Source organism: Hyposmocoma kahamanoa, unplaced genomic scaffold (assembly GCF_003589595.1).
Source record: "Hyposmocoma kahamanoa isolate Upper Pololo Valley unplaced genomic scaffold, ASM358959v1 64, whole genome shotgun sequence".
NCBI lineage: Eukaryota > Metazoa > Arthropoda > Insecta > Lepidoptera > Cosmopterigidae > Hyposmocoma > Hyposmocoma kahamanoa.
Genome location: NW_020653852.1, coordinates 15,476,943 through 15,545,175, shown reverse-complemented (window position 1 = coordinate 15,545,175; position 68,233 = coordinate 15,476,943). Strand labels below are relative to the sequence as shown.

General features: G+C 35.3%; 3 protein-coding genes across 5 annotated transcripts in view; 1 reads left to right on the top strand and 2 right to left on the bottom strand.

Annotated features, from left to right (window-relative positions):
- Positions 1–25,495: 25,495 nt before the first annotated feature.
- Positions 25,496–26,469, bottom strand: LOC113231129 (sodium/potassium/calcium exchanger Nckx30C-like). Its single transcript, XM_026465298.1, has one exon. The coding sequence runs from the start codon at positions 26,438–26,440 to the stop codon at positions 25,571–25,573; it is 870 nt and encodes a 289-aa protein (XP_026321083.1). The 5' UTR covers positions 26,441–26,469; the 3' UTR covers positions 25,496–25,570.
- A 15,063-nt stretch (positions 26,470–41,532) lies between these two features.
- LOC113230981 (putative GPI-anchor transamidase) lies at positions 41,533–48,756 on the top strand. The gene is made up of 7 exons (XM_026465099.1): positions 41,533–41,677; positions 41,769–42,047; positions 42,539–42,747; positions 43,526–43,643; positions 44,073–44,183; positions 45,055–45,233; positions 47,663–48,756. Exons 1-7 carry the CDS (start codon positions 41,603–41,605, stop codon positions 47,739–47,741), a joined length of 1,050 nt encoding a protein of 349 aa, XP_026320884.1. The 5' UTR covers positions 41,533–41,602; the 3' UTR covers positions 47,742–48,756.
- Positions 48,757–67,785: 19,029 nt separating this feature from the next.
- Positions 67,786–68,233, bottom strand: part of LOC113231154 (carbohydrate sulfotransferase 11) — a 140,810-nt gene continuing 140,362 nt past the window's right edge. For all 3 annotated transcript variants that reach the window (XM_026465348.1, XM_026465349.1, XM_026465347.1), the window contains one exon: positions 67,786–68,233. This exon is cut by the window's right edge and continues 142 nt beyond it. The gene's annotated coding sequence lies outside the window, so the exon portion shown is untranslated.

Below are 68,233 nucleotides of genomic sequence, written 5' to 3'. Positions count from 1 at the left end.
TATATATATATATATATATATATATATATATATATATATATATATATAGTCTCAACGGTAATACAATGACCTGTTGAACTGGTTTCAAAAAAATTTGCAATCTCTAAAATAATTTAGAGAAGTCAATTTTCCAAACATTTCTTTTAGAAAAGTTAATTTTCCATACATTTTTGCCCCTATTGCGAATTGAAACCACGACTTTCTCATCCGGCAAGTTGGACCACCGATCTTAAATATCATAACTAACGATATCCACACGTTAGCGAACTTGAGTTATTAACAAACATATTTAGAACCAGCAAAGCGAGATCTACAAACTCCTCTTATCGATTTTATATTTATATCTATTTATTTTATTTATATTTTATTTTATATTTATATATTATTATTTAGTTTTAGTTTTATTGTTAAGTCAATTCAGCGTAACTAACATTTTTTATTATACAAAAAATCTTTAGGTGTCAATATGTCAAAAGTGTCAGTAAATAAAAATGTGTATATAAAAATACAAATGTGTCAGTTATGACAAGAACGGCAGCGAGGTAGTCTAAAAATGAACACTTAAGTAGAAAAAGAAATAACGTTTGTACGGACAACAGCACATCAGACTACACATTTTTGTTCGATAATCGCCTCCAGTGCAACGGAACAAGATACGTCAATGTGTAGCTTGATGTGCAGTTGACTGTACAATATCTTTTGCAAAATGCACAACTTAATAGTAAGAATCTAAAACTCCAATATTTCATCAATGATCTCAGCCACAAACTCGTGAGTTCTAGGCCAAGTTGAGATTGGAAGGTTGCCAGCTCTCTTCATTTATCTGCTGTCGATATTCGCGACTATACACAAAGTGCCGACCTCTTACGTCACCAGCAGTGCTCGGTTGCATACTAGAAACGCGTTTAATAGTATTACAAGAGCTTAACAAACAATATGGTATATTATATAACTAGCATTAGCGCGAGAGCGACATAAGACGCGATATACTGCTATTCTCGCGTAGAGATCACGCGCTTTATGTCGTTCTCGCGTTTGTCGCGCCCTGTCGTGCTAGCCCAACAGGTGCAGTCATATTATTATTATTATTTTATAATATCAAGTGACGGGACGAATAAGTCGTGCGCCTGATGGTAAGCTAGACGCCTGTCCATAACAGTTGCAGTGCCACTCAGAGCTTTAAATCGCAAAGATCTGAGATATAACTTGACAAGTCCCATGTGCCTGTAATATCACAAGCACCCTTGCCCTTCAAAACCGGAACACAATAACGCTGGCATTACTGCTTGGCGGCCGTAATAGGTAAGGTGGCAGAACAAGGAGCTCTACTGCTTCTAAATCATATTTTGGGATATTATGAAATTGTCTCTAAAGCTATATATAAATTACATTCATTCGAAAATATAATGGATTCAGAATCTTTTAAATATTTCAGAGTGGTATTCTTTTTTTCTCCAAAAAAAATGTGACAAACCGAGACGAAGGTAATCATCGGCAGCGAAAGAGTGTACCTACAGATACGTATAACTTGTCCTTGAAGCAATCAACTCCCACTTGCCAGTCAACCGTAGTCACGGGCAGCACGCCCTGAATATACAGGGTTATTTGTAAAACACTAACAACCTCGCAGTTTAGTAATATAGTATTACTAACCCCGTCACCCAGATATCCGTGAACTGTCACGCAGATATCCTGGGTTTGATTCCCGGGCCGAGAAATATTTGCATGGCCTACATTAATCTTTGTTCCGGGTGTAATTTGTGGTTGTCTACCTATGTGTGTGTCCAAGGTACCCGCTTTACAGGTTTCATTAGGGCGGGGCTATGAATGTGTGCGTGTAGCAGAACTATATTACTAACATAATAAACGACAGCTTCTATTCCAAGATTTATAACTAAATTTACCAAAATAAACTTTTAGGTTTTTCTTGTACCATCTGACACTTTTTAGATTTGCACTGTTTAACAATGAATCCCGCGTGCTTTCTTTTGCTACTGCACAGAGTTATCACCGTTTAGAGCGATGTATTTATATATTTTAATTATTGTTTACTATGTTAGTAATATTTTCCAGGTTTGTCTGAAATTTTTTTTTTAATTTAGTATTTCACCCTGTGTATTTGGAGAAAAGTAAGTAATAACTCATATTGTGATAAGAGTGATAATCTACTTTCGATACCAATCTGACACAGTTTCTACACAAAATGAATAATAAAACGAACAATTTTCGTCGAATTTTATTTCTTGGAAAATTGTTTCAGTGTCATGAATGCTTTTCTATGACCATTACACGCTGTTTATAGGAGTAGAATCCGGTTTCGTAAAAATATGTATTAACATTGTTTTATTTCTAGTATATTATTTTTATAATATCAAGTGACGGGACGTACGAGTCGTGCGCTTCATGGTAAGCTACACGCCTGTCCATAACAGTTGCAGTGCCATTCAAAACCGGCCACTGCCATTGCACACGTGAGACATACGTTGACAAGTCCCATATCACCAGCACCCTTACCCTTCAAAACCGGAACGCAGTAGTGTTCAGATCACTGCTTGGCGGCAGAAATATGTAAGGTGGCAGCACTTCCCTGGACGAACTCTTTCAGAAGGAGGTTATTATTATTATTATTATTAACATCTAATATTGTTTCGGTTGTAAACTAATGAATAATAAAGTTTTGAAACACTTATGTTTAAAAATATCGGTACAAATGTATGTATTATAGAGCTAGATCTAGCTCTAACAGACATGTGTTACGTCACTGTATCTAATATATTCTGGACTTTACAAAAATGCCCTGACAAAGAGAAATCTCAAGGTTTTCTCGAGAGAGAGCGGTCTCGAAACAAAAGAGCCAGCACGAATAGTCTGGTTTTAAAAGTTTCCGAGAAAAAGCACGCTTGCAATTGTTAATGCAAATGTACGTTATTACTTTTACTGCTATGGGAATGAATTTCTATATAAAGTACTACAGTTTCGCTAGGAGCATGCCTTTGTTTCAATGCAGCGGTATGATATACTAACTGAACGAACAAGTTTCTCAACATAGCGTGACTTCATTTCTACATAAAACTTTTTATAGTACCAAGTGACAGGACGAACAAGTTGGTGCAGTGCAATTCAGAGCTTTAAATCGCAAAGACCCTATGGGCACTGCCATGCGCCCGTCACCCTGAGACAAGTTGACAAGTCCATGTGCCTATAATATCACCAGCACCCTCATCCTTCTAAACCGGAACACAGTAATGCTCACATTACTGCTTGGTGGCAGAAATAGGTAAGGTGGAAGTATACTTCCCTGAACGAATTCTTTCACAAGGAGCTCTTCTGCTACTAGTAATTATCATAATGATTATTAGTCTGCTAAAATCAAGTTGCAATAGCCGTTTAGTCTCAATAGAGTGTCAGCGGAATGGCAGTGATGGCATTCATTCATTCAATCATTAACGATCGAACTTGCCTTACCAAAACTGCCATGGAAATTACTGTGCACATCTTAATTTTTATTTCGTTTATTTGCAATATAGTATTGGTAGACTACACCTCGACATACCATCGACTCGGCATTGAAGAGCAGAATACCAAATAGTAGCTCGCAATGACTTACAATTGAGAAGATTTAAGATTAGCAGACTTGGTGTCCAAGTTGGAACCATCCGAAAAGCGCCACCTGAACAAATTGCCCTGAAACCTAATTCCGAAGCCTATGTAAAGACTTCCAGCAATGCTTTTCCAAGAGGAAGATTCTTAGAAGTTACTAACATTGAACGAAAACAAAGAAAGAGATTTAGAAAGTTAGCTAATACGGAAAATACCACAAGTATTTAGCCATATACGAATTAAACTTTAACATTAATGGGAGTTGCCATTCTAACATCCATTGTGTACTTTACATAACATTGTATAAACAAACTGCTTACTCACGTAACCAATGTCTGTGTTAACGACGGATAAGTTTAACCGCGACACGTGAGGTTAGTAAAGTGACTAAATATTTGCTGTTTATTTTGGGTTTGGGCTTACTTTATGTTACTTCTTTGAATTTTTTAGTAACGAGTATTTTCAATAAAAAATGATTCAATTACTCGAAATTGTATGTGCTATTGGTTGGCCGAGATATTAACGGTAATGTCATACTAAAATAATGATGATATGCGTTCAAAGTAAGTGTACTTGGCTCAAATAGTATAGAAACCATTTATTACAAAACGCCACAACACAACAATACACAGTGAGAAATTAAAAAATAGATAATGCTAAATATAAAAAAAATAGAATAACAAAAAATAAAATAAAATGAATTCAAAATAACATCTTAGTAATAGATAATGAAATGACCACAAAGCAAAAACAGTAAATAGTCAACACTATTGTGTACTAAGTAGATGTCATGTGTGCGGCTGTGGCGTATGTAAAAGGATCCACTCAGCTAATGTCACCGCCGAGAAAAGGTTGTGACGCTGATTTTCAGTGGACTCTAAAACTGAGTGAGTACCGGACGTGTCTGTCGCGTATATACTAAAATAAATTACGTACGTAATGTAATACGGTTTGAACATTATGATTTTTTACTACACTATCGTGTGGTATTGTGGTAGAAATATACACAGGGTGCACGAAAGGAGCCTCCTCGTGAGACGTAACATTCATATTTCCTGTACATCTGGCGTACCCTGAGCAACAATCAGCAAAAACCTTACGCCGATTGGCAAATACTTTCATAACGATTGCAAACATAATCCAAAGTTCCGGACTGCAAGTCTATGCCATCGATACCATTAGTAGTAGTTTACCACCATGATATTTTTTTTTGTGAAAACTAATATAGCAACTTCATCACAGTTGATAAGAGCGGTAGCCACGGTGAGGCAACAGACGCTGATTCGAGTGTCGAATCGAAGGAATTTTCTTTGTCTTTGTTCTTTTTTTTATGTAAAGAAGGAGGCAAACGAGCAGACAAGTTATTTAATGGGAGGAGGTCAGCGTCGCCCATGGACATTTGCAACATCAGATGAGCTGCGTATGTGTTGCCAGTCTTTGAGAGCCCTGTTAACACGCTTTTTGTAGAACCCCATGTCATAGCGCAAAGGAAATACTTCAGGAGGAAGATCATTCCACAGCTTGTAGGTTCGAGGAAGATACGAACGAGATGCCCGCGTGCTTTTACAATGCCAAGCATCTAAGATGTGGGGATGTACTCTACTCCTTTGGCGGGAGGTGCGATGGTGAAACGAGACGGCGGCACCAGTTCACAAAGTTACTCAGAGCACTCCCCATTATAGAGACGGTAGAACACACAGAAAGCCAACGTTTCTTCGTAGCGATACCGTCTGCGAGCTTGGAAGTGTCGACGATACTAACTGCCCTACTTTGGATGCTCGATCTATGTATCAATAAAAATAACAAACCATAATCTAAACCACAACCAAACTTCATTGCAGTTACAGCTGTGATATTTTCATTTTAAAGTTATATCATCGAGTATACAACCAGAAATAGAGACGAAATGACATTTAATTTGTTTGAAAACTATTCTGCCAAATCATTACGGTGGCAACTGCGCTCCGATTGGGCAGCCCGAATTGGAAACAAATGACGGGTGTCGTCAATTGTTTCACTTCAAATCGACTGGTTTAACTTGAAGTTTGCTGTAATGGTCGAAAATTGAAAAATTATATATTTAATATTTAATTACCGATGAAATGCGATTCCGTTTGTTTTGTAATTAGATGTTTTGCTACTTTTGCCACACCACCGATTGGAACAGATCTCATTGTTAGAGTTATTATCTTTATTACAATAAATACAGAATATTTCTGGAATATTCGGAAACGTACACACAGGTCAGTTATTGACACTGTTCTATTTCAACTTTCTAATTTGTGATTTCAGCGCAAACGAGGGTTGATATTTAAAAGTGATATAAGGCCCATTTGCCTGATGATGGAATGGAAGGCCCTTATTTCGTCTCTATTTCTGGTTGTATACTCTATACATATAAAGTATTATTTGCAATATAAACACGTATGTGTAAACATAGGTTAAAATTAAACCTTCATTCATGTTTGCACACGCTTTAGTGTACCAATTACGGATAAACGTAGATTAATTATTATGAGTTGCGTGCTCACGTTTTAATCTACGTTTATGAGTTGTGTGATCAAACATTCAATCAAAAATAAAATACTTATTTTCTAAGTTGAATTTCTCGGCTATTCCTTACTGAAAGAAAATTAAAAATCGCGTTCAAACGTTTTACAAGAAACCGTGAAATAAGACTGCCTGTTATTGACCACGATAAAGGTTAAAAATTTCGTATGTAACCTTCAGTTGGTTGAAAATGTCTAATGTTGGCATCGTGCCAGCAAACTAGTTCAAGTTGGAGCTTCTCCTATTTGCTAATATGATTAAACTGTAGAGTTGTTATTAAAATGTCATTTGTTGTGCATTATCTTAGTTCTTTTATCTTAGAATTTTTTTTCATAGTACCTTTTAATTACTTATACGTCCAGCTTAGAAGGGTAAGGGTGCTGGTGAAATTATAGGCACATGAGACTTATCAACTAATGTCTAAGGGTGACGGGCGCAGTGGCAGTGCCGCTCAGATCTTTGCGATTTAAAGCTCTAAGTGGCATTGCAACTGTTATGGACAGGCGTGTCGCTTACCATCAGGCGCACGACTTTTTCGTTCCGTCACTTGATATTATAGAAAAATATATTATATTATAAAATAATATATTTATTTTAGTGGATAATCGTTACTGGTCTATACTAAAATAGTTTAATTAGGTAGTAGGTTAGTTAGGTAGGTAGGTTAGTTAAGGTTAAATTGTAAAACGGCTGTAGTTATCCCAATGTCCCATATCTACTGATCCGAGAGATAGGGTTTTTCGGAGAGACTACGGGCTCCACGGCAAGACCAGGGTACAGCGGGCGTCCGGGCAAAGCACTCCGCCAGTGATACGCCTTGGCGTCTCTGGCGGACCCGGACTTGGGTATGGACTCGCTGGGGTTTGTGGTTAGCTGCAGAGACAGACATGTTTGTCTGCCCCGGTTGCATGTGTCCGGGGCGTCTGTCTCGTGAGCAGCTAGCGCGTCTTAGTAGGGTCTAGTTGAGGGCCTGAAGCGAGGAGACGCGCGGGGCATGTGAGTTGCCCTTTAAGTTGGAAGCTAGGTCCGGACATTGTCGCAGGACACTGCGAATGGCATCTTCGACACTAGCCCGGAGAGCTGGTAGAGGGTAAGCTAGATGTCCTCCGGTCCCTCCAGCCGCTTAGGTTATTGGGAACTGGAGAGACGTCGTTTTTTCGGCGTCGGGAACTGAGCGTACCTTACAGCTCCGCCACCAATGAGGAGATTTGGTAGTGGACTTAGAGCCGACGGCTAAGCGGTGGCAACCGCTAGTTGTGCAATACGCAACAGGAAGTGAGCGTGCCTACAGCTCCGGTACCTATCTGGAAAATAGGGAGGGTACTGTACGTGCGGCTCACACGAGACGCTAGCCTCTCGAAGAACCGGATGAAGTCAAGTGACAGAGGTCTGTGATAACCCTATACCCTATAGGCTGATCTGGGGTCAGAACCTGAACTTATAAGGTTCCTGTGCGCGTACAGGTCATAGTGCCCTTCTCGTATGCCCTAAGGAGGTCACTACCTACTCACTCACTATAACTAACAAAACTAACTTAAAAAGATAATGGAGCTTGTAGTTATCCCAAATAAAATAAAATAAAGTTATTTATGTGTCGATGCAACCTCAAATGGCTTTTGTTGATTCAGTATAACAGTGAAAGTGTTGAGTCAATAACTTTGGAAAAAATATATAGTAAAATTGGGAATATACTTACACTGATTACTATACGGTGTGAATCCACGAAGCCTAAAAATTTTCACGACAAAAAAAACACAAACAAACCTCGAAATTTTACATTTACCGATATTTTCTTTTTAATCAACAGAACTAAATAGAATACGTATAGTATACGATGTACGTTTTTGACAAAGCTTTAATTTCTTTTGTAAAAAAATGAATTTTGAAGTAAAGCCAGTGTTCCAGCCACTCGACCCAAGCAAAATGAACCGTATTAGTATGGAAAAAGTTTTAATTCGAGCTGAGATAATATCGACTCTTAAAGAAAATTGCATATTGGGCTTACATACTTATACAGACTAAGGGGAAAATGACAAACCTCGATCCTAGAAAAATATACACTATGTATATATACTATGTCTACCAAATTTCATTGACTTTGATTACCTAATACTCAAAACAGTATTAAAATTTGTTTGTAAGGAGCGAGCGCAGATTTTAATCTGCAACTAGTGTTTCAAGTATCGAAAATACGCGATTGCCATGTTGTATCTTAAAAAACATAAGATACAAGATCGCAACGTTGTTCAAAAACAAGGAACGCATTAAAACACGAATATGTAGCGATTATAATATGGAAACAAATAAAGGTCACGGATTTAAAAATAACTTACATTAAAGGTCTTACCGTAAACATTTGGTCCATGTATGTCATGTGACCCGTAACTGTGAAAGTGTCCCATCATAAAGATAAAAAGGTATACTAAATATGCCTCATTTGGTATCTGGTGGCATTATATCGGCATACGGTAATGGCTATAAAATCAAATTGTTGCGCGATCGGGGGGTCTACCGCGCTTGCCGAGTATGTCGTATTATTCGCCAATATTTCCCGACTTATTCCCCGATCGCTATAACTTGGGCCTTTTCGAGGCGAGAGTGAATAGGCATTATTCAACCCCATCGTCACTATCTATCAGGTGGAGGTCAAATGCGCACTTATTTTTTTTTATAAAAAAAAAATAGTCAAGCACTTTGAATCCATAACGACTAGAAGCATTTGATGGTAATACAGTTCTTGTGAACAGAAAAGTCTCTTGTTTAGATAACAAACCACGCGTGTATTACATGATAGACTAGATCTGGGGTTCCCAAACTTATTTTGTCTACTGCCCACTTTGAGAATAAATTATTTTTTAGCGCCCCCATTTTTTCACCTACTTAAAAACCACTATAACTTCAAATTAAATTAATTATTGTGAGCTATATTAGCGGAGATTAAACATTCATTCTAAACGAGACTTTTACTATAACCCGCCAGAGTGACTTGAGACCTGAGCGCAGTAGGTAGGTAGTACACAACGGCGCTCAGGTCTCAAGTTAACTCTTACGGGCTACACCTGCCAATGAGAATGATTATTGAAACGCAACTTTGTAGTATTCAGACAGAGTATGTTTTATTCAAAATAAAACAAACATAATCGATTCTAATATAAAAACTAATGTGAAGGATGTATCTGATGCTGTTTAATAAGTTTATTGATATCAGGTTCCAATATACTCAAGAACAGCCGCAAGTCACCACGTTCGGTAACATGCAAACGATTTCTCTTTTTAGTAAGCAGCGTTGTCACAGCACTAAAACCACGTTCACACAAATATGACGATGGGAATGCTATCAAGAACCGTTGAACGATTGACCACAATCCAGGGTACAATTGCGGGATCGGTTTTTGTAGCCAAAATTCTTGGTAGTCATTTTTCAAATTGATTTTTATTACCTCGTTCGTTGTCAATTCTATAAGTTCTTCTTCCAGCAGAGATGATATTGCTGTGTAGACATTTGAAAACGGATCCAACACCCAGCCTGGTATTTCCAAGTTCAAAATGTCCTGGTATCGTTCGGTGAAGTCAATGTGGAGGTTTTCCAAATATTGGCAAACAAGTCGTCGTTACTGCAGGATACTGATAAATTCGGAAAATTGTGAAACTCACGTCTGCCTATATTCTTTTTGTGTAGAAGCAGTTTGGCTGCGAAAGCAGCAACGACATTTTTTGTTTTAATTAAATTTAGTTCATCGCCTTGCAGTTGGAGATTCATGTCGTGAAACAATTTATACAGGTCTGTTATGTAAGCTATTATCATTCTTCGATGTCATGAGCTTGTTGCGCAATTCTGTATCTTTAGTTTCCACATTCTATCACAGAATCAAACATGTTATAAAATCGAGTCAGCCAATTGATAGCCAACGAACTTCAGTATGAAACAACAAACGGTTGAAACCTTCGTTTCCTTTCGTTAAATAAAAATAAAATAAATATTACGTTGTTTATATAGGATTGCATAAGCAGCACGACAGGAATAAGACAAACATACATAAACTCGTTTATCTCATTCGACGCTCAATCGTACTCAACAAGTTAGAACAGGTATTCTATGAACCAGCCGATTGATACAGGAATGCACAAATCGGGCTATTTAACAAAAACTTATTAAAACATGATTGCCCGCGGTCTATTATCTACGAAAATTACCTGTCTAGGAATACTAATAACTATTAAAATGCGAAACTGTGTCTCGTCATGTGTCATTTCGAAACGGAGCGACCGATTGACATGATTTTTATTATATTTATTCAATAAAACAGGACATATATATGAACTATACGAAGAGAAATATCGAGCCGAGTTAGTTTGAGCAATCTCTTAATTAATATTAGTTGATGTTCACAAGTTGTGGTCGAGAGTCGACAGCTCAGTCGGTGTCTAAGAGTCTTCCTAGATGAAATTACAAATGTCCCCCTAAGCCTCTACACAACGCCCCCATTTTTTTTCTGGGTCTCTTAAGGCCTGCAGCGCTCACTTTGGGAAAGGCTGAACTAGATACAATTGATTACGGCGCGATCTTAGGGTGCAGCCTTTTGCATACGTCAGATCTGTACGCATCCTTAAGCTCAATTTATATTACGGCGGAACGGAACGGAAGCGAAGTTTTGTAATGATATTGTACACTACATAATGAACTTTATGGTCATGTTTCGCGTATGCTCAAACCTCTGTAAATATGGCGAGAATGCATATCAACACACTGTATAATAATGTTGTACAGGGTTAAGTGGCTGTCAAATTTGATACTTGATTAAAAAATCATTCTATGCCGCTACGACAAGGACGGTCCAAAGTGTTAAATTTTGTTTGTGTTCTCTTGACTGTACCAATAAGATGAGATGAAGATGATAAACTTAACAAGTTCACCTCGGTGTGTACCACCGGTGGAGCATGGACAACTCGCTAATCAAGCGGTGACCAGAGGTCACGTTTCAAATACACGCCGCCTTTAGTCTTTAGAACGATCATTCTGGAGTTCGATAAGTATTTATTTGAAAAAAGAACTTGAAAATAGAAAAAAACTAGAATGAACTAGGCACTGAATGCCTGACAAATCTTTTGTTTTATGCGGTGATGCACCACAGGTAGCTATTGAAAATCTGTACCCTCTGACAACAAGTTATTTATGGTTATTTTGACCGCGTAAGAGATGATGTAGTCACCAGGATATCAGGGGGATGCTTCGATGGTTTGGTCGTGTAGAAAGAGTGAATGACGTACAATGACGATACAAATTTATAGAGTGAATTTTTTTTAAAGTCGTGCGCCTGATTGTAAGCTACACGCCTGTCCATAACTGGCACTGCCAGTGCGCACGTCACTCTGAGACATAAGTTGACAAGTCCTATGTGCCTGTAATTTCACCAGAACCCTTATCCTTCAAAACTGGAACACAGCAATGCTGTCATTACTGCTTGGCGTCAGAAATAGGTAAGGTGGCAGTAATTCCCTGGACGAACTCTTTCACAAGGAGCTCTACTGCTACTATGGGCGAAGGTAGAGGTTAACCTCGCAGTACATAATGATATCTCGATCAGATTGAGGTTGTCCAAGGTCGAGTTAAAACTTAAAAGTACCAAGAATAGACGGGCATTTATGAAGAGACTGATACAGAGGTTTGTTAGGAGCGTAGCAGATGGAGGTCCATGGTCTCTGCCTAACCTGGTGAATTTTGTATATATTTTGATTCCCGTCTGGAAGTGAAGACCAAAAAAATAGTTTTTCGTTTGTTATTTTGTGTTAATTCCCTGTTACCGAAGAATACGAGTTCAAACAAATTTCCTTTGTTTTTAAAGACATCGTAGCTTTGCTCCCACTTCAGTTCCTTCAGAAATTACTTTGATAATGTGCCGTCGCGTGTTTGAAATTGCTCTTCTTCATTACTTTGATACCTTGTGGCTTTCGCCAGTTCCTTCTCATTACCGTCGATTATAATAATCTGTGGGGGGTTAACTCTACAGCTAATTAGATACTTATAACAAGTATAATACCAAAGATTTCAAGTTCAAATTTAATATAGTATGGATTTATGGGTTAGAGACTGTGTTTATAAGTAAGTTTACAGATTTAAATTTGTATTGCAACGTTTGTCTTACCCAACGTTTTTTGACGTAGGTGTGTCCATAACAAAGTGAATAACACAATTTGAAGTATTAAGTTGTTTTACAGTTAATAAATGACTCTGAAATGAGAAAAAAAAGTAATTGTGTAAAATTTACCATAATTAGTAGCAAACAGTATCAAATATAATTTTTGAAATTCCAACAGAGTCCATAAATAATTAAATTGTTGAAACGGCTCAGCTTTTCAGTGTATTGTTAATGGAACCAAGACAATTGAAGAAACGTGCTGTTAGGACAATTCAATACGTAATAAAACAAACTTTAATCCGCAAGTGTCTTTAAGAGATAAAAGAGTTTAAAGAAATTAATATTTTTACACCGACATCACTCTATATTTGATTACAAATATTTTTTATTATTTTATATTACATACGCCAGGTTTATAATATACTAATTAAATATATTTACGGTTACCATGCCAGACTGCCACGCGAGGTCCCAGGTTCGATTTCCGGGCCAGGAGAAACATTTCTATGGCCTACATTTAATTCTCTCGTGAGTTTCGGTGTGATTTGTGGTTGTCTATGTGTGTGTCCATGGCACCCGCGACACAGAGTTTCCCTAGTGCGGGGCTATGTTGAGTGTGTGCGTTATTATTATTTTCGTATTTATTTTAAACTCTCGCCTCTCCCAAGGCCTAAAAAATTATTATTATTATTATTATTATTATTATTATTTTCGTATTTATTTTAAACTCTCGCCTCTCCCAAGGCCTAAAAAATTAATTTTGAATTTTTAAATGGGAGAGGCGGTATTTCCCCGTATTTATTTATTTATTATTATTATTATTATTATTATTATTATTATTATTATTATTATTATACATCGTGAAATAAAAACATCGTATCGAAGATTATATAGCTTCAAAGAACTTGGAGTGGATTGGCTCATTTAGATCTTTCTGGTTGTTTCTATTAATGATATTAAAAAAAGAAAAAACAAAGATAAAAATAAATGATAAATGTGAAAATACTTTGACCAACTATTATTTATATACTAGCACCCATAGTGGGAGTTTATGTTGTTAGAAACCTATTCAATTCGTTATAATTGATAAATGGCCATAAAGACCTGGTTTCAAAGTAAGGAATTCCCTTTGTTGTGACTATGCAACAACAACGAATTCCGTTGGCAGTGCCCAGAACACACAGATCCGATCCAATTTAGAAAAGTCCGATTTTCCAACATGGCGCTACCGGGTACCTCATCCGGGACATTAAACTCTATCGTTTGGAGAGATCATCGAAATCATTGCAACGATATTTATGTTCGGATATTTTTATTCGGCTATTCAACATTCTTTTCTCATTTCTATTTCCCCGATTGTGTTTCATAACAAAATATTGCCGTATAACACAAATAGTTATTTAGTCAATATCGGTAACTTCGGAACTATAATAATAACAATAATTTGTTTTTGACGTTTGGATCTATAACAACAATGTAACTTAATTTAGTGTTAGTAAGTAGTGGTGCATTTAATGGTACTACATATTCGGCTAGGAGCGTGGCCGAATAACCGAATATTCGGCAACTGCCTCCGTGGCCGAATGGTTATCATGCCGGACTGCCACGTAGAGGTCCCAGGTTCGATTTCCGGGCCGAGAGAAATATTTGTATGGCCTACATTTATTTCTCTCGTGAGTTTGGGTATAATTTGTGGTTGTCTATGTGTGTGTCCAAGGCACCCGCGACACAGGGTTTCCCTAGAGCGGGGCTATGTTGAGTGTGTGTGCGTTATATATTTATTTAAAAAGAAAATTCGGCCCCATTAATGCACGTATGACAATAAGCACGAAAAATACCAAAAATATTAACCTTGGTTATGATAAATAATTTTGCATGCACAATAAAAGCAATAAAATACTTTAATTTTCAAGTACATCATTTCAATTTATAACTTAATGAAGAAAGTAATCGTGTTATTAATTTTCAAAAACTTAATTTTATTTTGGTTTGCCAGTTAATAAATACTTGGTTGATTTTGTTAGCGTTTATTTAGTCAAGAATGAACTACATAATAGGGAGTTATATTTAATTTGACACGTGACTTTTATTACTTCTTAAAAATAACTTAGTTATGTTACATTTCTTTTGCCATAATCTAAAAACGCAATTTTTGAGATAATACTATATTATATTATTGTCATGTGCGCAGTGTATGTTCGGCATTAATAACTTTACATGATAATTTGTTGTGGTTTTTCGTATTTCTAAGTCTTGTTTCTAAAATATTCAGCATTCGGCGAATCGTTATTCAACATTTTGGTCTTCGGACGAATAGATTAAAACAGGCCGAATAAGCATAATACCGAATATTCAATACCACTCTATTAGTAGGAATTTGATATATTTTAGATAAGTAAGGAAGTTAAACTGTGAAATGAATACGCCTACACTGCGACTTAAGGCAGAGCTAAGTATTACTTTGAAGCCCAAGTACCATCTATCACCTGCAAAAGCGTTAAAGATAACACTCGGGCTTCCGCGTATCCCTGTTAGTAGAGTCACGTTTTCAAATTATATTACAAAGGAAACTGAACGTGCCTCAGCAAACACAATACAGGCACTATAAAAGCGTGGTAACCTAAATAACACCCCAAACCCACTATAGACAAAATAAATTTGACAACATTAAAGTGTAACTAAAATTCCAGGTTCGCAACAAAAGCCCTTCTGCTTGAATCTCGTAAAAGGCACGTTACTCACGTGATACGATCACGCTACGTTCACGTTACGCTCAGGTTACGTAACCTAAGAGCATCTGTGTGGCCACTAAAATGGCGGGGGTGTATGTACGCTGTAAACAAAAAATAATAATTGGAATGTGTTTTTTGATCAATTAAAAATAAGTTACTTAGAAATAAATATTTTTGTAACTGTAGTTCAGAACATGATAGTCTGCATTAATGTCCTTAATATTAAATATAACTGTTTCAAAGCTACAAATACTATCTTAGCCAATTGTGACCGTGGGACCAATAAAGACTCCGAAGCATTGGTTCGTTTGTTAAAAAATTAAATACACGATTATAGATAAAAAATGTAATTTTATTTACGATAGAAAATAAAAGTTGAAACGTAAACATTATTATTAATTTATAACATTAGTTACTTATTTATTCAAGACTTTTGTTTATTATTAGTAGTTCGCAATTTTATTAGGAGTTTTTCATATTTTTTACTCGTCATTATTTTCTAGCTGGGTATAAACTCAGTCTTAATTTTGACATTATTGTGTTTTATCCGAATCAATTTAGGAATTTATTTTGTGTGTTGTTTTTTGGAGGGTCCTGTGCAATGTTCTTATATACTGGTCGTGTGTTGTTTATCTTTGTATAAAACAAGAAAAAGGTTTTTTTTTACATCACTTCACCTGTTTACAAAAGGTAACAAAATTTTATTAGTTGCAGAAATACACGTAATCTTCTTCCCACTTTCGCAGGTTTAAGAAGCTTTCTGAACAAAATAGTGTGGAGAGGTATAGACGATTTAATACTACTTATTATCATATTCCTTATGAATGGACGGAAGGATAACTTAAATAATTGTAATCTTAGTTTTCTTCTTTTTGTATTTGGTTGTCTTCTGTATCATGTTTTTTTTATATTAATATACGCTAATATCGTTATTGTTCTTGCGAATTACTAGAATTGAATAAATATGTCCATTGTAATTATAGAAAAAATAAATATATATATATGTTGTTCTTTGAAGCGTTTTAAAAAGCTTTCATAAATCACGTAAAGTACTTGTTCATTTTTCTTCATTTGTAATTATTTCAAAATGGCGACAGAATTTATTATAATTCCACCTCAGATAGTCTACCGTTCTACTCGTATTAATTTGTTGCCAATTTCATGGCCACAAAACAGCCCCAGTCGCCATAACAACACGGTCCAAACACCCGTGCACTGTGTCTTCACCAACTTCATGGTTAGAAAGTGCCGATTAGGTATTTCAATTTTGAGTCTCGATCTCCGAAAGGACACTAGGGAATGCTTTTGTGTCGTTACGGAAGGTAATAAATACCACCCTAGAGATGTGGCAGAGTAGTTGAAGCAGCAAGTCTTGTTAGTCGAACTAAAACTAATTGTATCTGCTCGCAATGAATTAACTTAGTATTTGATTGCCTACTACATTTTCGTATCGTATCAATGGCATACACTATAATGGTTGCCAATCGGCCTAAGGTACTCTTGCCTACTAAATAATTATTTTACATACCTACTTTAACATTTCTATTTTTTTAAATATTTTTATGTTTACTTTTTTATATATAAATATTTCAAAAATCGCCTGAATTTTTTCGATTGCCTTCTTTCCTCCATAAGGTGGAATTACTGATCTCATAAATTGATAACATTTTGTACGTAAAAAAGTCAATTTCCAGACTTAATTACGTATTCGAAAAGATGGAAAAGCCGAAGTACAAAGTTTACAAAATATATGAAAAAATTATGCCGTTCTCGTTAATTATTTTTTTTAATTTTTATGACTGTTATTTATAAGCAAAAATTCTACTGCTTTGGTGAAAAATAATTCTTTGACGATACAGATTGCTTTTTGATCAAATTTTCAAGCAACGACTTCAATCTATAGACAAGAACATTCACAGCAACTACATGTTCCAAACAAAACACTATCAATAGTGACAGTGTTTTGTTTTAGTGTTGAATTTTGATAAAGAATATCAGTCACGTCACGTCTGTTCACAGTACTCTGTGAACAGACGTGACACACTATACCTATTGGGAATGAGCTAGGTAGGCAGATAATATTGAGTGTTTACCAATTATTTATTCGTAGTTGGGGAATTAACGTATAGCTCCTGGCAAACTCGCTATTGGTTGCACAATACATTTTATTTTGCTTTGACACAGGGGCTTTCCGCTTATATAATTATTATATTACTAAAAATAAAAAGAAATTAAATAAAAGAAAAAAATACAGTCGAGTTGTTGAAATTATTGATGTTATGTACTTTTCCTTGCAGAAAGTCAAGGGTCTTTAGATCATGCAGCCTAGTCTTTTTTTATATTTTTAAAATTTATTTATGGTAAACGTAGTATAACTATTTATTTTGAGTTATAACCATTGACCTAACTATTAACTATTTTTTTATTCATATTATCCGTACTCTGATATTGTGTGGTCACACCTCACATTCGTGAAACACAGTGTGTGCTTGAAACGCCGCATCTAGTACTCCAGTACATAGATATTGTTGATAATACTGTATTTTATACTTTAATGTATTACGTAGATTATGTCTTACACAGAAGATATATGTCTGTGGTCGAATAACAGCCGTATCGAATATTTTTAACGCAACAACGTAAGGATTTTACTCGTTTTCAAAAACGAACTCTCTCAATTTAATCGTCGTAGTTCTACCATTCCTTTATTTGATTATATAATTCATTAATAGGACGAGTTCGACACGAATAAAGTATATGAAACTAAATACTGTCGTAACCATTGACTTTTTATGGTCGTAACTCAAAAATTAAATGATGATGAGATGAAAGTTAAAATAAAATTTGAATGTACCCAATAAATTTATATTTTCGTTTATAAGTGGATAATTAATTATTATGTATTTTTAATCCAGTTTAAAAAGGAGGAGGTTCTAAATTAATCTGTATTTTCTTTTTTTGTATGAATGTTACACGATAATTATTTCTGTGAACCGATTTTGATGATTCTTTTTTTGTTGGAACCTCAGAAGTGGTCCCATTAAAATTTAAAGAAAATATTGCACCTCTAAGAGTGGCAAACTTGGGCACGAATCTGGTTTAGCGCACTTTTGGTAACCGATTTCAATGAAACTTGGTACATGTAATTCCACGAACATTTGAGGTCGGTTTTATTTTATAAAAAAGTTACTAATAATACTTTATTCGGTTACAAAAGTATTTGGTTTCTTGTGCAATAAATCGCATCCTCTGTGTAATAAGGCCACATCTGCAAAATGACAACTTTTCACGAGAGAATTCTAATAGACTAACCCTAACGTTAAGGTGACCTTTGACCTCAATTAACCAGAGATAATTGAGGTCAAAGGTCACCTTAACAGTCACAGATCGAAATTTCAATTTACCTTCGTCACGACCAGTGGAACTGATTATTTAAGCTACTTTCGAAATTCAAAAATATATCCAGTAGTTCCTTTCGTAGATTGGGCAATTTAAGTGGATGCCAAAAAACTGTGCTCGCTGTGCCACGATAAGTACACTGTAATTACGTAGAGTGTGGTAAATATTGGAATGTTCTTGAATATTTTAAGTTTTTAATTGTGTTTTTTGCTCGTGTGTGTTTGGTTTTCTTTTTCAGTTCTTAACCAGTACAGGCTATGCCGAAATATCAATGAGGTGTATAGTTAACGTGACTATTATTTTCGTCCCTCAGAGCGGTACGCCTGCTAATTTATTATTGTTTTAAAAATAAAACACATGCATACACATAATTATTAACTGCCTCCGTGGCCGAACGGTTACCATGCCGGACTGCCACGCAGAGGTCCCAGGTTCGATTCCCGGGCCGGGAAAAATAGTTGTATGGCCTACAATTATTTCTCTCGTGAGTTTGGGTGTAATTTGTGGTTGTCTATGTGTGTGTCCATGGCACCCGCGACACAGGGTTTCCCTAGTGCGGGGCTATGTTGACTGTGTGCGTTATTTATTATTATTATTATTTATTATTATTATTACGAAATGTTTAATCATTAAAAATTAAAAGAATAAGTAATGTTGTGCAGTCTAGTGGGCTGGCTTTATATATTTTTCGCTTTCGTGCCATTTTTTTTTAAATTAGTGTCCTGTGTCCTGTTTTGTCAAAGCAGCACATTAAGTATTTTGGAGATAGCGGGACACGAAACTTAAAAGCGGGACTATTCCGCTCAAAACGTATTGTCATGTTTTGTATACTTCGCAGTCTGCTCTAGCTGAGTCTTAAAGGTTATATCCATTGAACATGTTTGTTTGTTATTAATGAGGTGCACGAAAGGAGCCTTCGTGTAATGACGTCGACGAATTAAGTCGATTGAGAAATCCTTTCAGCACAATAGGAAACATTACCTAAAGTGTATGCTATCGATACGATAAGAAGAATAAGAAGAAAACAGTATATTATTTTGTTCCAATTGCTACTCTACTAATTGACATTTCACGAAATCCAATGGGTGAGGATCGGCCACAACCACTGTTGAACATGGCGGCTACTTGGGCGTAATCAGCGTTCTGGACCGCGATGTATAGAGTATGACATCGATACGACAAGAAGAAGTTTATTAATAACAAATAAAGTAATGTTTGAAGTGTAATTTTTTTGGAAGAGAAGCTTTGAAGTTGGGGGCCTGAAGGCAACACATCCGGTATAAACCACAAAAGAAGCTTTCTAGACGCGATCTATGGATGTCGGGTATCTCTACCCATACTGAAGTTACAAATAATTGTATCCTTAAGAGGGTTATCACCTTTCATAACTAATCTTATTGGAATAGTTTTACGGTATCCGGTTATAAAAGGCGATGGAAAGAGGAAGATTGCAGTCGAGGGCCTGGAGACCATTACCCAAAGGCCGCATGTCAAAAAGTTGACATGTGTTTATCGAGTTCTATTGTTACACATACGAAAGCTAGGCTTCTGTAGGTTTTCGCGATTGTTACTTATAGGAAATGAAACTATTTTTCAGGATTTAAATCGCGTATATTTGTTTTTTCAAACAAACCAAGCTTTCGGGCACTTTACAGGTCTCATGTCACCCTAAACTAAACTATGATTTAAATCCGGAAAAATAGTTTCATTTCCTATTCACATGTGTTGTTGAGTTTAGGTAGCGGTAGAGCTCCTTCTGAAAGAGACCGTCCAGGGAAGTACCTGCCACCTTAACTTTTTGTACCGACAAGCAATAACGCGAGCATTATTGGGTTTCGGTCTGAAGGGTATGGATGTTGGTAAAATTACAGGCACATGGGCCTTGTCAACTTATGTCTCAGGGTGACGAGCGTAGTGGCGGTGCCCTTCAGACCTTTGCGATCCAAAGCTCTGACTGGCTCTGCAATTTCTATGGACGTGCGTGTTGCATTCCACCAGGGGCACGACTTGATCGAATAAAAGAAGTTGAAGAGATTGAAAGACACGATCTAAGGATGTCATGTACTAAAGTTACAAATATATACTGAAACCAATTTGCCGTTTATTCCCATTAGCTCCATGTAATTTAAAACTATTTTTACACCTGACTTTTCTTCCTCATCAAATCTTTAGAAGTTCATTAAATCCATTTCCAAAATATTTTAAAGAGTCTATAAACGCAGAACAATGTCTTTTTGAGGTAATCATTTTCGAAACAGTCGCGCGCCGCGATTAGTATAATATTCCGTCAGTAATATTACATTAAGTATTAAATTAAACAATCCCTGTATTACTATTATATATCATTACAATCTCTTTTCTTATCGAGGAAAGCAATGATCGTAGCCTTTCTCACACACATTTCTCACCTCGTTAACACGCATCAGTGCTTCCATACATGCTCATCGGTTAAGGGTACTCTTGACCTCAATTTGGTTGGGGTAAGTTGGCCCCAGTCCACCCTTACCAACTTGCCCTCTCACACTCGCCTTACAAATCTGTCTCGTCTATTATTGAATTATTAATTAGAGTTCAAGTTAATAACGTAAAGTCACGTCAAGTCAAGTCACTTGAATATTCTAGAGCTGGGAGATGAAACGATATAGTAGCTTTGTTGTAAGTCGATTAGCTTGGTTAATTTTTGTTACAGTGATTAATTTTATACCTTGGTAGATGTATTTCTATTCTAAGGTATATTGTTATGGTAGACAGGTTATAAGGGAGGGAGGGTGTTAAAATTAAGTGCATGAAAAAATATTCAACACAAGCGCAACTATTTTGCACGATTTAACCTTCACTAGGTTCGCGGAGTAGCAAATTAATTTGCTTCCATTTCTATTAGTAATTATGTAGTAAACATTAACTTTTCGTCATTAGGACATATGAGCGGTGGGTTCCAATCCGGTGAGCTCTTTGGTGAAGGTTTATTATCGTGATGAAGCCTGTACTTCAAAGAAGGCTTACAACGCAAGAAAAACTTGTAAAGATGGCGGATTAAGCCATGAACAGTCGCCTCAGAGACATAGCCTAGCAGTGTGACATATAAATGAGTCAATGATGATGATGACGTAAGACATAATTTAAACAATTGATTTGATTTTTTTTACTTTAGAATAATTTCACGGGGACTGTTTTGTCATTGATTGGAAAATTCGTGTTAAAATCCAGTAATACGAAATGACCTTCATTCATTAGAGTGAAGTTCGTCATTAAATATCATGGTTTAGAACATAATTATACTGCCTATATTTAATAAAAACAAAATGAAGTAGTGGCGGTTCAAGAATGACTTAAGTAGGAGAATTTATTTTAATTTTCTATGAATTATTCAAAAACAGAGGCAGCACACTGAGGCCAATTATCTTTGGGAGGACGTAGATGCTTGTTCATTGGTATAGATTGTCTCTATACTTGATCTATTTGGCGAAGGTCCAGAGCGAATGGATAAATTAATATAATATGTACTTTTGAAATATACTGCGAATATTATAAGCATTACTTAACATATTTATTGTCTATCGATACTATTAACAACTGAATAACTGACATCGATAAGATTATCGATATTATAAATTGATTATACAGTTGAGACAGATGTACCAGGATCTCGGCTTCGATTACCTATTTACAGCTCTTGGAATCGAAATCCTTGGCACGTGGGGTCCTAGAGCCCTTCATATGTATAAAATTTTATCGAAAAAATTAATAGACTGTCTGGGAAACTCAAGGGCTAGCCAACGCATTAGCCAGCATCTTGGGCACCTTGCCGCGGAGTCCCAATTTTATTCGTATTTAAAAATCCTAGTTTTACTTTCTAGTATTTAAGCTTTATTATACCTTACCTGTATATTATCAAAATAAAAATATACACCGCAAAACTTAGCTTCATTAGAACGAGATACGTCAAACTGAGAGATGGTATACGATCGGTGAAATCGAGAATTGATGTTAAAAATCTTGTTAAAATAAAAAATATATCTATGATGGTAATAACTGACATCAACTTAAATAATTCTTCAGTAAGCCTTATTACTCTACGAATAATAACGAAAAAGCGTGGCGGTAGTATTTCTCAATTTTTAGTTTTATTTGTTGTAAAAATACCAAGTGACTGGACAAAGTCGTGAGCGAGTTAACAAAAGTTTTAAATCACAAAGATCTAAGGGGCACTGCCACAATCAACCTGAGACATAAGTTAACAAGTCCCATGTGCCTATAATTTTCGAGGAGTTTTGGCCGAAGGGGGTCATGTATCGATGTTTCCGAGGCCTGTCGGACACCCAAGTTGCGTCACATGTCGCAGTCCACACGTGTAAATAAATAAATAGTGCAATATACATATGGGCCGCTCGATGTTAAGGCGCAAACACATTTAAAGTAGCTTCTTTTACAGATCTATGCTACGGCGAGCTACGTGTGTATTATAACTTTTAGAAAAACTACGTATTTTAGTGTTAGATTTAGTGCTGCTAATAAATACCACGGGTTGGTGATTTAAGTTCGAAAGTGGTTAGTTTTTTGTTAACAATAAACAAGAGCAACCCCTTGTATCGATGCTGACCTCCTTCGTCGTCATCCCACCTTTTTATCATCGTCTTTTCTGGTTACTGGCCACTTTACAATTTGGACTCGTTCTCGAATTCCCTTTTCCATCATTATTCCTATGTTTGCTCCATCCGTGGTCACTTCCACCAAAATTCTTGAATCGAGAGCACGTATTCATTTGTTAAACTGAATAATTTCTAATGCTAAACTTCACCACCTTTTGTGTTGAGTATCGCATGTCTTATTTAGTTTTATAATATTATTTTATAATATTTTATAATATTGTTTTATAATAATATTGTACCTTTTTTATTTAATTTTATTTGTTACAGCTTTCTTTGGCTCGATTTTTTAAATTCTTCTATTAGAATACTTGTGTAAGGGAGTAAAGTCCGTATTTTAGCAAAATCATAACGAAATGTTTTTTCGGAGTTTTAAAATAAAATAAAATATGATATTTCTTAACTAGCGACTAAATTGTCTATGAAACTTGTTAAGATCAATTTCGAAAACAATTTCGAAATAATAGTTCATAGATATCATGAGTAAAATTTAATTATAATTAGGGCTTGCAAAATTCCGCTTCCTAAAATTTTGGTCGCCAGTACTGCGCTCAGCTAAGTACCGGTACTCCCGGTATTCTCGGTACTTCTTGAAAAGCTTAAATTATTACCAACAAGTATGATTATTCCGGGCTATCCGCACCTATTCAATAATTTACGTAATAATAATACCACAAAATAATAAAGAAAAATTTCATACTCTAATCAAACTTGAGGTTTTTATTCAAAATATCTATTTGAGAGATAAGTACTATTAAATTTAATATAACATCATTCATTCTTTCATATACAATCTGACTTCACTATCTAACATAATATAATATCGTAAAATCATATTGTAGTTAAGTAATAAGTAAAGTGCGGGCGAAGTTGCCAACGGGCGATTTTAATCATAGCTCATTATGTAGGTAGTTCCTTGCTAACCGGGAGCACCCGGAATCTATAATCGTGGTACCGGGACTGATTGCACCTCGCCAGTACCGGGATTACCCGGTATTTCCGAAACCGGGAATTCCCGGGAACAAGCCTAATCATGATAAAGACTCGTCCAGAAACAGAAACATAATCAATGTGTCAGATAATAATTACTTGGTGACCCTGTCATCAATAGTCATGTCATGTTTTTACTAAGTGGTTTTCTTGTCAAGTAATTATGTCACTTCTTGGAGATATTCACCAAATGACTTTTTCAAGCTAAACCAATATAGAATGACCTATGACCTAATGATGATACTTTCGACTACAAGATCTGAACACACTAAATCTATATGATAGAATAGGTTCGTAAAGATTTTTAATAGCATTTGATATCTCCAGCCCGCACGTTTGTGGGCCGTAGGACTGTCGACTCGTGATTTGAAATCCTTACACAGTTATGAGACGTATGTAGGGCAACGGTAGGCCATTAAAATTAATGTAATCGTAGCGATTATATGGTCACCTGTTGTACTCTATATTTTGTTTTCTCTGTATTTTGTTCGCGTGTGCAAATATTGTACGTACAATGTTATGACCGGCTTGTACTAACAGACGGTGCGTCCCTATTTATCATGTTTAACTGATTATGTCACTTATTGTAAACGTCTTGTCTAAATTGGTTTTACGACGTAAACCTTCACCTGGTTTTTTCTGCATGTCTTTTCAAATGTAATTGATGAAAGTAGTCGTAGGTTGTATTTTTTATCTAGAGTATTTTCTTACTAATCTATCGTGATATTAACGGGACAATTATTAACATTTGTTGAGGGACATCGCGAAATAAATATTAATACATCAATTGTGTTGCGGACAAAGTCCAAAATCGAAGTATTTCTGATTAAAAAATAAATACAGTTGCTGATGTTAATTATATCACAGCCACTTCAATTTATTATTATATTCAATTATCTGAATTGAGAATAATCGGGTTTTAATTGCAATAAAGCTACTATTTATTGCTAATTAAGTAGTTTTAATCAATGCCGAAATGACCAGTGCGTATAAACATGTGGTAAAAATTAACCGTATTTCCTTCAACTGCATTTTCAATTACTTTTTTTTACAATTAAAAGATTTTTACTTAAGGCTTAGATATTTTCAAATATTTAATGATTATGATTGTTTGATAATGCTAGACTTGCGGCGAGTATTATGTTGTATATTTGATTACAGAATTTTTCCGCAACATACCTATTAGGGACTACGTACTTGGTTAAGGACACTTTTGGGGCTAAACGGGTCTAAACTAAGCGTGATATGTTGCCACTGCCAACTTATTATAATTATCACAAATTCCGGGGCATAACGAATATTAAAATTGTTGACGTATAATATCCGAAAAACTATATTAGGTCAGTTGAATTATTAACAAGTATGAGCATTTAGAAAATTGGACACTAAAATTGTTTTCTACTACGTCACATTCAAAATACAGTTTCAATAGATACTGACACGTTACAAATGCAAAAAAGTTTTGGCGCCCAAATTAAAGAAAAAAACTCTTAATTGTTTTCTAGGGCATTCACGTTCAGGTCCATTTTGGACATGACAGGAGTTGCATAAGTTGGCGACGTAATGGCAACTCATCGCGCGGGGTAGAGGCGCGTGTGAAAGGACGGCATGCGTGCGGGGTAGGAGGCACGGGCGCGAGTGCGGGCGAGCTCACCGTGGGCATCAGCTGGTCGGTGCTCCGCACGCGTGTCACCTTGTTCTTGTAGATGAGCTTCTTGACAGCGCGCTCCACCGGTTGATTCCACCGCATGAACGTAACGTACGCGCCATACAGCAAGAACAGCACCAACGCCTCCTGCCAGTAGATCACGTTGTCTCGGAAACAGTATATCAACACTAGTAAGCTGATCGAGTAGAACGTGCAGTCTCGGAACAGCGGCCACCACGTCAACGTCAAAGTTGTGCGAGAGAAGAGCGCACACGCACCGATCACGAATAGAATGTTGAACACGGCCGAGCCCACTATCGTCCCAATGCCTACGTCGTCGAACGATACAAACACGCCGATCACGGAGGTGAAGAGCTCCGGAGCGGAGCCACCTGCTGCCATGAACGTGGCGCCGGCCACATCGTCGCTGATGGCCAGCCGCTCTATGATCACGTCCAGGGCAGGCACGAAGAACTCCTCGCACACGATCGCCAGCGCCACGAACATGTAGCCCATGCCGATCATATGAAGGAAGACGGCGCCTTGTCTTCGCTGCTCCTCCGTGAACAGGTCTTCAGGGAACAGCGGTGTTTTCTCCTGTTGCGGAGGGGAGGACGGGGAGGACGCAGGGGAGGCGGGCAGCTCGAAGTCCAGGTCTGGCGGCAGGTCGGTGGAGTTGGGGTCGCCGGCGCCGGCCCGCGCCGCGGCGAGCAGCGCGAGCAGCAGCGCGCCCCCCATGGCGCCGCGCGTCCGCACAGCGCACAGCCCGGCCAGCACTGCCGCCCCCCACGCGCCCCCGCGCCCCACGTCGCCCTCCGCGCCGCCGCTCGATAGCGCCGCACTGCGCCGACACTGCCCGCCGCCACCGCCGCGTACCGACCCCGCCGCCCGCTTTACTCAAGAAACTAAAGGATCTTCCACGATATTATCCTTTAGTTACACACAGATTAAAAATGATAACATCATTTACGGCATATATCTATAAAATTTACCTTATGAGCATATTATAAGTGGCAAATGCTACAACACAGTTGCTCGTAGCACAATGGCGTAGCACCGTTTTAGCGATTTTAGTACGATACGTCGTCACTCGAATCTCAACATCTTCGTTCATGTAAACTATGTAAAGCAGGTACGTAGTTTACATAATAATATAGCATACTGGGTACACTGTCATGTCCACTGGTTTCTATAGTCTCGTCCGGGCTCCGATTCGATTCGCGTACGTGAGACGGCGTTTCCTTGATAGACGCGAGCGATTTCGGCTGGCCCGGACGCCCCGCGACTCCTCGTTCTAATTAGAATAAAAGTAAATGTATAAGAACTTACAATGAACCGACAACTTCGAAAATGTTTGACTTATTCCGTTATATTTAAGATAATTACTAGATAATAACACAGTTATATAGTTCTATTAAAGAAATAAAAATAAAAAAACATAATCCTATCTTTAAATTCGTTAAAAGTTGTTAAACATAAATGTTATGTAACTAAGTTCATTTTATTTAAAGTAACATGTTCATATGTGGAAAGTAAATAGTATACTACCGTACACGTTGATCGTAATGTCAGTCTGACATAAATCATGTCGCGTTTCTGTCATGATTATTTGCAAAACAATTTAGCAAATAAAATATTGTGTAGTTTGTGGCGTGTCAACATATCTGAGCTTTGATGTGAGGTTTGCTATTTCGACATCAAATTATTACATTTCAAAATTTTCACTATCAACAAAATGGTGTTTCAGGTTTAGAAAATAACACTTACAATTTTGTGAAGATTACAATTTTCTTCTTATCTATTTCCTTTTATCTTCTTTCCTTCATATTCGATTCTTCAAAAAATATATCGATTTAGTTAAAATAAAGAAATAGTATAGATTTAAAAAATCATTAAATTACAGCGAATAATGACGAATCATATGCAACAAACGCATGTTGTATCATACATTCTATTAAAGTCGTATCAAACTACAAGACACACAATGAGAAAATTTTGAAGACAATCTATAATTATTTACTATACTCTTGTCGCAAACGCTTGTCACAAAAGCTCGGTGAGGAAAAACTAGCCATGCGTTGACAAATGCATGTATACATATCAGCATACTACCTATATCCATAAAGAGGGGATATCGAAATTCATGCTCTAGACATAATAAAGCCACATAACATCGTACGTCAGAAGTGCTTTTATCACCATGAAAGCCGTAATAAATAACACGAACTACATCAAACAAATTATATGTGTGTATATTATGAGAATTTTTAAAACCCTCCAATTTATGCATAAAAAGGTTGATAACTCGCACAAATTCTATTGACAGTGTACTACTGGTATTTTTCTTCCCATTTGTTCTGTTAATAAATAGACTGTTCTCTTTATAGAACTACTGACATTTTTTTTTCCTACTAATTTTTCATCGACTAATTACATTCTTAGAACCTTTAAGCCTCTCCTGAAAACTCATTTAGAAGACTGAATGCGAATTGTTAATGCAATGCAAATAAAGAATTCTTATAATGAATTAAACCGGTGTCATATTTCTCGATAATTTTTATTTCATTTTGTATCAAATTACAATAAAAATATGTGTGAAGGAAATGGTACTTTATTTCTTTTATATAACGTTCGATTTGCAAGAAATCTATACTACGCTAGCCAAGGCAATATTTAGAAATATGATGCCTCGCAAAGTTTGCCATAAGCTTAAGTTGGCTCAGTCATTATATACCGAATCCCGACCGAGCGCGTCAAGTCAAGTATACATGAGCCGAGCCAAATGGGAGATTCACTCGCTTGAACTGGTGAAACTTTGCAGAGTCATCGCTAGTGTGTGAAGTCACCTTTAGGTGTACAGTACAGTTTATGGGTTATTCTTGATACCTACGTATACTCTGGATATCAATTACCCAAGAGACATGTTACTGTGATATTTTAGTAGCAGTAGAGTTCCTTGTGAAAGAGTTCAAAGTACTGGCAGCTTACCTATTTCTCCCGCCAAGCAGTCATGTGACTGCTTAAGGGTGTTATTTTTATATGTTGTATTACTGCGTACGGGTGTTGGCAAAATTACAGGCAGACGGTATTTATCAACTTAATCTCAGGGTATCGGACGCAATGGTAGTGTTCCTCTCAAAATTTTGTGATTTAAAGCTTCAAGTGGCATTGCAACTGTATACGTAACAGGTGCTACGTTTCCTTCCAACCACACGACTTCTTCGTCTCGTCACTTAGTTATATAATAATCACAGTACAGAGTACTAAAAAAACCGAACTCAAAAGTACGTGGAATTACGTCTATTTGCTAAGTTTTTTTGAAATGTCCTTAAATTCGCCACTATACAGGACTTGACACTGGAGATAATAAAAATCGGTTCTCACTATTCAAAGTATATTGAGAGAAAAACGCCTTGAATTGGAAAAAAAGCAAAATCAACCATTAAAATAATTGCTCCTTAAGTAAAATTTAGGCGCTATTTATACATATGACTCTTCATGCGTGAACAGCCACCCTTAGAGGTGGATGATTTTCTTCAAAATGAAATGGGACCACTATGGAAGTACCCCTTTCCAACAAAAAAAGAATCATGAAAATCGGTTCACAAATACCGGAGTTATCGCATAATGTACATAAAAAAAACATTCAGTCCAATTGAGAACCTTTTTTGACGTCGGTTAAAAAAATATTATGTACTGTACTGAAAGGTCATTTGGTTCAACATGTTTCAATACATCTTTTACTTCTTTATATTAAAAATAACCATTTGTTAAAAACAACGATTTATTATTACTGATACCGACTAAACATAAACAAAAATTCCTTCGATCCTGTTGAACTCGAACGAGCTTCTGTCACCTCAACGTGGCTACTAACAACGCGCTTTTACCAATTGAACTACGGATCGAGCCTGCAGATTTTACAAATTTCAAGTCCTGTCGGAATGAAGGAATTTTTGTTTGTATTTATCGATCTTATAATAACGAACTAGTGGAGTATTTCACAAAAAACAGATGAATATTAATGTTGTAAAAACGTGGTATTCATTAAAAATAAAAATAAACTTTTATTTTAAATATTTTGGTGATAACGAAGCATCGTGAAAACATATAATAACGCACACACTCAACATAGCCTATTAAACATACTTAAAGTATATACACCAAAAATATTAAAAAAGAATAATTATATAATCCCTAAAAAGAATTATATTTGGCGTCGAATAATTTTATTGTTGTTATGCAAGTTACAATTTTAAAAAAATCTCTTTGTGGAATCGTGTTTGTTATGATTATTTAATAAAAATAAGAAATATGAAATTAAATTAATGTAACTGTATAAACTTCATTGTCTCAAATAGAAGGGATATAATTGAGCGTCCTCGCAAGGTCTATTTTTAATTTTGGCTTGAGTATAGGCAATATGATGTTGTGATCACAAAGAAATACGAAGATATAGTAGAAGTTGTTATTTTGTTATCAATAATTACTAAAAAACGTATAAACGTATTAATAGATTCAGGTATCATTTTATGGAAATCCATGTTAATAAAAATGGCAGTAAATTAATTTGTTATTCCTTCAGCACAGTGTGCAAAATAGCTGCGTTTGTATTGATTTTCTCGTGCAGTTAATTTTAGCCACCCTCCCTCCGTATAAAATAATAAGCAAACTCAAGCGCAACCACAGTAACAAACACGTCAACCAAAACTATACTTCACATGTTTTACCTCACTATAAGGCATCCTCAAAAGTTGTTGATTATTTGACACTCGATCGAAGAATGAGCCGTTCTTTTTTTTCCACTTTGTAGTTGGCCGCTGATGGTCTTGACTGCGCCACCGCAAGAAAAAGGCGAGCAGAAGGCTCGTAACCCGTAGTGAACCGCTCAGAACATTTGGTCATATTTATATACCCCACTACCCCCACTATTACCCTCGATATAATTTGAAAATACCCGCAATAAAGGTGATGACGCAACATTCAAATTATTTAATAAACAAAAAGTATAATTTAGAATGTAGAAGGGGAAGAATTTCAAAATAAATGACATTGATACATTTAGTTTCCTTTCAAAGTCACATCGGTCGGATATTAAAAGACGGTTCATCGCGTTACGAGATTGAATGTCTTTGATGTCATTTAAGACGGATATGTGACGGAATCGTCAGAAAGATCCTTACTAGAATGCAAGGTGCCGTTTTAAATAAATTGTGAGTTTCCTGCAAGAGAGTAACAGCCTATTGAAATTTTACGCGTTGTAGTAATGGTAACAGTTTGAAAACTTGTTATAACAATATCGCTTACTTACTTCGCTGGCTCACTTAGAATGGATCTTGGCGTCCGACAAAGTACGCCATTTCTTTCGGTCTTGTGTTGAGTTACGTCAAACTCTACTAATAGAGAGTAGTGATTCCAACAAAATAATTTTGTTATCTTTTTATTCTTCTTATGTACAGGGAAAAGAACGGTACGTTGTGCGAGGGAGCTTCTTTCATACACCCCAATATTGGTGTAAAATCACATCTTACTTACGGCACTTTGATAGGTAATTGAAACATCTACTGAAGTATATACCGTAGACACAGGGTTGAAGTCCATGTTCAACCGAGCATTTATACACCGGCAAGAGGAACACTAGTAAAAACCCCAAAATAATGTAGTCTTTTTTCAAAAGATGGGGCGGTTATCATACTTTTTTATTCTTAATTTTCCAAATAAAAAGTTTACGAACAGCCATTTTTAATCATTACTTTATTTTAATTTCCTACTAATACAGATATATTGTGTGGTTTAAAGTGGACTTTGCGTTCGAAAAGAAAAAATGCATTAACCACGTACTCGCGAAGCTGCCTCGATCGAAACGCGACTATAATATGCCGCGCGTGGCTGCCTTATTGCAAAACCAACAACGTTGCAAGGCTGCCTCGTGAGGTTGTTCGCTGTCAGTACGCTGTTAACTAGTGTTAAATTGTCACAATTATGAAACTTTCAACTATTTCTTATTTATCACATAACCTAAAGAAAATGCGTTTTATTTTAAATCGTTTTTTTTTTCATAAAAGTTAAGCAAGACTACACGACTATACCAAGTCGTAGTCAAAAGATGTTAACTAATTTTTATTTTAGGTCTAATTATTAAGAATGAAAACATTACTATTTTATTTTCTCACTTAATTTTTGATGAGCGCGCTATCAAAATAAGAACAAAGATTACTATTATTAGAACTTCATAACATTCACTATTCATACTGTGTTTCTGCAAAATTTTGTCTCCTTCCAAATTCTATAGATAAAACTATTGACGACAATGACAAATACACGACTATCTAAAATTCTACGAAATATTATGGCCACCCTATAAATGTAATTTTTCTCTGTCATGGAAAAAATATACTGTAGTTGATGTGATGGTGATGTGTACGTACGCAAAACCCCGTCTGACATGGCGCTTGAAAAAACGTTTCTCGTGTCGCCCTTAATAAACATTGTTAAGGGCGGTAAATAAGGAATTATGAACGAGACTCCATTAGAAGTCGAAGACTGAGGACTGATAATTTTTTCATCACACTTGCACGTAAATAGTATGCCTGCATGAAGGCTAACTTGACTATAGTGTCCCAAATAAAACTCTCGGGCCTTTTTTGTTCCCTTTACAGCCTTGGTAATGAGAAGAAAAAAGGCCTGAGGGTTTACGAATTCTTTTTATTCACATCAAAAGCGCATTAAGCCTTACTATTATTACTAAAACTAAATTCTTGAGTAAGGTAGTAATTTTACAGAGATAATGTGTTTGTTCGAGGTGAAATATAGTAAAAGAAGATAGGAAAGCTTGACACGAGACACTGGGACAAATAGAAAGATAAGTATTACATTTTGACCGTGTGTCTACTAGAAGGCGTCAGGGTGTTAAAAACTGAGTTTAAAAATTTATTAAATATATTAAAATTTTAATTCAAAACCCACATTACCAAATTGAAGAGTATGTGACAGACTAAGCATGGAAAGGCAACATGGTTTGGGCGGGCTTTTCGTGCGTGCGTCTGTGCGTGCGTGCGTGCGTGCGTGCGTGCGAGCGTGCGAGCGTGCGAACGTGCGTGCGTGCGTGCGTGCATGCGTGCGTGCGTGCGTGCGTGCGTGAGTGTGTGCGTGCGTGCGTGCGTGCGAGCGTGCGTGCCTAATTGTCTCATAGACAGAACTTTACACTGTTGATACAAATCACGGGTAGAGGAAATCTAAAAGGTAGAGAGTTACGAACTTTAAGGATAGTTCTTTGACTAACGATTTATTAAATAAAGTTAAGGAAAAATTACACATCGCAACGACCTCCAACAAAGCATAAAATAAAGAATGTCATTCAATATGGTTCCACTCATTAATAACTGGGTAGGTATTATTAGTTAGTAGCCCGTCTGTCAAGCATGATGTTTTGTCAAATACTTCTTTTCTAGGGTATTTTATATCCAGCATAGGATTTTATAAGCTGATGCGGTGGTAAATAAGCTTTTGAAAAAGACGTAAATAAAATGGTACATTGCAAAAGGGTGGAAAACTCGCAGAATATTATTTAAAGGGTTCATTAGGGTACATTAATCATTCGGCAGTCATGAACAGGCGTAAAGAAAGCCTTTCGAAGCTCAAATCTTTTATTATTTTGTGCGTGGTTGCTTGTAATACATAATATACATAACCGATTGTTATTCATATATATCGATCGGAAGAAAAGAAATGATAATCAACGCAATGTTTACTTATTAACGCGTTTTAAGTTTTATTATTTATTTAAGGTGTTGGTTGTTGAATATTCGTCAAATAAAATAATTTAGGCGTTGCAAGAATGCGATTTGAATTACTATGATTCGCCTTGCGGCATACAAGTTTTTTAATTTTTATGTAGACACTCGAGCGTTTGTAATTATTTCAAAAAGTAAATAATAAAACTTAATAAGAACAAATACACATAGGAAATCAAACTATTTTCACGATTAATCAATAATAAATTTCATGAATAATTAATGATTATTTGATATTTAATTAATTTTTAATTGATAAATGAATTGATTTATTCTTAAAATACTTTAAACTTACATTTGACAATAATTTTAAAATGAAATCATTTGACTTTCTGAATATATTTGCTTAGATTTTGTATTTTCATTGTAATAATATTGTAATTAAAAATTTATATGTTAAAATTGACATTGCTGCGCCCTTTCAGGGTACATGTTTGATAATTTATCAACTACTATAAGACCTAAACGTAACAATATGTTTTGCAATAAACGATATTGTTGTTATTATTCATTGTAAATTGTAAATGGTAGGGGAGAGCCAGCGAATTCAAAGACACAGGAGATAAGTCTAAAAGAATAAGTGAGTGCCTAATCTTCAAATTATACGCTTCTAGAAACGCTGGAGCGGCGCGACTGTGGCATGGCAGCCGCCACTGCACTGCACTCACTTCGAATGATATTAAATGTAGAAGCATTTAACGTTAAAAGTTTGTATATTTCTAGTTTTATTTTTTTATTTATTGATGTCATTTTACTCATTAGGTAACTTACTTTCGATATCAGTGTCAAAGGTTTTTGATATCTCTTGTATTTACGGAATAATCGTCTGGGCACACTAACGCTTTCAGTAGCAGTGGAGCAAGTAGTAGCAGTAGTGAACGAGTTTGTCCAGGGAGGTACTGCCACCATACCTATTTATGCCGCCAAGCAGTAATCTGAGTATTACTGCGTTCCGGTTTTGAAAGGTAATGGTGCTCGTGAGATTGCAGGCACATGGGACTTGTCAACTATAAAAAACTTATGTCTCTGGATGACAGGCGTAGTGACAGTGCCCCACTGCAACTGTTACGGACAGGCGTGTAGCTTACCATCAGGCGCACGGCTTGTTCGTCCATCACTTGATATGATGAAAAAATAACGATATCGATATAAACTTCAGAATTTTACTTTTTATTTATACCTCGCTAATTCATAGACCACGTCTCGTTTGCAATTCGTGTCAACACGTTTGTATTTTCTACTTAAATATTAATGTGGAATATGCAGTCCTAGTCCAGTTTCATTTGCGGCAAAGTAAAAATGTATCTCTGTTTGAACTCAATACTCAATACTTTATTGCATTCCCAATAGTTTACAATGTACCATGTGGACACGTTTAAATTAGAGCTTTGGGACACTGTTGGGCACAGCAAAAACACACAGAGGGCAACATTTAACAAATTAACTCTTCAAAAAACCTTACAAGAAACAAAATACAATTTATACAAAAAGACAACTCTTAAATCTCAAATAAAAACCATTGCAATACTATATTATTTTGAAAGATTAATAAATATCTATATATGTTATTAACAAAAAAAAAATTAATAATAATAACAAAATATTACGGTACTTATGTCTAGTATTTGTACACGTATGTTAACTAAATACACTGTGTACATTTATTATTTTAATAGGAACATATTTCTTTATCGTTTAAATATTCGCTTACATTGTAGTAACTTTAACTTACTAAATTTTTTTTCCAAATATGATGTAAAACTGTTGTCACTGGGTATTTATTTTATGGATTTTATGGATTTAGTTTGGTAACTTATTATAAATTTTTATAGACATGACTAATGGACTTGATGAATGGAGAGAAAGACTTGAATTTGGTAACATAAGTCTATTTTGGTGTCGAAGACAATAGTTTATAGGTATGTCTTGCCGTTTTTTATAGAGATTAGGATATTTTCTGGAAAACTTACAGGATTTAAAAATGTAAATGCATGGTAAAGTAAAAGCTATTACTAAACGTATTTTATCTTTTAAATTATTGTTTATTTAAAAATATTTTTACTTTTTAAAGTATATTTTATGAAGTATCAAAAATTATGTGCTTTTTATTAATAAATAACACTCCAATTAATTCGATTTTTTTTATTAGGTATGCGTGTATGACCTTATGCTGGAGAGAATACAGGGGCAGCCTGTTGGTATCTCTTTAGGAGACAGTACCTCTACTAGCAGTTGAACTTGTGAAGGAGTTTTTTTTCCTGGTGGGTGGAAAACTCATAGTATACTGCCAGGCCGGTCCTGGCAGCATGCCCTTCTCCAATGGGAATTGTGCCCAGTAGCCTACGGATTAAAACCTCTCATCGTGTTTTGTGTAGTTCGTTGAAAACTCCGAGCCATCGGCTTACACTTTGTGTCCAACATTGTGGTTTTTGTGAAATGTTAGTTCAAGGTCAGAGCAATTAGTGTTGGTGATTTATTGTTTGGTGGCGTGCATTATTTCCTGTTTGGAAGAGTAAGGGTGCTGGTGAAATTACAGGCACATGGGACTTGTCAACTTTAAAAAAAAACTTGTCTCAGGGTGTGTAGTATACATTGATATAGTCCATTTGTTTAGGTACTTAACTAAATGTAAACAATCTTGATACATATTTTATTGAAACTTAGACTTTAAAAATCAATAGGTATAAAAATGGGCATGCAATTATATGAATAATATGAAGCTAAGTATTTGTATTTTGTGTTTAAAGGTAAGTAATAATCACTTTGTAAATGTATAGGTATTTCATTAAATATACATCTGAAGATTGTTTACATTTAGTTAAGTACCTAAACAAATGGACTACAGTAATGAAATAAAAAACCGGCATTCGTTATATTAGTTTTAATGAACACCATGATATTTTACTACCGTGAAAATTAATTTATCTTCAAAATTAGTGAAAGGCATTCGGTGCATGCTGTTAAGACTCTGTAATAGCACTGAACAAACTACATACTAAAACATTTTACCGTCGGCGGATCACCTTACAACTGCCTTATATATTATATTAAAAAATCTCTGATGTTAATTGATATCGAAAACCGAATTACGTATTCATTTTCAGCGTGTTCAAGGGTGCTTTTAAATTAGATGCTCCAGGAAGCGCTACAGCAGTGCCGTTGTGGCGCGACTGACTGAGGAAGATAAAATTATAAAGATTACCAGAATGTATTAGAATCCGTACGTTACATTTATTTTGTCAAAGTAATCAAAAGCAAATATTACAAGGTTCGGCAAGATGATGAAAAAATTTGTATGCCTTTTTCTTTTCCGGTTGTTTGGAAAAACTGGTAGAAATCTTATTCGATACTGCACGGATAATTTAAGATTATCGATAAAAAAATCTCCAATTTAATCTTCATTAATTGTGGTCAATAAAAAAATAGACACATTTTAATTAGCTGTGACTGCAACGCGTGACTTTGTGATGCGTTTTTAGAAACGATGTGTAATGGCGTCACAGCGGTACCACTGTAACGCTTTTTGTGAGTCTAATTTGATCTCGCTCGCTAAGACTTCAAAGAAGCCATAATATAAATTTATAGTCAAATACATTAATAAATTATATTTTTATACAGCCGTAAACGAAAAACATAAATCTGATCATACCACATGAATAGTTTAGTATAAAACGCTAAAGTTTGTGTGGAATGCATTTACAAAAAAACTTTTGTACGTAAACATATGTAACCACGACAGATTTTAAAACATTGCTTTTGTTTGCTTTTGTCTGTGTAGCGCCCCATGTGTCTCGCTGCCTTGCTTATTCTTCAGGACCCCTATTTGTACGGTACGACCGTAATAACTTTAGTGTATATAGTTAATCCTCGTTCTTTTTCACTGCAATTTTCTTTTATGATGTTCTTAATAAAACTGTAGTCTAGGGAACACGGTGAGTTTCTCATGATCTAAGTGTTCACAATTAAGTTTTGTATAGTTTATTAGTCGTACTTACCTGTTATAAAAAAAACTGATATTTACATGAACGTATCGAGAGTTAAACAGCATGCAAATAAACACTTTTACTTTGCGTTTATTTGCATTTTTGTGTAAATATTATTTTATTGTCACCTAAGTTTTGTGAAAAAAGTGAACAACTGGAAATTACCAGAGCATCTACAAAAAAATAAATAAAAGTAACGCAATTCTTTTATTTAATTTTTGAGCACTTATTAAGTCCAGACCCTCTAATATTAAGTTTAGTTAGTAGTGGAAGGAACACGAGGGTTGAATGAATGTATGAGCCCTATGAATATATTATTAATGATGATAATATATATTAATGGTTTATGCGACCTAGAGTTGCGAAATGGACAGATTTTTTCGTATGCTGATGACACTGCTTTGGTTTTTAGAGGCAACTCACGGGATGATGTCCGGATATCTGCGGAAGAGGGCCTTGCAAGGGTTGCCAATTGGCTAAATACACATCTTCTCACTTTAAATGTGAGCAAGACCAACTATATTTGTTTTACTCTTTATAATAATTTACAGCCATCTGATAACTTTGCCTTGAGGATCCATGAATGCCCGAGCCGAGGTGCTTCCATTTGCAGCTGCCGGGTTATAGACAAAGTGCCGTCAACCAAGTATTTGGGTGTTATAGTTGACCAGCGGCTATCATGGCACGCTCAGATTGAGGCTGTGATTAGTAGGGTGAGGAACATAGCACACACCCAATACGCTCCTAAGATCCATATATCTAGCGCTTGTACAGTCTGTACTGATATATTGTATATCAGCTTGGGGTGGATCTATTAAGACGAAGTTTATACAGTTAGAGAGAGCTCAGCGTTCTATCCTGAAAGTAATGTTTAAAAAACCTCGTAGATTTCCCACTGAGCTACTGTACTCCATTGGCGACTTGTTGACGGTACGTAAATTATATATTCTTCAGGTTGTTCTTAGAACGCACAAGAATATAGGCTTCAACGCAGCTTTTCTTCAGAAAAGAAGAAAATACAATGTTGCTCCCGTACATATAATTAAGACAACTATTGCGTTTCGAAAATACAAAAAACAATCCACTTAGGTATATTTATAATCAAATTAATAAACTGCTACATGTGTATTCGCTAAATGCCTATGAGTGTCGTAATGAGACAAGTAAATGGTGAAAGTCTAAAAATTATAATGAAGTTGAAAATCTTTTGCGAGTCTCGGTCTAAGTAATCATCTTCTCAAAAACAAACACGCGCGCGCACGCACACTAGCACGCACGCACGCACGCACGCACGCACTCACGCACGCACGCCCGCCCGAAAGAGAACGCCCGCACGGACGCAAGCACACACGCACGCAAGCACGCACGCACTCACGCACGCACGCACGCACGCACGCAGCACGCACACACACACACACACACACACACACGCACACACACACACACACACACACACACTACACACACACACACACACACACACACACACACACACTTAATTTTAATTAGTCAATATAAAATAAGATCAGCACTTAGGGTCGTATTCCAGAACTCTACTCAATGCTCAAGTCAGGATTTGAGCAGACTTGAGTATGATTTCAAACACTGGAAATACGACCCTAATGGCAAGGCCTTGAGTACGATATTCAGCGCTCACTGCAATACTCAAGTACCTGACTTGAGTATTGAGTACAGTTCTGGAATACGACCCTAAATCTAAGAAATAATTGTACCGGATTAGAGGAGCGGTGGCTTCTGACACAAATATTTTCATACTTAAAAGAAGTTCACCGCAATGATATATGTAACCTAGATTCAGTTAAGTCAATAAATTTTTTTTTTCTTTTTTTTATGAACTTAACACGTTCCCTGTGGAACTAGAAATCAAAAATTGACCCCTCACGTGCAATTTTTTTTTTTTTGCAAATACGTCGGAATTGATATATATTAATACATTTATGGATAGAAAATTCATTTTCATAAACTCCCTTTCCATTATCTAAATTTTTCCGAGTGCCCCATATATGATACACGCACGTATGAGCTCTTTACTTGATGCCACATATATGGTGCATGCACGTACTAGTTGTTTACTTAATGCATCACATATAATTCATGCACGTTTAGAGTCATTTTGACAGATGTTTTAGTTAAATATCTGTAGTCTATACCGTGAAAAGATAGAAAAAGTTAGTGAAAGTTTATTATAAAGTGTTACGAGTTATATAGTTATCTAAGTGTTTGACAAAGTTTTGGTTTTATCAACATGTCATGATCATCAAATGGCAATGTCCACTGGTTTCAGGTCAATCATGAAACCTAAAATTGTATTAGATTACAATCGCGGCAAGAAGGGCATTGATATAGCTGATCAGCTCGCAAGTTACAATTCGCCCGTTCGCAAAACTTGTTTTTGGTATAAAAAAATTGCGGGTGATCTGATGTCGGTAGCTGTTGTAAATGCAATTTTGATCTACAAGGACCTCCATCGAAATAATAAAATGACACTGCTGACAGGTCATGAAATAATTATCAGTCATCTCCTGGAAATTCAAGATGCTGAGTCGTTAGCTGGGCCATCAATGACATCTAACTATTCCCGCCATGAATTGACCAAAATCCCACGTCGATGTGCTACCAAAATTTCCAGAAAGCGTTGTGTTGGTTGCTACAAAATTATGACTGAACAAGGCAACACACCTACAGAAGCTCGTAGAAAGGCAAAGCAAACGGACACCGAATGTTTGATGTGTAAAAAAGCATTGTGCCTTCATTGCTACAATGCTAGCCATTAAATAATGATTTTAGTTGTGCTTACTAGACAATTTTTGTTTCTTGGGTTTTATGACATTGTTTATTTGATTATTGTTTAGTTTTTATTATCACGTGCCGTATACGCAAGTCAATAATTAGAACTTTCTAACTTGTAATAAAAAAATTATAAATATTTTTCGTGATTTATTTTGATAGTAATAATCTGGCAACATTGGTTAAAAAGTCATCCGGTACCACTTGCTTATTGTCACAATTTTTGTGGTCCATACGTGCAAGCAAATAAAGATGATCTAGCTTACACGTGCAAATTTTGAAAAACTTTTAAATTTACAAAGGATCGTGTCTCATATGTGGTGCACTCACGTGTCGTTTGGACCTCGAAATGCATCACATATGATGCATGCACAGGGAACGTGTTAAAAATATTTGAGTTCTTTCATAGATCTACTTTATAGTCCAACAGCGATGTTAAATCTTAGTTTAATGACAGTAGGTCTCTATTCAGCTTACGACATGTTACGACATATTCCAGCATAATTATTGTTCGGTGGTCCTTAAGCAAACATTACAGATTTCTTGAGAACATTATGAAAGGAAATGATCACCAACTAACTATTAAGGCGAATGTAAAAAAAATCGACGCGTCTGTTTAGCATCTTTATGCAGACATTTACGTAAAACAACAATAGTAGTTATGCAGTGGAAACCGAAGAAAGTGGATAGTTTAGTGATTTTAAATGTCTTTCATATTATTGTATCATTATTTTATTTAATATTGCAGTGGAAACCCAAGAAAGTGGATAGTTTAGTGATTTTAAATGTCTTTTATATTATTGTATCATTATTTTATTTAATATTGTATTATTTCAGTTTATTTGTATTTCAATAATTATATATCATAATTATTAAAATACAAATAAACTGAAATTATATGCGATTTTAAATGATAGCAATCGAGAAAATCTGAGAACTGTATAATGCAAATAATAATTATTTATTTACTCTTGCCATAGTTACCAAAAGTTGTAAGTGGTGGTTGTGCTCTTCACAATAGAAACAAATACAATTGTAATTGTAATTGTTTGTAATTGCGCAGATTCTCGTTTTTTAAATATTGTGCTTCGTTTTCACGTTCAACTGATTCACTGACGTCGTCAGTGGCGACTTGATACATAACAAACGGCAACACTGTCGGCAAAAATGTCACATTTTGTATTTCATTTGTCATAGTCTGTGCATTTGTCATTTTGGTGATAGGTGTTATCAATGTTTGTTACCCGATATTTCATTAAGTTATACAAAAGTTGAAGTTGAAGTAATTAAGTTATGGTCCTTGTTACTAAATTAAAATGTTTATATTAAATATACTATGCTCTTTAGTACTCTCCGTTGTATTTACTATTTCATTCGCTTCGGGCATTGAAGTAAAGTACCACTTACTTACCATTTTAATATAGGTAACCTCTAAATAAATAACTAGTGCACACGGTATAATGCATTTTTCTGTTTTTTCAGATACCGGAAGAGTTTGAAAAGTCGAACCATACAAATAACTGGGCAGTATTAGTTGACACATCTCGATTTTGGTTCAATTATCGTCATGTAGCGAATGTTTTATCGATTTATAGAAGCGTGAAGAGATTGGGTATACCCGATAGTCAGATAATTCTGATGATATCTGACGACATGGCGTGTAACCCGCGAAACCCTCGACCGGCGACGATTTTTAACAATGCTCATGAGCAGATTAATGTATATGGAGATGATGTTGAAGTGGATTATAGAGGTTATGAGGTATGATTGTTGTTAAGAGTTCAGTTGTTATTATTTAATATAATACCTATTAATATAATCCCGTCCTTAGAGCCTGTCCATTTGGAATGATATATCAATAAGATTATTAATTTATAAGTAGCTTTAATACTGGAGGAAAACATCATGGAGGAGGAAATAGAGATCTTTTAATTGCTCTGGTTATAAGAGATGAAATGTAATTCTGCTCATTGCCTATTTCACTGTCTATATAACGACACAGTATTGCAATATATTATGATTTTGAACTAAGCGTACAACAACAAGCAGAGTAAGCGAAAAATTGGCATGAATAGAACACCCATTTTGCAACGGAAAAAAAATTGTACAAATGAAAATGGGTGCTTAATTCACATTGAAGTTTTGCATGTTCTGCTTGTCTCGTATGCTTAGTTCAAAATTGTATTGTTCTATAATACTGCATTACAGTATAAAGGTAGCAATTTATTTATTACATATTTATTAATTTCTAGGTATCAGTGGAAAACTTTGTGCGTCTCCTAACGGGACGACTCCCACCTGACACACCACGGTCAAAGCGATTGCTAACTGATGAGGGCAGCAATATCCTTATTTACCTGACAGGGCATGGAGGCGATGGCTTCTTAAAATTCCAGGATAGCGAGGAGGTGACCAGCCAGGAGCTTGCCGATGCACTGGAGCAGATGTGGCAAAAGAGGAGGTGAGTTGCTACTTAATCCTATTTTGAAATGTTTATTGTGACATCATTAGAGAGCACTTATTTAAAATTAACCCATCATGCTTTCTATAGATATGTAGTGTTCCTAATGATTTTGGTATTGTAGCATCCTAGAGCCACGTGCCTCTAATGTGCAGCTGCATTTTCATCCAATATTTATTAAAAAAAATTTTTGCAAGTTTCTTACGAACGCTCTAGGATGCGTTACGGGGTGAACATTAATACAGAAAATAATCAAATTTAAAGTCAAGTAATCATTTATTCCATAGGTTAAATTTTTACACTTGAAAACATCATTTTTGAAGCAACTTCTTGTTCACTGCACTGACCTCCCTAAGAAGAATGAGCAAGAAACTTTAGGGATTACTTACTACTACTTACTACTTATTACTCTTTTCAAATAAACTTAAATGCTATGGAATACACTTTGAATCATAATTATGTGGAATTTAGACTCATGTTATCTTTCCATACATATTTATCAAACGCATACCTACTCTTCAATTTTGTAATATGACTTTTCAATTAAAATACTTTTAATATAAGTTTTAAATTTAGGAAATGATAATCTTATATATGCTCCAAAATCTTATTGTAAAAATGTATACAGTTCCCCATAAAAGAATTGTTTACTTTAGTTAAATGAAATTGTGGTACCATGAGCTTGCACTTACTTCTAAGGTTAATAATTATTATGGATATCTTCTTTCGTAATGAAATTATGTTATTTAATGAAAAAATAAATTGTGATATATTGCAGATATAATGAAATATTTTTCATAATTGACACGTGTCAAGCGTCATCTATGTATGAGAAGTTCTATTCGCCCAATATCTTGGCCACTGCTAGTAGTTTGGTCGGAGAGGACTCTTTATCTGTAAGTATTTTGATTGTTTATTCATCAAAAATTATGAAATCAAAGTAACGATAAATTGTTTTTAAACAATGATAGATGATTTAATTTGTGCTGCTTAGGAAAATTAATCACAGCTAATAGTTAAAATTAAGCTTTGTTTAAAACCAAATTTATGGGGGAAACATGTCCTAAGTCAAAAGAGTCCCATTGGCCATTCATGCGTATGGCTCATAATTATATTAATACTTATAAGTAATTGTTTTATTGTTATATGTATACATATAGCAAATCTGTTTTTAAGCGTCAATATAAAGAACCTATGCACAAACAAGCAACGCAACTATATTATTAAGCTATAAGATTGAATTGTATAGCATTCTTTGTGTTACATTGAGTTATAATTAAATAAATTTATTTTATCTTATGTAATATTTTTTGTGCTTATGGCAGCATCATGTGGACTCGGCTATCGGAGTATACATCATAGACAGATACACTTACTATGTCTTGGAGTTTTTGGAAAATGTTCATCCTAACACGAAGAAGAGTATGTCAGAGTTCGTAAGTACAACCTTATTGCTGTAGTTTATTGCTTGCCCTTTATTTCACTTAGTTTTTTTTTTACACCTTGTAGTTATGTACTTTGCCAATTTTACCTGATGGTAATGGCAGTGGTTGAAGATAGTGCTCCGTTTCATGAAGAGGACCAAATTATGGTTTTTGTACTACAACTTACCTACACTGGTAGAAATAGTAGCAGTAAATGTTTTTGTGAAAGAATTCATCCAGGGAAATACTGCCACCTTACCTATTTCTGCCGCTAAGCAGTAATGCGAGCATTACTGCGTTTTTGCAGGGTAAGGGTGAAATTACTGGTGAAATTACAGGCACTTGGGACTTGTCAAGTTATGTGTCAGGGTGACGGTCGCAGTGGCGTTGCCCTTCAGATCTTTGCGATTTAAAGCTCTAAAAAAAGATTGTAATTATTGCCTCGCTTCAAACTGCAAAAATCTCAAGACTCGAGACTTACCTACGCTAATTAATACCTAGCTAATATTGATAAAAATTTATCGTCATCATAATCAATCAACTATAACAAATTTATATGTCCCAGTGCTAGATACAATTAATTGTCCTCTTAACTAAGGACCATATTAGGCCAAAGTTCGTCACGCTTACCCAATGCGGGTTGGACTTGACACGCTTCTCCGAGGGTTGTGAATCTTCTGCGACGTGCAGGTTTCATCACGACGTTTTCCTTTATCGAACAGCTCATGGTAAATTTAAAATTTAATTTCGCGCATAGATTTTGAGAAACTCAGACGCGGGGACCTTCATAAATAAAAAAAAACTTTGCAATGTTAATAGGTCAATATTATATTCTGTTGTATGCAATTATTTTACTTTAAAAACTTACTTCTAATTTTTTCAGCTAGCAGTCTGTCCAAAAAGTGCCTGCCTATCGACAGTAGGCGTCCGCAGTGACCTCTTTAAACGTGACCCAAAGAAGGTCCCCATTACGGACTTCTTCGGATCAGTGCGACCGGTAGTCTTTACGACGGACCCGATTGAAATATTAGACATTCCAAAGAGACGTAAGAAGAATGATGAGTAAGTACCATATAAAGTTTTGATTGTGATTATATACATGACGATTATTGATTGACTTACTAGATGTGATCAACTACAAACAAACACAAATGCAATTAAACATTTTGAAAAGACACAGGACAGTCATAATATAAATGTAAGGAACCCAGATGGGTCAGTTTATAATAGTTAAAACAAATTAAGTTACTTCCAGAAACAATGGGCCATGTGTGCGAGGATATATAGGGTGGCCCATTTACAGTATTGTAACTACTCATTTGGCGCAATCTAAGACAAACACAAAAATAGCTCATTGCATGTTAGCTACACAGTCATTATACTTCTATACCAAATTTCAATTAATTTATTGGAACAATTTTCAAACTAGAGTGGTTTTAGTGACTAGAGTAGAAAATTTTCAAAAAGAATATAAAAAATCGTAACTTCTAAATTATTGAGTTTCGCGGAACTAATGTTTATTTTAAATGGGTCGTTACGTAAATGAATAAGAATAAGAATAAGAATAAGAATGATTTATTACTCTCGCCGAGACACACATGAACTTAAAAAAAAAAAAAAATGCAATACAATATTATAAAATTAGACATTGAACACAATATAAATGCAATACAAAAATTTAAAAATTAAATAAAATAAAAGCACAGAGAAATTAATTGCAATTTTACAGGTACTGCAATTTACGAAACTTATTAATAAATGCGTGTCGCGGCGCAGGCAAACGGTACTTGCTCAGCTTTAAGCTACTGGTAGAAAAATCGACCAGTAGCGCTGGTTTTCAGCAAGCCCGATCTGAGTGAAGCACGGACTCGAGCGTAAACAATATTATACATACATAAATAATTCTGTGTAATAAATAATTGATTTCATAAAATAAAATATTTAAAGTAAATAATATATGTATGCAATAATATGATAAATTTTATATGTTTACGAAATAAGTTTAAATATACACGTTAAATATTGGTGTAATAACAAGGACAAAACAAAAATTATGTAACAGACAATCTGATAGACAATACTGAAAATACGCGCTATTAATAGATTTAACTACAGAAATATAGATATAATGTGTATAGAACATAAAAACTCGAGCACAGGATAAACGAACACGGCAATAATGCTCACAGAGATGACTCACTCCGCTCGGGATCGGTCGCGTCATTTCGTGACGAAACAAATCTCTATTAAAAATTCATTATTAAAGTTATTATATTATTATCAATACAGTGAGTGCAAGAATAATGATAAATAAAAAGGAGTACAACGTTTTTGTAGTTCATCAGTGAACCAATTACTGTTTCTAAGCAGTGTTAAACGAAAATTATAATAATTATATGGCTATGACGTCATGCGAGAACCCCGAACAGATTTACATTGGAAATAATGTAAGTAAAACATGGCTTCCATTTGAGGTATACACAATAGTTAAACAATGATTTCTATAAATATAATTAAAATTGAAATATTAATAAGGTAATTTCATTTCAGATATTATATGACGTAATAATGCACTTTATCAAAAACCAAATTTTGGACCATTGTAAATGGTCCACCTAATAATGCATTACCCTCTGATATAAAATAATAAATAATAAACTTTATTTAAACGTAATCTAATATCATGGTTAAGAGATAAAAATTCCTTTTCCATTAAGGACTTCTTTACACATAAATCTCAATAAATTTGATCCTTACATGACAAAAATAATCAGGTTTTTTAAGAATTTTTTTAACACTTGATGGATTTTTTTTGGGACAATTTCGTTTTCAAATTCAATTTATCAGATATGACCAAAATAATTCATCAGTGTTAAAAAAACTTAATTAAGAAACATGATTTTCAGCAATTGGCAAAATTACTTCAAATGTAGCTACTTTTGATGTGTGTATTATGATTATGATATGATTGTTATATTTTTGATATCGTCACGACGTAACCAATAACATATTATTATAATGTGTTAATCTTAATACCTAATAGGCAGCTAAACAATTCTAAAGCAATTCCTTTAGAATTGTGTAGCTACCAAAATATAGGTAGCTATAGATTTGCTTGCCAATTTTGTAAAATATGAAGACTGTTTTATTATGACGTATACTTTTACCATCTTTTGTAAACCGTATTTTAAGCAAAGGAATATCATTAATTAATTCACACACAAAAATACACACACACACACTCACGCATGCACATACATACAAATAGTCTATTTCTATCAACCCTTGACAGTTAAAAATTCAAAACAATGATTGTAACTGAGGAAATTAGTGATTAGTGCAACCCCCAAAATGAAATATGCGCTAGATCCATCTCTCTCATTTTTACAACAATCAAAATTGCGATAGAAAGAGACGCTAAACTTTATATTTTGTCCCTTAGAAATGATTATTAAGCACTTTAGTAAATATCGAATTTACTATTGTTTCAGAAATAGAACCCAAATATCCGAGAAGCGGAGCTACTTGCCGCAGTTTCCGCAGCATCTAGTTAAAATTGCTAGCGAATGAAATTGCTAGTATTTATTAAGGCTAGCATTCACATTCCGTTTGATGCTGATTAATGCTGGTGTCATGGTTTCTATTAAGTAATAATCAGCATCTAATGTTGAAAACCAGTGGTTTTGAGCTTCTGTCATTCTTTTTATAATGTGATTGTTTGCTGTTGGTAATTTATTTCATAATTAGATTAAGAGTCTCCTCAAACTGGCGCAGTGTCTTCCACAAGGTAAGATTACATTTCCTTAAACAAAAAATGTAAAAGAAATCGCGTCATGACGCTGCGTCAATTTAATGCAATCCTTAGGATACTGGATACCCCACCTTATACTTTTAATTAGATGTCTGAGATTAAATTGTACGGTTAGTGTTAATAATTTGCAAAAACAAACTAATTTCGTGGCCTCATAGCCTTTTATAATGCCCAGGTGCCAGACTTAGTTCTTGGAACCAGTATATTATAGTGTTTTTTAATGGGATCGTATGGGGAAATGCGAAACCATAGAAGATACAAGGAAATTGTCTTAGGAACTATTTCGTCTTTTTTGTGAAAACCATTTTGGTATAGTCAAATTTTTGGTCAAGCATGAGTTGTCCAAGCATGAGTTGTCCATAAAAATGAATAAAATTGATAATTTTTTTTTAGTGCTGATCGACTCAACTTTCATGTAATGATCATTTCGTTGTATGGTATAAAAAAAGCAGAAGTTGGTCAAATGTTTTTCATACAAAATGAATAAAAATATATTTTTTTTAATGTTGCTAGACGCGCCGCAAGCCGAGGCCGATTGCACCCTATGTGGGGTACAGCGCTCGTATCGGGCTGTGTACACGGCAGGCTGTTAGGACAGGGACAGTGTTCTAAGATGTGTGTAAATATTATTTAGTTTTCCACTAAACATTGTAAGATTCTATCGTGTGCACATTTTTGACGTTGACTGTACGAGTACAATGTTGTGATTAATTTAGCTAATAATACTGAATGCAATTAAAAGAACAAACGTTTTGCAATTTTAATGCATTATGATTTTAACCGAAACCTTGAGCTCCTTATCCCTTACGATTTGAGCCGTTCTGTGCGTACAGAGCTACAACTTATACACAAGTAGTCCAACCAGAGCGAAGGTATTTTTCTTTGTGTTTGTTATCATCTTTGTATCAATAATAAACACAAACTAGTGCAGTATTATCATAAAAAATATCAATATCGTGGTATTAAAAACGTCATGATATTCAATAAAGTAAATATTATATACAAGTAGTCTTCGAGATGCATTTCCAAAGGACGGTATAAATATAGTCACATGTCATCATGCGTACCATAAATACGTAATATACATAGTAGCAGTGTAGACCTCCTTGTGAAAGAGTTAGTCCAGGAAAGTACTTACCCTATTTCTGCCGCCAAGCACTAATGTGAGCATTATTGTGTTCCGGTTTTGAGGGATAAGGGTGCTGGCGAAATTATAGGCACATGGGACTCGTCAACTTATGTCTCAGGGTGGATGATAATTAATATCGACTAACTTCAACTTAAACTTGACTTTAAACTTCTGTTCTGAAAAATTATCACTTTGCAGATGTGGCTTTAATACAATAGGGGTGTGAAATGTCTTTTTATTCGCCTGTTCGGTCCCAGGAAGACGGGTGCAGTGGCAGTGCCACTGTTATGTAATAGCCGTGTCGCTTTACGACCAAGTGCATGACTTGTTCGCTCTATCGCTTGATATAAAGAAACTAAAATATTATTTTGAAAAATAATGCGTGTTTGTTGTACATACAATGTTTGTTTGGTTTAGTACTCTACAAACTTACTGGTAGATACATAGTTACAAAGAAGCATCAAAGATTTTTGTCTATTAATCTTCATCAATTTCATTTATTTTTTAGTCTACATTTTTCTATGATTTACTGTTATAAATTTAAAAAAATTATGGCTGCGCCATTATTCAGTATTTCAGTTCCATCTATACTTATTTATTACGCAATAACATTTATTTAAAATATTTTTTATCGCATACTATACGCGACTCAAAGATTTTATTTTACACTCTGGCAACACTATCCTCCCTTCCGCCTTCTCCCGCTAACTCGACACTGTTTTCATGAGTTCAAAAACTTAAGAAAATAATCGTTTAAAATCGCATTCGTAATTCAAAGATACCTACATAAGGTAGTGAAACCGATGATGGACAGTGCACCAATCATGAACATTTTTGAGCTATACCGCCAAAAATAAGGAAACGCTAATTATTTCTTTTCACTTTCAATTTTTTTATCATTTTTTATCAAAATGGACGACATCAGTTACACTTTGACAGCTGGCGGCCATCTTTATTCGCACATCATCGCGGTGCGATGCGGTAAGACGGTGATAACATATTTAAAATAAAACGGATTTCTTATAAGGGCTGCGCCTCAGGTACGCTTTTATAATCATATTTGAATGTGGTATTTAAGAGTGTGGTGACTTCTGGTTATTTTGTGTTTTGGTATTGTTTAAAGCATCTAAGCAAAACATAACTGTAAAAGAATAACATAACGTCTATTGGCAAATTTTAAATTTGTATTACTGGATCTCATTTAGCTATTTACCCAATCATAGTCATTTTTTGTCCATAATAGGATTTTAAAATAAAGAGATTTACTTGCGTTTACCGTCTTTATAAAGCCAGACTTTTAGTTTATAGCTAGTTACATTATTTTAAGTCTATACAATAATGGAATCAGTGTCCGTCACTTGTCGTTCATTACTGGATTTGATTTTTTTAGACATGGCACTGAAGCGAATAACCACCAATTGTTACCAGTTACAAATGCGTCATATGAAACGTCACGCCATTCGTTTAAGTACCATGTAAGATCTTGTTTTTTAAGATTGAATTTGTTAATTTGGCTTAATAGTTGATAGTTCATGTTTAGGTGTCCATGATTGGAAACTGTCCAAGACGGGGTGTCCATGATTGAAAGCCGTCCATGACGGGGTGTTCATAATTGGAAATGTCCATATAAGGATACTCAAAAAGGGTGTACTTTTTCTTGAATAACAATGTTTTCTTTATTAATTGATATGAGTATAGCACTTTCAATAATTTTTTGAAGACTTTTTAATCAATTAAACCTTTCCTCGAGTTTCACAGGATAACTCATCAAAACAAAAAATAAATCCTAATCCCGTCCATGATTGGTTCCACTACCTTATTTGTGACAATAAACATAACCAAAACTGTGACGTTATAATAAAGTCAATGCTAGATGTGCAAGGCGCCTTCACGAGGTAAGTCCTGGCCCCTCTAAATTGTGATCACAATGTTCATGTAAACCACTGACACACACCGTTTATTGAAAGAAACTGACACTCTTTACGCTTTACGGAAAGCCATATACGCTAGCCGGGCGCGGAGGTCGTGGTAAAGAATAGACTATTGAGTTCTTGGTCAAACTTCTGTAACCAGTGAATATGATCGATTGTAATGAGGACCCCTTTCGCGTGTGGCCAGCCAAACCGACAAAGCATAGTGCCAAGCAGTCTGGTTTACTCGTACAATTGAAAAGCGGCAAGTGTGTGACAAGATCCGCTTTCAACTCGACATGACCATCTGCAAGAAATAGATTTTTTTATAATATAATGGTAAGCTACACGCCTATCCATAACAGTTTCAGGGTCACTCAGAGCTTTAAATCGCAAAGATCTGAGGGGCACTGCCACTGCGCCCGTCACCCTGAGACGTAAGTTGACAAGTCCCATGTGCCTGTAGTTTCACCAGCACCCTTACCCCATATCCGGTTTGGAAAACCGGAACACAGTAATGCTGACATTACTGCTTGGCGGCAGAAACTGGTAAGGTTACTAATAAGGTTAATACTTTTTCACAACGAGCTCTACTGCTACTAAATTAATAGATACGTGAGGTCAGTCCCCTTGAAATTAAAAGCGGATTAAAAGTGTATACCTTGAACAACCGCGCGAGAACTATTTTTAATGAGTCTATTATTACTTATCGGTTACATATTTGGAGATTTTATTTTGGATTTCTTTTTAACAGTGCACTTTAGCGTCTATAATGCGTGGGAACTCATCACAGGCCCTGCTTTCAGATTACGCAAATTCGTTATCGTTGTCTTGTAAATTGGGATAGTACTGTACTTGAGACCGAGGTTATTATGATGTAGGTTAGATATCCTGCTACGATACCGGTGTCAGGATCAGTATCAGATTTATTTATTTAGTTATTTATTTATTTATTCAATTATAAATGGTGTAACCTGATGGCATTCATTGACCATAGCGTTACGCCAATTTAATTTTAACAAAATAAAGATAAAACATAATAATAATAATAATAATGTTTATTGTCACAAAAATAGTACAACATTATAATGAAGTCCCTGACTCCAGAGCTAGGTTACAAACCTGTGTGACTGGAGGCAGTGTCCTCTCTCAAATTTTGACAAATTTAGTCTATTTCATTACAATAGGTACAAACAAAAGATTAAAATATGGTAGGTAAATTAAAAAAAAAGGTTAATTTTTAATTTAGCTTCACAAGCAGGTAATGGATATATGTTTAGAGTTTTATTAGTTTTATTGTACAGGTATGAAGGCATAAACAGTAGCTGTCGTCTTGCCCAAGCTGTGCGGCATTTAACGAAAGAACACATTAGTTCGGGTGCGCTTCTCATTATAGCTGTCTTTGTTATATGGGGTGACTTTATGCTGTTTCATGACACTTTGCAAAACGAATAGGTAGTTGCCTTACAGAAAGTACTTTGCACTCTTCATATAAAGTTGTAGTAGGTAATCTAAAAGGACTAAAAGACATGACTTTGAGTAAGGATCTTTGTGCTCTTTCCAAGGCAAGTACATGAGTTTTGCAAGCACCTCCCCAAGCCCCTACACAATATCTCAACACTGACTCCGCGAGTGCATAATAAATTTTTCGCAGCAGCCCGAAATCAGCAACGTATCTGAGTTTTTTGAAAACGTAAATGAGTTTTCTGATACGCGAGGTCGTGAATTCTATATGCGCACGCCAACTGAGCCTGTCGTCCAGAATCACCCCGAGATATTTAACATTGCTAGACTTGGTAACCGTAAGACAGGTACAGTCCGAATTGAGAGAAGAGCTACAGGTGTGAAGTTTAATTACAATATTTGCCGGATTATTGTTAGGAGGAGTAAATTGAAGGAATGTCGATTTTGAGAGATTTAACGTTAGTAAATTTTCTCGTAGCCAACAACTAACACTTCGTAGACCACGCTCAGCAGTAACACGAACCTCGTCCCAAGTCCTTCCAGTGAAAACTAAGGCCGTATCATCAGCATAAGTAAAAATTTTGGTATTTTGTAATGCCATTCGACACAAGTCATTTATGTATACTAAAAACAGACTCGGTCCGAGAATACTACCCTGGGGGACCCCATAGGTGACCGGAGATTCTGCACTTACCATCTGACCAATTTTAACCTGTTGCGTTCGATCGCATAGGAAATCCTTTAAGATCCCAAGGGCGTCACCCCGGACACCGATACGATCTAGTTTGTCCACAAGGATGGGAATCGCGACAGTGTCAAAAGCTTTTGCCAGATCTAGGAAAATTCCCAAGCATTTCTGTCCAGCATCACATTTTGAGGTTACATGTGCTATTAGCTGACTAACCGCGTCTTCAGTACTCATATTTTGTCTAAATCCAAATTGTGAACTTGGTAATAAATTATTATGTTCTAAGAAATTCATCAGGCGGTTATTTATTACCTTCTCAAGTACCTTAGAAAGTGAGCTGAGTACAGATATTGGTCTATAATTTGTGACACTGTCGCGAGACCCACCCTTGTGAACTGGGGTGATAAGCGACCTCTTAAAAGCTTTTGGAAATATTCCTTGGGATAAACACAGTTCAATAATTTTAGTTAAAGGAGGAACTATAATATGTTTCGCAAGTTTTAGAAATTTAACAGGTATGGAATCCCACCCAACGGCACAGTCGCTTTTAAGATTTATTATTAGCGATTCAATCTCGGCTTCGTCTGGTGATAGTAGTACAATAGAATTAGTTGCTTGTGGACCGAATGAGTTATATTTACCAATATTGCAATTTACCGAGGAAATTATGGCATCTGCTAACTGCTTACCTACATTGGAAAAGTATGTATTTATATCCTGAATGTCATTACTACCGTCTAAACGCAATAGATCATCTGCAGTGTTTTTTGATTTCGAAATATCAAGAATCGATTTTATTGCATTCCAAGTTTCCTTATTAGACTTCGAAGAAATTAGTAAAGATTTTTCATAATTTATTTTAAGTTTCCGCAACAATGAGTTACAATAATTGCGGTATCGCTTGTATATAGTTTCTAGTATATTATTATTTGGGTCTTTTTTTACATTTTTATGAAGCCTATCCCTATGACGAATGCACCGAAGGAGACCAGATGTTATCCACGGTTTCAAGGTTTTTTTCCTATTAGGTACCTTGTATATCTTACTGTTTGATGTTATAGCAATAGACAGTTTTTCAACAAAAGATGTGGCGGCTACGTTAGCGTCACAGGAAGGCGTTATAAAAGAGAAATCAACAGATGTTAGGTTTTTAATAGCCGCTTCAAAATCAATCCTTTTGAAATGGGAATCGGTGACAGGCTTGTGCTTTGTTAGAGAAAGATTTAACAACACGAGGGCATGGTCTGTTATCGTAGAATCAGTAACAAAAACTGAAGCCGGGAAAATAGTTTTTAACATTATATGATCCAAACAATTCCGTAATCTAGTAGGGTACTGGTGACCAGGCAACAAACCCAATTCTGCAGACAGATCTAAATAAGTAGCACTATGTTTATCAATGTTATTACGCTTAATGTCAATGTTCAAATCACCAGCCAATATAATATTCTTTTTAGAGTGTAACGGACGAATAATTTCGTCTATTGTATTTAATAAAATGTCAGTGGAAGGTAGGGACGGTGACCTATAAATAGCCAGTATATGTATATCGGGTTCAAGGTCAATTAAAAGGAAACTTGCTCCTTTCGGTTCTGGCTCAGTGACCGTACATCTTAAATTGTTTTTGACATATGTAACAATTCCGTCATTTTGATTAAAAAATTTACTATTTGAAAAGGCAATATAGTTTTCCATCTGAGGAATAGGCTTGCGATCACTCAGCCAACATTCAGTTAATATTATGATGTCAATGTCCATTGTAAACATAGATAATTGAGCTATTAATCTATCAAAGTTTTTGTAAATGCTTCGGATATTTTGAGTAACTATGTTAAAGGAATTAATAGTGTTTGTTATAAATTTGTTGCAAGTCTCTGTATCACAGGAGTAGGCTGTAGCTATTGAAATATTATCCAGTTCTAATGTGTTTTTAAGATGTGAATTTACCATTTTTAAAATAATTATTTATAAGTGCGCAAATAAACGTCATAATGTAAATACTATGAAGGAAATAATGAAATGCAATTTTATTATTTGATAAACTACTGTAAATAAAATAGAAATGACAAATCCTTAGACGCGCATGTGAATTTTGCTGAAGTGTGTGTAATTTTTGTGTGTGTGTTGTGAATGTAGTATATAGTTTAGTGCATGTGTATATAATTTTTGCAGTGAAATAAAAGTTTTTAAAATAAAAAGTATAAAAATGAAAATAAAGTTTGACTAGTCATTTTACTTGTTGGAGATTGATCAAATCGGCCTCACTTTTAATAAGAAGCTGTTGTTTTCCGTCATCTTGACGTAAATAAACTCTTCCAAAAGACGTCCAGCAGTATTTATAACCATTTTGTTTGGCAAAATTGCGTGCATGGTAAAAAATGCGTTGTGCTGTAGGTGCCAATTTCTCAGATATATAGATTGGTTTGGGAGGTCCTTCTAACTTAAGGTGAGTCGTGTTAAGTTTGTTGCTCTTATTTTTGTTATTAAACTGGCGTACTTTCTTTAATATATTCTCCTTTGTAGTTGTACTACTGAATTCAACAACTACTGAAGTTGGCCGACTATCCGTGTTATTCACACGAAAAACATCTTTAATTGACTGTCGCTCTATCGGTGTTTCAAGGATATTAGTAACTCCTACTACAATACTGCATAAATCGTCCTTGTTTTCATTTCGCTGTTTGGGTATATTCCTAATTTCTAATTTAGTTGAAAACATCATACGCTCTAGATTGTCCACCCTGTCTTCTAATTGTTGAATATAGGACCGGTTTGCTTTACGTTCAGTTTCAAGTTGTTGCAAACAAAAGAAAAATTAACAAAAATTAAAACTAAAAACAAGTAAAAATCTTAAACAAAACATTATTTTTATTATTATTACTAATCTAAACTTAAATTAAATAACTAACTAATAAATTAAAATCCATCCTGTCTTCTCTCTAGCACTCTTTTCCATTCATTCAACAGTCTCGCTATCCCTGTCACAAATAGATCATATTGCGGCGTTGCTGCGAGTACGGAGTTAAGGAGATGAGCAGATGTCATTCACTGCAGTATCATGGTCGCTCCAACATAAAAACATCGGATGAGTGGCTGTCGTTTCTATTTCCGTGGGGTAGGTGACTGCAAATGGCACGTAAGGACGGCCTCGCTAGATTTAGTGTATGTATAATATGACGTGCTGCATTATAAAACTTATCCACTTATTATTGACTATAGTCAATGACTACGGCTAATGGTACTTTAGTCGTAAATTAGATTTTACGATCTCTGTAAACGATATAGGTTATAAGGAAATATTTTTTTGCGTGCAACTGTTCCCCACAGGACATTAAAAAACGAAGTACCTATTGACCCCAGTCTAGCTCAGGAGGTGGGTGGATATGTGTGTGCCTGCAGGTGGTGTGGGGCCTTGCTTAACAAAACTTCGTCGACGTCTGCACCGCCGCGTGAGTGGGTAAATATCTGGGGCGAGACACCCCTCCAGCTGTTAATTGTCCCGACTGAGCGGTAGAATATGCTTGGTCACTATACGTATCATTTACGCGTTATACAAAAAGCGTGCTTGACAGAATAAGTATTAAAATATAGTAAAATGGGTAAATGTTTGATCAGACGATATAGGTATACCTATACAACAGAGTTTTTGGTTCATTTACGCACAATGTATATGTATCTATCTGGTTGGCCTTGTAATAAATGAGCTTGTAAATGGCAATTCATCGTTCATATCTAGGTAAATAGGTCAGCTGCATTTATTATTTCAGGATAGCGGACATTTGCCCAGTTTGGGTTAAAAAATGTTTTAACGCGGCGAACTTTGACAACTATGACGAGTCTTGCAATTATAGTTATAGGAAGGTCAAGTTCGGCATCTTTAGTGACGAGGCAGGCAGCACAAGGTCTTCTTATATTTCAACTATGAGGCACAGACATCTCACAGCGTTGGGAACATATTTACGCCAACATACATACATTTTTGTACTTGCCAGGGTTACTACTGGAAGCTTGAATTGATCCTGCACATGTGTAGTAATTGACGGATCATATAGTATTGCTTATTCTGTTGCTATAAGCTCCTTGTGAAAAAGTTCGTCCAGGGAAGTACTGCCACCTTACCTATTTTTGCCGCGAAACAGTAGTGTGAGCATTACTATGTTCCGGTTTTGAAGGGTAGGGGTGCTGGTGAAATTGCAGGTACATGGGACTTGTCGACTTATGTCTCAGGGTGGCGGGTGCCGTGACAGTGCCCCTCTGATTTTTGCAGTTTAAAGCTCTGAGTGGTACTGCTACTGTTATGAACAGGCGTGTCGCTTACCAGCAGGCCCACCACTTATTCATTTGGTATTATAAAAAAAGTCGGCAGAAGATTCTTGCTGCATTTTCGTACAATGAATTCAAAGCAAACTGCAATATTAGACAACATCACATTCGTTGCTCTGATACCAAAGTAAAGTAGCTAAAGCACTTGTGTTAGGGAAATCGGAAACAACGACGGTACCACAAACGCCCAGACCCGAGACAATATAGAAAAATTAGTTTCTGCACTGAACCGGCCGGGGATCGAACCCGGGATCTCAGAGATGGCGACACCATGAAAACCGGTGTGCTAGCCACTCGACCACGGAGGCCGTCAATGCTTGTATAAAATCGCGTGTTTCCTCGACTGCCTGGTATTGTTACAATCTCTCGACTATGAGAGATTTACCCGCATTTTGCAGCAAAATTCAAATGCTTATCTCATCATATGCATCCTGGTTTCCATTATGGAAACCAGGTTCTTATTTTTTATAGTCAATTAAATAATAAATAAACAACAACAATGAAATATTTAAATAATTTAATTCTTCTATAAGTACTAAGAATAATTCTTTTTAACATTATATAAACACAACCGATTTGGAATCTATAAAACAATAACTATTTAGCAACATTTATACTCGGCAATCACGTCTCACAATCTGATATGAGATCAATCTAAAGGACTATAGCACCATTTCAGTTACAATCATAGGCCTTGTCTTTTTGGTCTAGAACATTCCATAAAAACTACGTACATAACTCACTAATTTGTTGGCGCTTAAGCTGGAGCGAAATTTAAAACTTGTGTTCAAATTTGTAGGAAAGTATATACACTACATAAGAGACACTGTATCGAGAAAATAATACCATAAATGCTCAATGCAAGATGCGATATCATCTCACCATATGTAACTTTTTTCATAGAACTTAAATACGTGCTTAGTATTTTCTAATCAATAACAGTAGTACTTAAATATGTAAATAAGCAAATATCTAAACACAAGTTTCAAAACTCGTTTCTACCTAAACAGAAATTACTATTCAAACTGTATCTAACAACAAACAATCCAAATCTTGTCAAGCATCCAATTTTAAATGCCAATTTGAACTAAAAATTCAAAATGGCGGGTTATTTTTTCTATAAAATGGCCGCCATTTAGAATTTTCTATTTTAGAATCTATGTAAGATTAATAATTAATAATAGTGCCTTTGACCGTTAAGTTTTAATATTTAACTAGTTATTTACAAATTTTAATTTATCATAGTGTTCTTCATAAACTAGACATTGTAATAATGACTTTTTGTTTTAAGTATTATAGGAGATTTTTTTTCTAAATAGAGAAACAACAAACTCCATCGACTGAACGACGATTCTGCCACCAAAAGACAGTAAATTTAAATAAATAGAGAGTTTGAGAGAGGCAGTATGAACAATTGAGAGTTTCTAAATAAAATGTATGAAAGAAATGTAAGGTTAGATATCTGCGCGTGATTCTGTACGACACCCGCGGATTATGAGCGTGACAATAACTATACAATGTTGTATGTAATGCATCTCGCGCTTATCTTACTTACTATGCTTTGTACTATTAGGCGTTTTTAGTCAATATACGATCGTCACAATAGCTTGACGTTTCTATTATGTTTGTTCTTGATCTTTATATTGCATGGCGATTTGTTAGACAGAAATTACGATGGTAGAATAACACCAAATAGGGTAACTCCATAAAAACGTTGCGCGAGGGCTTGTATGTGTGCACGCCCGCCGCGCACCTTGTACGGATGCACATATTCGCAAAATCTCGCAGTGCACTTGCGTTGTATATCGCGGGTCGTTACACGTGCTTTTCATAATAGAATCGAAGCGTTCGCTCGAAAGTTAAAAAATGACACCAAGTAGACATGTTTCTTATGGTTGTTTCTAAGAGTGACTCAAATTCAAAATTGTCGTTTTTCTTGGTACCTACTGAACATGAGATATAAGGTAAGTTAAACATTTTTTATAAACATATTTGTTAATTTAACAACTTTGGTAGCCCAGCGATTAGCACTGTGGGTGTTAGATGAGGAGCTTTTAAATTGGTTCTTTCGTTGCTTTGGTACTCTAGTGCAGGGAATTCGATACTTTGAGATCAGGTAATTTGTATGGTTGTCTCACATTTATTATATAATTATGTTTCTCTTTAATATCAATATGTAAGTATTATATTTGACAAAGGTTATTTCAATATAGCACGAAATCACTATGAGAAATACCTTATTTTTTAACTAACTTCAAAAAAAGGAGGAGGTTATCAATTGTATGTTTTTTTGTAAGTATGTTACGCGATAACTCATTTGTGAACCGATTTTGATGATTCTTTTTTTGTTGGAAAGAGAGTACCTCAGTAGTAGTCCCAATTAAAGAAAGAAAATATTCCACCTCTAATGGTGGCAAACTTGGGGAATAATGACTTTTGAGGGCGGTTTTTTTAGTACTCTGTACTGAGATTATTTCAAATTATGTTTACAACCTGCCGGCAGAACTAAAATGTGACAATCCTACACTTCGAGAAGTGTAGGCATTGATGCGCCAAACAGGCGGGAGTTGCCCTACTAGGTGTTATTATACTATAGTTATGGTACTCGTATTACGTCACCTCGTGCGGGTTATTGGTAGATTCTGAAATAGGACGTAATAGATCCCTTTTAGTTAAATTGTACGATCGCCAATTACAATTTTGTAATTATCATATTTTCTTACCATAAATTTGTGCGTTTTCGGTCATATTCTAACCGTTTAACCGGTCAGGACTTTGTTTGTACATATTTTTTTTCTATGCAAATATCATAACAAATCTCTTAAATAATATAAAGGAATATAACGACGCCGGAAAGCAATCTTGTCGTGGGAAAAATAGAGAAAATGACTTTTCATAATTATATTTGGAATCGGAAAAATATTCCATTGTATGTTTCGTCAAAAATCGAGGATATATAACGAAAAAATATCGTCGCAGAATTACGATACGTAGACCAAAAAGTTTTTTTTTCTGATTCCAAATATATAAAAAAGAGATACGACATTTCAAGATACGACAAGATTGCTTTCCAGAGTCGACAATTGTTTTCTCAAAATTCAAAAAGATCTTAGTTACTGCGAAGTCGAGACTGGTAACTACAATATAAAAATATACAGGATTTTTTATAAAATACTGACAACCTCTCAAGATTACTTACAACTTACATTACATAAACAACAGCTTTTGTTCATTCATTCATCAAAATTTACTTTTATAGAAAAATAAAAATAAATAATAGTTCTATATATTCTATAAATAATTCTGGCTTTACTTTGCGGAAATCCATGTTAATAAAAATGGAAGTAAATTAATTTGCTACTCCGCGAACCCAGTGCAGGTTAAATCGTGCAAAATAGCTGCGCTTGTGTTGAATATTTTTTCATGCAGTTAATTTTCCCACCAAAACATACCCGACACGTGTTTCGCCTCTTCACGAGGCATACTCAGGGGTTGTTGATTGCTCGGCGCTCGACCGAAGAAACTTTTTCTTCGGCCGAGTGTCGAGGTTTCAACAACCCCTGAGGATACCACCAAAAAATATACCCGATACGTCGTTGTTTATTGCTCGACACTCGGCCGAAGCAAAAGTTTCTCACAACCCCTGAAGATGCCTCGTGGAGGCGAAACACGTGTCGGGTATATTTTTAGTGGTGGTTTGTGACTATAGTTGCGCTTGTGTTATTTATTTTGTTAATTATATATATATATATATATATATAATAATAATCCGGAGGGAGAGTGGGAAAATTAAGTGCATGAAAAAAATATTCAACACAAGCGGAGTTTTTCGCGGAGTGGCAAATTAATTTACTTCCATTTTTATTAAAATAAAAACATTTTAATATAACACTCTAAACAGTGATAAATCTGTGGTAAGAAAAGAAAACGCTAGCGTAAGCGCATTTTCGCACTGCATTCGAGTCGTATTCGTTTCGAATTCGAGACTATAGAAATCTAGGAAACACGGACCACATCGGATGTCGCTTGTGCACGAAGTCCGATTCAAATCTGTGTAACATCGAGTACATAACCAGAAATAGAGGCGAAATAAGGGCCAAATATTCCTGGTAACACATTAGCGATACAGCTCTTATAAATGTCAACTCCCGTTTGCACTGAAATATAAACAGGCCAACTACTGACCTGTGTGTACGTCTCCGTATATTCCAAAAAATATTCTGTATTTATTGTAATAAAGGTAAATATCTCTAACAATGCCGTGCTGTTCTATTCGGTGGTTTGGGAAAAACAGCAAAACATCTAATTACAAAACAAGCGGAATCGCATTTCATCGGTAATTAAATATTAAATATGCAATTTTGCAATTTTCGTCCATTATAGCAAAGCTCAAGTTAACTGGTCGATTTGAAGTGAAACAGTTGACGACACCCGTCAATTGTTTCGAACTCGGGCTAGCCAATCGGAGCGCAGTTGTCACAGTAATGATAAGGCAGAATAGTTTCCAAACAAATTAAATGATATTTCGTTTCTATTTCTGGTTATATACTCGATGCTGAGAAAATACGAATGTCGCATAAACACCTGGAGATAAAATTATCCTTGTGACGTTTCGGACTGACATTTATCGGATACGGAACTGATACGAAGCGGACGTTGTGCGCAAACGCTCATCATATCGTCCGAAGTAAAACGCAGACGCAAGGGTAGAGAGCATTTGCAAGTTTGTACTTATTACTACTACCAAATATAGAGGTAGAATAAAAGTATCAGATAATACAACAAAAACTTAAAAAGTTATATAAACTTATGTTTTGTAAAAAGTTATAGAACAAATTTGTTGTTTATGATGTTAGTAATATAGGCCTGAGAGGTTGTTAGCATTTTACAAATAAACCTGTAGATAAAACGTTTGTAACAAAAGTTAAACTCTGTAATCTTACTAAAAAAGTTTAACTGCAATATTAAAAAAATAAGCTATAAATTACAAATTGTTGGTGTTATTTCAATACGATTTTTGAGATCTTAGCCACATTTTTGCCAATATCTAAAAGTTATAGGTTGCATGTATTGTACCTGTAGGTTTTAAGAAGCTTGTTCTATTTGAATACAAAGCATTTCTAGTTGTGTCTTTAATTGACTAGGTCTATTTTGGCAATAGCGTGCTAACTTGGTTGACAAAATCTCATGGATTTATCAAGTGTCTTCTGTATTTAAATGTTGATTATATGCGATAAGTCAGAGCATCTTCAAATTGGACGCTTGTAGATGTAGGTAGAATCGCTGCTACCGCGCCACTTCTATTCATTATACAATATCTAGGCTACAAAAATGGCGCGCGTGCGTTAAATGGTGGGGCTAGCGTCTTTCGAGCGTCAGCGACAGGGTGTTGCCAACACACGCACTCATACACGAGGCAACTCATTTATACCACTCGCTTGGTTAGTTTGTCATAACACTTTATGTCATTAAAATGTCCCACCTCACACCTCACCTCATGACATAGCCTCATGTTACAGCCTCACTCATGTCACACTGGTTTGAATTTAATAAATGCAACAATGATTGGTCCTGCACTGCCCGCTTTTTAGCTGATTTTACATCATATGATCTTGCTCCAAGTTATCAAATTGATTGATACCATCAAGTTATGAAAATGTGCTTAATATTCCCTGTCTGTTGAGTCATTGCCGTAAGTGCAAACATCCTTACCACTACCTCACCTCATTTGAAGTAGGACATTGTACCGCCTCATTTTTTGAAATGAGGTACTCCCTAAAATTCATTTAAATTTCGTGTCCTACCCAACACTAGACGCAACGCCAGCATTGAGCGACTGCGGAATTAGAGATGGTAGAAACTGCTTATTTTTTTAAACGTCTTTTATTTTGAAGCTTACAAAATGATTTAGAAAAACGTTTAAGCGCATATACTTTTATGCTGAAAAAGCTCGCGACGTTGTATTGATAGCTAAAAGCAAGAGTAGACGACGTAGAGAAGGTTTTAAGATAAGTAAGTTTATTTGTAAAACACGAGTTTTATTTTTATTTATAGAATTATTATTCACATTGATGAATTAATTTGTTTAAGAAACATAGATGGCGGGACTTGAAACACAAGCACGTTGTTAACGCTTATGCTTAAATTGAAAAGCGTGCGCATGTGCTTATTTGAATAAGCAAAATTTTTAAAGTGCTTTTCGTTTAAACGCCCACCTCCCGCTAGGGTGGGAGGGGTCTCTAAATATTGTATGAACATTAGAAGAGGCGCGGCAGCAGTTCTATAATCGTCTAATTTGAAGGAGCCCTTACTTTAGATTTGGTGATGCTAGTGTGTATTTTTCATCAATTTATGTTGCCAGTAGTAGAATTCTTTAAACGTCAAGCCTCAATATTTATTTATCGCCCTTTGCTCAAAAATTGACGCACTACAAAAAAGTCCATAAGGCTAGTCAACCTATTTATAAAAAAATATTGAACCTACAACACTCGTGAATATATCTTACAACTAGTTACAATATAACCTATGTTATGGAAGCACTAAGGAATTTTGTGATCGGCGTATAAAAACTAAAAACAATATTTACAATGTCATGCTGTTTGTATAATATGTATAAGCAATGGTCGCAATAGGGTGTTCTAAATAAGTAGATAAATGTTGGAGTTGTTATAATCACCAAATATGCATTAATTACTTCTTTGTAATTCCTGATTTCTGGAGTGATTGAATTTAGCAGTAGATAGTAGTTAGCAGTAGATAACTAACCTTTTAAAAAGTAAACACTTTTTACATAGCGTAGTTGTAGTTTTAACTTATTATGCATTAAAACTGTTTCCGTAGGTAAATGTGGAATTCGTTAAAAGGTATTAATACATATTTGGTTGTTTTAACCACATTATGTCGCTCCTTATATCTATCGGTAGACATTTATCTACTCATTTCGAACATCCTATTCCGACCATTGTTTATAAACTTGGACTATTCTCTACCCGGAATTCTAATGGAGACTAAGTACCACTATTTGAAGGTGGTTGTGAAGTTCTTCCTTCAATAAGAAAACAGCATAGATAACTCCTACTTAAAACAACTTAGGCATATCTAGTGCGACTTTTCCATATCTTTTCTTATATATGGGTCAACTTGATACCCTAAGATTTGTTTCGAGTTCTTAGGTTTTCAAATATGTTACACATACGAAATGAAACTATTTTTCGGGTTGAGTCAACCGTGACCATGGGACCTGTCAAGGGCCCGAAACGTCGGTTTGTTTGAAAAAACAAATAAACGCGATTTAAATCCGGAAAAATAGTTTCATTTCCTAAGATTTGTTTCCAACGTTTATAAATAATTTCCATTTCATCTATTAACAATAGGCCTTACTAAGGAACTATATAATATGCAAGGAAAAACTTAATTACTAGTTCAAGATACTCACGTACGTAATTTACATTGTGTAGGGGTATATTGACCAGAATATAACTTCGGTGTTTTGTAAAGAGGGCGAAAGCGCCATTTAGAAAAAAAATTCAGAGCATATTTTAGTTTTTCACGACCGTTTTAAAATATTTATGTCCTGTTTCAAACTTCAATTTTAAAACAAACTTGATTAAAACCAAAATTAAACGTGAATGTTTTAAAACAATCTTTAAACCCTGTAACATGCTCCTTTGAAAAATATTTCGAAATGGCGCTGTCGCTCTTTCTACAAAACGTCGACGATTATGGAAAACAAAATAAAAATCACGACAAGAATGGTTATTTGAGAAAAGTTAACATTTAGAATAATTTAATTAGACTTTGTTAATAATAATAATAGAGTCAAAAATAGACAGATTATTATAATATTATTCGATAATAATATTTTTTTAAACTAAATAATAATATTAATTAAGAATGGTACTTGTAGTTACCGAAGTTTCTGGTCAACTCATAACTATTGCAGTAGACATAACAGTACATTTAAATAGGTAACAAACACTATAATAGTAATTTTTCGATGTAAATCTACTCTGTTTTAGTAACTTTCATAATCCAAATCTATTTAAGATGTATTGTTACATTATTATTTTGTTCTTTAATATAATTCTAGAAAACTTTAATAATCAAATCATCTTCATTCGTTCATATTTAACGCATTAAGGACTTAGACGAAGTACGTATAATACAAATATTTTCATGACTTTTCTTTACTACTATGTTATTTGTTTATTAAAGCCTAGCTCGTTTTGAGTGACGCCCTAATTTTACATCAAAACTAAAATAATAATAATGGCCTATGTATAGTCCCACTGCTGGGCACGACCTCCTCCCAATGCGTATTGAATTAGGAATTTCACACACATCATTAAATTGCTTTACAAACATGTTCAGGTTTCCTCACGATATTTTCCTTCACACGATAAATTTCAAATTAAATTAAGCACATGAATTCCGAAAACTCAAAGGTGCAAGCCCGGATTCGAACCCATGGCCCTCTGCTTGAGAGGTGATAGGTCAAATATATAATAGCATTAGGTTACCATGGCTTCATCAATAAGTTATGGCAAAGATAGCTCATGTGACACGGAGGGCCTATTCCGCTTGGTGTTGCCATTTTAACCATTGTTTGTACTAATTATCTGTTTAAAGCAGTGCGTTAGGTTATCTTTCGCCTGAGGTGGTTAGCCGGCAAATTTTGCAAAGAAATCACTTTCTTCTAATTATCTTTGTTCTAATTAATTTAGTCTAATTATCTTCCCTGAGACGGTATTTGACATCAAAAATATAAACAAACAACTATCAAATGACAACGCATGGATTATAAACAGCTTTAAACCTATCTGTTCCTATCAAATAAATTTTCGTTTCATGCATTTCTGTAAAACCTAGTACATATGACAAAAAGATAGTTCTAGTATAGTAATTATTATTACAGCTGATATTAACACATTATCGTATTAATAGTCATTTAGAAAATGCGTCATACTTCTGAAAAAGCGGTATCAAATTCTGATAACAAATATTTGGCAAGTCAACGAACATACTTGTAACCATAAATATAGAATGCCATTGTATCATATATATAACAAAATATAAGTATTTCTCTGTAACATTTATTTACAAACTACAGCGTTTTGTGAAAACATCGTAACTCACGTCTGTAGAAGTACTTTACTAGGAATGAGGAGGACCTAAATACCACTTTCTAAACTAATAAAAAATAATCGGGTAATGTTTAGGTTAGTTTTCTCTATTTAATTTCGGTGGCTATGTTTATTATTTAAATATTCTAAAATATTATTTAAGGGAAGTTCAACAGCTTAAAAACTAAATTAAATTGTTTTATCGTATTAGTTTTATAACGAAACATTATATAAATTCGAGTGCAGTAATCTGAAATGTTATTTAATATTTCACGATAATATACGCAAATACATAATAATTAAAATTGCCACCGAAATTAGTTAGAGAAAACTAACCTGGGAATTACTTAATACCGTTTAAACACGGTGTAAAGCAATACTTGATTATGTAAAATTATTTAAAATTTGAAAATATTACAAAAGAAAGAAAACTATGGATATGATAAATATTAAAACAATGTGTTTATATAATTAACAGGTTTTAGCGTTACTTTGTGAATAAAAATGGACGTAAATTAATTTGTTACTCCGTTTACTACCCAGTCAAGTCTAAATCGTGCAAAATAGCTGAGCTTGTTTTGAATATTTCTTTCATGTACGTAATTTTTCACCCTTCCTTCGCATGAAATTAATAAAATAAATAACACAAGCGCAAGTACAGTCACAAACACCACCACCAAAGAACCCTTTACGGGTTTCCCCTCTCTACGAGTCACGCCCTGGAGTTGTTGATTGTTCGACCCTCGGCCGAAGAAACTAGTGTTATTACACACATTTTTAATAGCAGTAGAGCTGCTAGTGAAGAAGTTCGTCAAATTTTTCCACCTTACCTATTTCTGCGACCAAGCATAAATGTAAGCATAACCGTGTTCCAGTTTAAAAGGGTTAAGGAATCTGGTGAAATTACGTGCACATAGGACTTGTCAACTTGTGTCTCAGGGTGACGGTTGCAGTGGCAGTGCCCCTCGGATCTGTGCAACTGCTATTGTCCCTTAGCACCAGGTGCAACACTTTTTCGTCCCGTCACCTACCATAAAAAAAAAACGGAGTGAGGGTGGTGAAAATAATATTCAACACTAGCGCTTAGCTATTTTGCTTCATTCCGATTTGAACCGTCACTAGGTTCGCGAAGTAGTAAATTAATTTACTTCCATTTTTATTCAGCTAGGTCTTTTATAAAGTTCCATACTAATGAAGTTTCCTAATCGAAATCATTCGATAGATACGATGTTTCCGCTCGTTAGATGATAATATTGTGAATTGACGTTAAGGGTGCCGTCCGTGTATTCCCAATCAATCGATATATCTCACATCAATCATTAGGTTTAACGATCACTCCAGTCATCAGTCATCAATGGCAACATTGATAAATTATTCTATATTGATTAACCTTCCTCGCTTTCTGATTGCTAACTCTTGTGCTGAAACTGGTTAGGCGCTGAGCCAAAATTGTTTGTCTTTACCAAAGTTGGGTAAATATTGTTCATGTTTACATTTTCGATATTATATATTATCCACTAGGATGTTCTTTTCATAATAGAAACACATTTACATGCAGTGTCCGTAAATCACTCCGTATAAAAAGTAAACAACCCACCCAAATTGACTCTTACGT

Coding starts and splice junctions, on each gene's coding strand:
- LOC113230981 (XM_026465099.1), top strand. CDS start 41,603: ATGTTTATATTAAATATACTATGCTCTTTAGTACTCTCCGTTGTATTT. Junction 42,048..42,538: donor TGGATTATAGAGGTTATGAG/GTATGATTGTTG, acceptor ATTAATTTCTAG/GTATCAGTGGAAAACTTTGT. Junction 44,184..45,054: donor AGAAGAGTATGTCAGAGTTC/GTAAGTACAACC, acceptor TAATTTTTTCAG/CTAGCAGTCTGTCCAAAAAG.
- LOC113231129 (XM_026465298.1), bottom strand. CDS start 26,440: ATGGGGGGCGCGCTGCTGCTCGCGCTGCTCGCCGCGGCGCGGGCCGGC.